At 37.0% G+C, this 72,089-nt stretch overlaps 2 protein-coding genes, 1 long non-coding RNA gene and 1 other non-coding gene across 4 annotated transcripts; 3 read left to right on the top strand and 1 right to left on the bottom strand.

Moving 5' to 3' along the window:
* The first annotated feature begins 4,541 nt into the window (after window positions 1-4,541).
* On the top strand, window positions 4,542-5,947 carry LOC143540163 (uncharacterized). Its single transcript, XM_077033303.1, has 2 exons — window positions 4,542-4,888; window positions 5,701-5,947. The coding sequence occupies exons 1-2, from the start codon at window positions 4,542-4,544 to the stop codon at window positions 5,945-5,947; spliced, it is 594 nt and encodes a 197-aa protein (XP_076889418.1).
* A 24,539-nt stretch (window positions 5,948-30,486) lies between these two features.
* On the bottom strand, window positions 30,487-32,456 carry LOC143540158 (uncharacterized). Its single transcript, XR_013136552.1, has 3 exons — window positions 31,737-32,456; window positions 31,562-31,652; window positions 30,487-30,761 (listed from the first exon to the last, which is right to left on the bottom strand). It is a non-coding gene; the product is annotated as an uncharacterized LOC143540158 (long non-coding RNA).
* A 789-nt stretch (window positions 32,457-33,245) lies between these two features.
* LOC143540157 (7-deoxyloganetic acid glucosyltransferase-like) lies at window positions 33,246-36,865 on the top strand. Its single transcript, XM_077033296.1, has 2 exons — window positions 33,246-33,877; window positions 35,924-36,865. Exons 1-2 carry the CDS (start codon window positions 33,385-33,387, stop codon window positions 36,844-36,846), a joined length of 1,416 nt encoding a protein of 471 aa, XP_076889411.1. The 5' UTR covers window positions 33,246-33,384; the 3' UTR covers window positions 36,847-36,865.
* Window positions 36,866-58,348: 21,483 nt separating this feature from the next.
* On the top strand, window positions 58,349-58,455 carry LOC143540168 (small nucleolar RNA R71). The gene has a single exon (XR_013136553.1). It is a non-coding gene; the product is annotated as a small nucleolar RNA R71 (small nucleolar RNA).
* The last annotated feature ends 13,634 nt before the right edge of the window (window positions 58,456-72,089 follow it).

The following is a 72,089-nucleotide window of genomic DNA, read 5'->3' as shown; positions in this document are numbered from 1 at the left end:
CAAAACTACTTGTTGGTTCCCAAATGTTTTGACCGGATAAAACTCAAATTGAGTGCAAGAATCAGTATAGAGAATGAGAGAGTTTATTGAACCAACAAGCGTATTATATGATCAAACTACGTTATATTAGGGTTTGAAAAACAGGGATGATGATAACTGCAAAGCATTTGCAGTTATCATCATCCCTGTTTTTCAAAGCCTAATAACTGAAAATACGCTCCTTTATTTTATTAAAGATTGTAAAGAAAATTAATTAATTAATTTTCTAATACGTTTTTAATAAAGAAACGTATGTCCGAAACACCAGCCAAGGGTGCTGCCCCTTGGACCCTGCCAGGGGCTGCGGCCCCTCGCACCCCGCCACCAGGGGCGCTGCCTCCGGACCCCCACCAAGGGGGCGTTGCCCCCTTGGAACCCCCATGACTTAGGGGTTTCGCCCCTAAGTACCAACAGAATTATCAATTATAATAAGATCAAATAAGTGTGCACCCCGCACCTGACTTATTAAGATTCGTATTACAATTAACTTGATCAACAAGTTAATCCTTAATTACCCTAAAATCACTAACACGTGTCAAAGTAAATGTTCAATTAGCCAAGTTTCTTTGATAATGTACAAGTTATTAAAGTACAAACTTACAAGCCCTAAAAGCTGCTTAGAAGTTTCGCTTTGTAGGGTTTTTCTCTCTTGCAAACATTAAGGGGGTGTTTAGTAGAGGGATTTGATTGGGGAGAAATGGAATTAGAAATATTTCTTTTGTTTGTTTTCCACTTTCATTTCTATCTCTCTTTCTATTTCTCTAAAACTAGAGAATTCCATTTCCCTTTAAAACAAAGAGAAATCCATTTCTCAGCAGCCTCCTCATAGCATGTCACCACCTCGTCTCCGGCCACCACCTCGTCTCCGACCACCACCCCGTCTCCGGCCACCACCTCGTCTCCGGCCGCCACCTCGTCTCCAAGTCTGCAACCGCCACCTCGTCTCCCGTCTCCAAGTCTGCAACCACCACCCCGTCTCCGCCGTTTGCAGTGGTGAACACAGAGATGGTAACCGGTTGTAGGTTGCAGGTAGTACGGGTGAACGGAGATTAGGGTTTCAAGTGGTGGTTCGTGGTAGGTTAGGGTTTTCAAATGGTCGGGTGATTGTGGTCGCAGGTGGGTGACAGTGGTGGTGGAAATCGGCGGTGGTCGCAGGTGGCTTCTGATTATCATCATCATCTTCGCCACCACAACCACCACCACAAAATCTCTAAAGAGGCAGTGATGACAGATCTGAGCCTCCTTTTTCTATATCTTATGTTCCAAAAATTTGAATCTTTTTAATTTCTTGTGTACTGTGGTTGAAGAAGGGGATTTGGTGGCGGCAGCCAGTGGTGGTGGGCTGTGGTTGAAGAAAGGGCTGTGGTGGTGGTGCTGGTGGTGTGGGGCTGTGGTGGTGGGGCTGGTGGTGGTGGTGGGGCTGTGGTGGTGGGGCTGCGGTGGTGAGTGGTGTCAGGTTGGGTGGAGGTGGGGTTGGGTATGGTAGAGTTCTCTGTTTATTTTCTCGTGTACCAAACAAGAGAAATGATTCTCATTCTCCATACCAATTCTCTTTCTCTACAATTCCATTTCCATTTCTATTTTCTCTCCTTTTCCATTCTCTGTACCAAACACCCCCTAAGGGTGTGATATTTATCAACTTCCTGATTTGACACTGTGACATGTATTTTTATTTACAGCATTTCGACTTTAGTTTTTTTTCATAGGGTGAATATAAATGTACAAGTCGTTGAAACCATGTCTTACTAAGGTTTTGTTTTGTTGTTTTTTTTTTTCATTTTACAACCTTGAAGATTTGATGTTTTATAAAGTTCTGGATTTGTCAGTGCTAACATGTTAATCATTAACAACGTTTCGACTTAAAATTTTTTTCATGAAGTGAATACTATTGGATGAAATCCACGTGCAAGCGGCGGAGGTGTTTGAATTTGCTAGGCTTGGTTCCGCAGCTAGTAGTAGTGTCATCCACTTCTATCAATATGATTTCAAAATTACTCGTCTTAATTCGACTATTTTACTTTACAACAACTTACTATATACAAGTTATCATAAAATTTATATCAAACCTGGCTAAAAATGCACATAGATATATTCAAATGTTTATAAAACATTATCTAACAAATTACACTTAAAAAATATTTATATAACATTAACGATTCAGAATTACGATATTTTTTGTTCAGAAAAATGAAGATGCGTTTTTGAAGATACCCTTTATCTTTTATCTATCTAAATAAATAACACAGTTTAGTAAAATCAAAAGTAAATTAGTAAACCAAAGATATATATACAATAAGGATGATAAAAGGAAAAATGAAAATGACCACGGCTCTTAGACCGGGGCTTTGCCTTTGTTTCCCAAAGTCCATGAGGTATCAATACTTGTCCCTTCGACATTTGATTGAGTCAAAATTCTTAATACATCACACATCCATTAACATCCCACTTTAGGTCAAATTAATTTTTTTTGGCGACTAATATATATAATAACATGAAGAAGAGTTAGAAGACGAGCATTGTAACATATGTTAATTATTAAACTATTGTACTACAACCGAATTAGACTTTTTTTAGTGCTATGTCTTACGTAAAATCCCATAACTTGAAGAATGAAGATGGGTTTGGACTTTGGAGTCCAACTTTTCCCTGACATTCATTTGCAACCCTATCTATAAGCCATTGGTTACCTATTATTTTTTATTCCATTCACTTTTTGATTACCAACGACCGTTCATGTTTATTCTCACGTGTTCAGATTTATTCTATTTTATATTATTTATGTTAAAATGTGTTGTGTCATGATGTATGAATTTAAGAATTATTGTAAATTTGTAATATTATGATATCGTATCAGTTGAAGATGATATAGCTAGGAACATCTCTACTATGTTAGTAAAAAGTTATTACTTTAAGCTTACCATGTAGTAGCCCTAAAATACCTTTGAGGCCCAAAAAAAAAAGTATTTGTGATTAAACAGTCTTTATGTATGAATGTTTCTTAATTTAATTTTGTTAATTGCTCTCAATAACGAGTGTAGGCAAATACTTCTAGCTGACATAATATGTTCATGATTTCATGTGTGAACTCAACCTCTAAAGAATCCCAGTTTATAAATTTGCAGTTTATTAACTATGATTCATGTGTAGACCCGATCACTAAAATGTCTTGTGGGTTTCATTAAAATTTAGAGATGAAGATGAAGATTCAGATAAAGAAAACAAAATAAAATGAATCTTTAGAATGCATTATACGTATGCTTTTCTCTCCTTTTGTTACGGGAATATTCTTTATTGCTTACCCACATGCCATGCCACGCATGATGGATGTTCGAACAAAAATGTTTTCGACAATCACACAAAACTCAAAATAATTGATTAATATTTATTTAAAGATGGGTTTCATTGCACTCTCAATTCGTTAATAGGATATCTTCCATAGTGTGTTATATTATTTGATATCTAGCTAGTTTTGAAAATTACACCTTTCTTTTTTTGCTTTCACCTAGATGTATCAAGTTTGGTCCTCGACGCTAACAAACGATAAATTAGTTTGTGAATTTTTATTAAAAGACAATAGTATCCTTGTCATTAAAAATATTATTAGAATTCAAAACACATAGAAGAATGACGCACGCACGAACGTACGTACGTACCACACCGTTTGTACTTCTTCCTCTTACGGATTCGCGGCCCCATGCCACCTTCTAGTGATCCATCACCGCTTGGCGTGTGAGATCGTGAATCCATGGGACTTGCTCGATATGGCTTTTGTGGCTGCAATGTCCATCATTACCATACACTTTGGACTCGATTTGGCTTCTTGAGAGGAAACAAACTGAACTGGAACTAAATAAAATAGTTTTAGCAACCCTTAAGAACCCGTTGATGCTCTACGAGACCGAGACATATACAATTGAAGAAGAGGCAACTCCAATACAATAGACTCCTACAATCAACAGCATTTAAAGAACCCTTCAATCATTTAATTTTGTTTTCGTTATTGTTGGTTTCTCTACCTAGATCCCGATCGAAGAATTCAGTCATGCAAATTGGGTAACATGGTTCCAAACTAAATTTTATCTTCAGTCCTTGAGAAACCACGAAAAATGGTTTCAAACGAATCAACATAACAAACTACATGGAGTCACATGGACCATCCGTGTAATTAATTCTTGTCCAACAAAGTTACTTCTTCGTTAGGTTAAATTTGCCCTTGGATTCAAAGTAAACTATTGGTTGTACTGATGTTATCGACTAACAAGTAATAAGTCGAATTTTCAAAATCCAATTTTACTATAATAAAAAAAACCTCACTATTAGCTTGTGTCACCTTTTGAAACTTAGGGGCCATTAGAAGAGAGTAGCAACTTTTGGGTGAATCAACCTTTTTCTAATATCACCTCTTTGCACAATGCTCTGTAACTATTTATGCATTTTACATTGCTATGAAGTGATGTAGTCATTAAAAAAAATCTTAAACCTTTCTTATCTTTCTACTTAAAATGACAACTTTACAAGAACCCCAATTCGACTTAGAATCCGGCCATGGCGGTGGAGATACAACCATACGGCAGCCAGCATTATCAAACGGTAGTGAAAAGAGTATCAGTATTACTACGGAGATTACAGGGTTGGTGCTGGAGGAGCTGGTTATGGATCTTGGAAGTTGCAATAGCAGTGGTGGCGGTGAGGAAAGTAAGAATTGCAGGATTTGTTATTTGAGTTGGGATGCAAACATTGAAGAATCTGAAAATGGGATCCCCATTGAGTTGGGTTGTTGTTGTAAAGATGATTTGGCTGCTGCTCATAAACACTGTGCTGAAGCTTGGTTCAAGATTAAAGGAAACAGGTACTTAACTACTGAAATCATCTTCAATTAAGTTGTATTAATCTCTCTTTTAAGATTCACATGTCTAAATTTATACATGAATCCAGCATGTAGTGAACCGGTCGATAGGAGGTTCATTTATGTTCGCTTATTGAATGAACGAATAAACATGAGCAGAAGTTTTATCTACTCTTTAGATATACGATAGAACAAAAAGACATATCTCGTTTGTGAGTTTGTCCACTAATGTTCATAAAGGTTCTTTCCTTCAAATATGTTTATGTTCACTTGTTTACGTGTGCTCGGTCGTTTTTGCTTATTTAGTTATGTTCGTTTATGTTTGTTCATATATCTATTTATTTTTTTAGGAAAGTTATAGTTAGTCTAGTTTTATGACATTAAATATCACTAATTACAATATAGTTAACCTTTATGACATAAAAATATCAACCAATACAATGTGATGTAGTTGTAATAATGTTTTAGGCTAAATAGATTGATGGTCGTGATTCCTTTAAATAGCTGTTGATTTGTTTAAGTTTGTTGAACATTCGTTATACTACTATAAGTAAATATAACATTTTTTTATGTGGTAACACAAACAAGAAAACCTTGTCGTTTAATATTGTTCGTGTTTTACTATTAGGTTGATTAAACTTAAGCGAACAAACATAAACATGCTATGTTCATGTGTGTTCAATTCGTTAGAGGCCTATCTAATTTCATGAGTTAAAGGAAACATCTTTGAACCCATTTGTTTAAAGCTTTGTGGGTTGCATATTAATTTAAAAAAAATAGTATTAACTGAATGCTATATATGGGTTAAAATCCAGAACCTGTGAGATATGTGGATCAATTGCACAAAACATTGCTGGTGTAGATGAGGCTGAAATTCTAGACCGATGGAGTGAATTACCAAATGGTTCTACACCATCACAAGCAACTGCACCTGGTGCGACCGAGGCTACATCAGAGGCTCGCAACTTTTGCCAGGGCCATTGGTTTCTCAACTTTTTGTTGGGTTCAATACTCTTTGCTTTTGTCATCTCATGGCTTTTCCACTATGACATTCCATCTTGATCTGAAAAACCGAGGTACTTGTTTATAGTAAGAACTAAGAAGTATACATTATGCCTTGTTCTTTTTGATAATGTAGCGTTTATAAGGATTCATTAGATCTTGTATTATTGTAACTTTATGTAATGTATGGTATACAAGGCTCACAACTTTTGGCACGATAAGAACCCATTACAAATTAAGTGTCACAACTATGTATAGAGATAAGCATCATAAATATACGTACAATAATTAATCATCATAGACGTAACACAAACTGGGATTTCGTTAAAAAGTGGGGTTGCCAAGGAATAGACACAAATTTATATGAGTCGGGTTGGGTTAAACAAGTTTACTTGAAACGGACACTTGCCCCCATCGAGTGTCCTCTCAAGGTACCACACTTTCTAGCATGTCAAACGAAAACATAAACACAAATCTAATACAAATTGAGTGGAATGAATTTGAAACAAAATTTAAATTGGATTGAGAATTAGTCAAGACACATGTTTATTATTAAAGTAGACTGAGACTTCATTGAAATTGGACCTGGACCTGTATTAAATTATCAATTTTATGAAAATTTCTTTTCCGTATCTATACTGCTAGGGTTACTCCTCTCTCCATATTTATTGTACTTATCCACGTCAAATTAATCATTTAATATTTTCTTTAATCTTTTAAAATGAACTTATGAACGGGTGTATAAGAGAACGAACGTGGTAATACATAAGTTCATGAGGGGGGATAATAGGGTTATATTGTATATAGTCATACAAAAATATGATAAAATCAATAAACAAAGCTGCATTAAGTAATATGAGTATATTTAGTCAACCCTTTTCAAAACACTCAATAGGGCAATTAAACCATCACCGTTATTTTGTTAATAAGGCAATATTTGTATCCCTAAAAGGAGCAAAGGAGCAAGTCCGAGACTGCCCTCTTTAGTTAGAGTAGTGATCTTTTCCCAACTAACCCAACAAATTTGATTGTTCTCCGCATCTCCGCCCCAAAAAGATTTCCTTCGTTTGGCTTCGAGTTGGTCCAGAATTATGTTAGGGGCTTTGTAAAGAGTGAACAAATACGTCCGGATTGTTTCGATTACCGATTTTAGAATGGTAAGCCTACCACATGTGGATAAAATAGAAAATTTCTATAAAACTAGATGTGAATGAGTGAATCAAATGCATTAAGAATTTTGAACCAATTTGCTATACGGTTCATGTCAAAGATGTCATGTCACAATTAGGCCCAAATAAGCAAACAGCAGTTGGGCCGAATTGCAGCCCCAATCCCCCAACACAACACACAAGATCATCTCCACTTCCAAATAAATTTGATTTGTTTTGATTTATTTGAAAAGCCGACCCCCAGAATAAAATTAATAATAAAAAAAATTAATTAATTAAAACCAAGAAACCGGTTCATGTTAAGGATGTTCCTAGTGTTTACTTTACCAATAATCAATAATCAATGTAATATCCACACGAGAAATGGAAACGTTACGGGTATGGGAAATGACAAAAATCAAAAATCAAAGATATGGATACAACAAGGGTACGGTAATAGAAAAAATATAACAAATAGAAATATATTAAACAAATTCCAAAATAGATATATATTTTTAAGAATTAAATACGTTAATTTAAAATATAGGGTTACAAATGAAATATAATAACCTATAGTGACTAGATTAAAAAAAACATCTTTTATGTAAAAGTTTAAAAGTTTTAGGATTATATACAAATAAGTGAAAGAAAAAGGGGTTAAATGTTAAAAAAACTAATATTGTTTAAACCAAAAAACCGAAACATTAACAGCCGCTCTTCTAAAATCATTAGTCAGCCTCCATCTTCTTCCCTCTGCTTCCGACAGCACCGGCGCCAGAATCTCTGCCGAAATTTACTACAGGTTCGTCGTATGGTTGTCAAGTACTCTGTAGCAGCATATGGTGCTAATGGAAACGTCTCCGAAACGATTTTGGATCCGTCCCCGTTAACCAGATTCGTTTAGGAAACGTTTCAAACGAGTTTCCGTCCCTGGGACGGGTACTACATCATCAGTGTCGTCCCCGTGCTTCATAGCTTGCGAATAGAGGTTCGCAAAATATCAGAACCCGGAATCGATATTTTTAATACCCTGGTTTTTAATACCCGAACCTGATTCCGACCCTACCCGTGGGATACAGATAGGGTATGCATTTCGGTACTAATACCCGAACCCAAACCGGACCTGATTGTACCTTGTAATACCCGAAAACCCGATCTGGTACCATACCCGGAACCAGGTTTTTCCAATTCCCGAAACCGGGCATTTCAAATACCCGGTGTATATCCGAAAAATACCTTAAAAATACCCGAAAATACCCTTAAAAATGCAACCTTTTAAAAAATCCAATCTATACCCGAAAAAAATGCCCCAAAAAACTCCGAAAATAGGGTTTTTACAATACCAGAAAATAGGGTATTCAAATACCCAGTTTTAGAATACCCAGTTCTATACCCGACCCAAACCAGATGCATAGGGTATGGTTTTTAGAGACAATACCCGGACCCGAACCCGAACCCGACGCGGGTAATACCAATACCCGATTTTCAAATACCTGTTCATACCAGAACTCGGTTCCATAGCCGAACCTGGGTGTTTGAAAAACGCGATTTGTGCACCTCTACTGGTAGTTTTGATTTTCTTTTTATTCGGTGTAATTAAGTTGTATTTTTTTTCATAGTAAAGTTTCAAGCTAACAAAGATATTATCCGATTTTGAACCGGTCCAACAAATCGAGATTAAAGAAAAAGTATTGAAAACACAACAATTTCAATGTAATTAAGAATTTTTCTCATAAATTATGAAATAAAAAAATATATATTACTAGTTTGATCATCTCATGTTATGAGGGTTTATTCAAGTTTTTATTTTAATCGTTTTACTATCTTATGATAATTTATTCTATTTTTTAACGTAGTTTAGTTTTAATTTAATACATATATATTAGTTTGTTATTATATTTTTTAACGTTTAAGTTTTTTCAATTGAGATGTGTAGGTTTTTTAGATTTTTAACGAACAAACATAAACAGACACGAACATGATGATTTTTTTAAATGAACAAACATGAATACAAATATTTGTCAAATGAAAAAGGGGATGTTAATGTAGTTGACAATGGTGAATAGTATCAGAAGTTAACTGGGGATGAAGATGATAGACCAACAACAAAGAACATGTAAATGAGATAAATTAAATTAGGGTTTAATGATTGTGTTTACCAACAAATGAGATCTTATAACCCATTTGAGGGCTATTAGGGTTATGATTAAGGGGTTATTTCACAAATAAATGAGATATTATAACCCGTTTAGGAGTTATCCGGGTTTGGTGAGACCCATGACCCGCAGAAATTATTTTTTAATTATGAAAGAGTTTCATAAATATATGAGATGTTATAACCCATTTAAAGACTATCCGGGTTTGGTAAGACCCATACCCGTGAATACGGTCAAATGCATGAAAAGCCTCCATTTAGAAATCAAGCAATCTAGTGGCTCTAAAGAATGGGGGAATAACCTGAGAGCGACACATATGATTTTATGATAGGCACTTATATAGATAGTTAGATTTTTTTGGACGGCAGAAGAGGGGTTTTTTTTATTGAAATGACGGTAGAATGTAAAAGTGTTTATCAAAATAGATGATTTAAAAAATATTTATTTAAATAGTTTTTCTACTTTTTTAAGTTTATGATTTCTCAATCCTATACTTATTGCTTAAGTGATGCATTCAAAGACATCAACTTAAAAAAGAGAGTTCTTGGATTTAAGTCTTACTTAATATAAAAAGAAAGGTAAAAAAAAAGAAGGCTCAACCCTCAAGTTAGGCCATGTGGTTTTCTCACCTCTAGAAGTCTAGGTGGACTTCCTTATGATGGTTGAATGAAGTTAATCAGGTAAATCAGTGGCACATCAGTTGTGCGAATTAGACGTTCAGAAAAAAAAATCTTATTGGTTTAAGTATATATCTATTAAATTTTTCTATATAGTATCTAGAGACAAAAATAAATTTAAAAAATAATACAACTTCTGTTACTTATTCAAAACTCACCTATAAAAAATTACTAGCAAAAGTGCTTGCGCGTTGCTGCGGGGTCGCGCAAATTATCCACTCGTATTGGCCTGCAGTGTCTGGTGTGCTGCGTAAAAGGTTATCAGTGAGAACGTGTTGCCGCATATGCATATTGTTTGTTGGATTTTTTTATGTTGGGGTGCGCACTAAAATTTTGAGCTATGCATATATATTGGATGTATCGTGTTTTGTGAAATATTTGTTAAGGAAATAGGTTTATGTGTTTAGTGATTATTAAGCAACATAAAGGATTGAATGCGTCTTAACGTGTTAGTGATGGCTGCAATCTCATGTAGTGTTGGTGTGCAATTTATCAAATCATGTTAAAAAATGTTAGAACTAATGTGAGGTTGAAAAGCCGTCCAAAGCAATATACATGAGGTGAGAAGTCTAATGATAGAAAAATAATATATAACGTGCAAATAATGCAACATAACTAATCTCAGTTTTCAATCTTAACATAAACCACACGGCGTACATTAAACATAGGAAGAAAGAGACATCATATAGCCGGTGCAACAACGGTTTCCAAGTACACGGCACCTACACCACCATTTAGTGAGTTGACGCTGTGAAAATATCGCAGGGGTCTCATATCAGTATCTATTTCATAAAGTGTTCGTGAGTTACTCATGATAAACCACTTCCCATTTGTCATGTAGTGTGTGATTGAGCACCATAAACGCTGTGGTATAGGGGGGGTGGGAGGAGGGGTGAAGAGATTGATCCAATGGTCTTGTCTTAGGATCCATAGCTGGAGCGTCCGATTCTGTAGGCCATTTGTAACAATCATGTAAAGATCATCTTGAATAGTAAGCATGTTGGTTTCGAGAACCCCGGTTGTTTGGACCGGTGAGAACTGTAGCTCTGTCACATGCCCAGAGAAGGCATCGAATGCAATGACGACATTTTCACCTTGTATCATGGGTTGGGTAATTGTGTAGTAGATGGTCGTACCACATTGAGTCCCGATGGACCAACAGAATTTGCGGTCTAGGTTGTCTACTTTTGTTGTGAATGGTATTTCCGTCCAAGATGCTAGTAAACGGGAGTATATATGGTCTTCGAAGGCATTTGATTTTCGGATCATGTGCATGACTTTGTAGTCGTTCAAATGTTCCTTGAACAAAGCAACTATATCTGTGGAGTCTACAAATATGCCTCGGCCAGTAGAGTTTGATAAACTCTTGTAGGCAGTAGTGGTTGGATTCCACAAGAACAATTCATGTGTATCATGTACCCAAGCACATAAGAGGCCATCCATGTGTGAGAGGATGGAGATGCATGTACTATCTAAGTAGAAAGGGCATGTTATGGGTTTACCTGGTCCGTATTCACCGGTTGTGAAGTCAATTGGATGAACAGTTCCGATGAGGCGATGGATCACAAGTGTTTTTTGGTTACTCGGAAGAAGTGATCGATACGAATGGAGCTTTCCAAAATTTCGGGTTGATAGTAAGTCGTGCCATTCCTTGCATACTAGCTTAAACCGGCCAACGACTTTTGCTGGTAGTCTTTGTGAGTATCTCAAGAACAACTACGTCTGGAGACATCGTAAACACGAGGTGGGAGGCTTTCATGGAGCCTTGAACCGGCATATCTAATTAGGATAAGAAACCAATTTATCAATTTTGTAGTGGTTGCTACAAGTTATATGAGTGAAATTGGGTAAAGAAAGGTTATGCAATAAAAAATAATAAATAAAAAGAGGTTGGATGATCAAACGTGCAGTATTGACACCAAAAAATTAATTTCGATAACATCAAATAAATTGCAATGTATGATATCATGCTTAAAACAATATTGTTAAAAAAATTCATATTAAGTAAAAAGAATAAAACATCGAAGAGTTTATGAATATTTATAAAGAAATGAATCTTGACTTTCGCTTAGATGTCTAAAAACAATTTCAATAAACTAAATTTTGCTATGTTATATAATGAAGCTTAGCCGGGCATCTTTTTCTTGGCAATTTCATGTTAGATTGCACAACCATAAAGACGATGGGTTGCTAGGGTCCATTTTAAAATAAATATAAATGTTAGTTATTGAAATCATTTTTAGTTATCTAACTGCAAGCCAGCATTTTTTTCCTATTAAAATCTCACCAACTCTTGAATTTATTAAACTTTTTTACTTAATCAAAAAATGAAAAGTTTTTAAATTTTCATTCTTTTTATTTCACACATGAGTTAATGAATTATAAATCTCGTCCAACAAAGTAGTTAATTCATTTTATTTATGCTTTGATCTTATATGTTACATTTACTGTTGTACTCTAAAGTATGTTTCTCATAGTACAACTATTATTTAATTGCATTAAATTGATTTGCATGTTTGTTTATTAGCATGCTCTCAATATTCGTTTAGACATGTCATCGTAAACACTTTTGGTAACTTACTCATCAATCATTTGATTTCTTGAACCTGTACACTATCCTATAATCTTTAGGGAGTTAATAAAACCTATTATTTTTTTATATATAAAACTCATTGTTGACGTGTACAAATGGTCTTACATATTAGCTGGTTAGATTTTTGTTAAAAATTGCCTAAAGTTGTCTAAAAATCGGCAAACTGTTTAAAAAAGATAATGCAAACAAACCTACAATTACAAATGGCCGCTCAATAATTGTTCTACCAAGATGAATGCCATAAATTTTCCCACCTTCATCTTTATCCCCTTCTCTCACAATTATACCGGTTTGCAACATTACATGAGTCAATTTTTTTGAAACTCAAGACTACCACCTTAAAGAATAATGAAGTGATAATCATAATAAAGTTAATAATAAGGATGTAACATTTAAATTTCATATTAGGTGACATGACACATCAATTGGCTTATGAGTTCTCATACAAAAAATCATAATGTTAAAATATATTTTTCATGAAGTATGAAGTAGTAGAACTATACAATTAACATATATAGTTATAGGATAAAAATAGTATGCGTAAAGAAAAGCGGATGGATTTAAAACATACATGCTTTTGTGGTGTTGGAATCTATGATTGGAAGAGTTGGTGATAGTTATTATAGGAGAAACATTGTAACGGCTCTTCATGGTAGTTAATAAGGTTTAATGGGTTTTTAAGAACATTACATTGATTGTAGGCTTTTATGACAATAAATGGGTAGTGGAGTATGATATCCAATAATAAACTTATAAACATACATATTGTTAATATTATAATATATTTGCTAGGTTGGTTTTTTGTTGATTACCTTCCAACTAAAGAACATGCATAATTATAATTATCTAAAGTAGTTTTAGTTTTTAAATCGAAGGGTCAACGAATATTTTGTACCCTTATGACGTAGTTAATAAGAGTGGTGCTGCGGCGGTCTTCATTTAATGTGAGCAGGTTGCCCGTGATGAGAATTTTCATTAACAAATAGGGGAAACTATATTTTTTGACCTACTGGATCATGATAGCATACGTAGTTTCCTTATCCAAAAGCAGATATCTTCTTTTCAAGGTATTATCACTGACCAACTTTGTTATTTATAAATTATTTTATAACTTTGTTATTTATAAATTATTTTATTTTTCATTTTCATAGATTTTATTTTATCAAGCTCCATATGTTACTTTTCCAGCAGGAAGTAGCCAAAGAATTGGGTATACCAGTACAACATCAACGTTTATGGCTTTGGGCAAAACGCCAAAATCATACTTACCGTCCAAATCGTCCACTGACTCTTTTAGAAGAAACTCAATCTGTATGTACCTTTAATATTTTTAATTGGTTGGTGATCCTTAATATTGTTGAATCTGTTTTTTTTATTTTAATTTATGTATAGGTTGGACATTTGAGTGAGGTATCAAATAAGGATAACAATGCTGAGGTTAAGTTGTTTTTGAAGGTAGAAGGACAGGTATCATTTATTGATATGGATTCATATGTAAATTATACACCTTCACCTCTTTATTATATGGTAATATAACAATATTTTATTAATTTCACTGATTATTTTATTGATGTAGGATTCACAGCCAGTTTCCCCACCTGCGAAAACTAAGGAGGAGATCCTAGTTTTCTTTAAGCTTCAAAAAAGGAGCTTCGGTAACTCTCTCTCTCTCTCTCTCTATATATATATATATATATATATATATATAGTGTACACACACATGTATATATGACACTTATAAATGTAAAACTATTTGATTTCTAATTTTTGTTACATTACTCAGTTTCACATAAAACATTATTATCACTTTCATCAACCATATACATCAAATACAAGTTTGATTTAAAGTAGCATAAACATTAAACATTCTAATTTCTACACAGCATTCCCCGAAATGAGAACCACAACGATTAGTCCACCCTTCTAAATCCAAAGTCGGGCCTTGCTTTACGTTAGTTGTCGTTGTCGTTATCGTTTTGAATAGAGTATAGAGAGAATAATAAGTCGAGAAAAGAGAGTTTGTTCTTCATTGGTATGTATGCATGTATACACAAGAAGCCACTATATATAGGCTAACAAAGTTAATAGACACATAATGACACACGAGAGTTAAGAATGTGAATAGTCACCATAATAATAATAACATATTTAAACCATAACCTTTTTTTTCTAAAGGATTGAAAAGTAATGTCACAAAACGTGAAGCTTCATGATGTTGTACCAAAAGCTTTAAGAATTGATGTATACGTTGACAAATTACTTCTCTTGCCCTATTATGAAATGTCGAGTTTACCCTTGCCATGCAATTATGAAAATACTTTTGTGCCCATCACTCCTCTTTTATATATAATATAGATATGGTAATATTAATAACAATATTTTATTAATTTCACTGATTATTTTATTGATGTAGGATTCACAGCCAGTTTCCCCACCTCCGAAAACTAAGGAGGAAATCATAGTTTTCTTTAAGCTTTAAAAAAGGAGCTTCGGTAACTGCCTCTCTCTCTCTATAGTGTACACACACATGTACATATGACACTTATATATGTAAAACTATTTGATTTCTAATTTTTGTTACGTTACTCAGTTTCACATAAAACATTATTATCACTTTCATCAACCATATACATCAAATACAAGTTTGATTTAAAGTAGCATAAACATTCTAATTTCTACACAGGATTCCCCGAAATGAGAACCAACAACGATTAGTCCACCCTTCTAAATCCAAAGTCGGGCCTTGCTTTACGTTAGTTGTCGTTGTCGTTATCATTTTGAATAGTGTATAGAGAGCATAATAAGTAGAGAAAAGAGAGTTTGTTCTTTATTATTATGTATGCATGTATCCACAAGAAGTCACTATATATAGGCTAACAAAGTTAATAGACACATAATGACACATGAGAGTTAAGAATGTGAATAGACACCATAATAATAATAATAACATATTTAAACCATAACCTTTTGTTTTTTAAAGGATTGAAAAGTAATGTCACAAAACGTGAAGCTTCATGATGTTGTACCAAAAGCTTTAAGAATTGATGTATACGTTGATAAATTACTTCTCTTGCCCTATTATGAAATGTCGAGTTTACCCTTGCTATGCAATTATGAAATTACATTTGTGCCCATCACTCCTCTTTTATATATAATATAGATATGGTGATATTAATAACAATATTTTATTAATTTCACTGATTATTTTATTGATGTAGGATTCACAGCCAGTTTCCCCACCTGCGAAAACTAAGGAGGAAATCATAGTTTTCTTTAAGCTTTAAAAAAGGAGCTTCGGTAATTGCCTCTCTCTCTCTATAGTGTACACACACATGTACATATGACACTTATATATGTAAAACTATTTGATTTCTAATTTTTGTTACGTTACTCAGTTTCACATAAAACATTATTATCACTTTCATCAACCATATACATCAAATACAAGTTTGATTTAAAGTAGCATAAATATTAAACATTCTAATTTCTACACAGCATTCCCCGAAATGAGAACCAACAACGATTAGTCCACCCTTCTAAATCCAAAGTCGGGCCTTGCTTTACGTTAGTTGTCATTGTCGTTATCATTTTGAATAGTGTATAGAGAGCATAATAAGTAGAGAAAAGAGAGTTTGTTCTTCATTATTATGTATGCATGTATACACAAGAAGTCACTATATATAGGCTAACAAAGTTAATACACATAATGACACATGAGAGTTAAGAATGTGAATAGTCACCATAATAATAATAATAACATATTTAAACCATAACCTTTTGTTTTTTAAAGGATTGAAAAGTAATGTCACAAAACGTGAAGCTTCATGATGTTGTACCAAAAGCTTTAAGAATTGATGTATACGTTGACAAGTTACTTTTCTTGCCCTATTATGAAATGTCGAGTTTACCATTGTCATGCAATTATGAAATTACTTTTGTGTCCATCACTCCTCTTTTATATATAATATAGATATAGATTAGCAATAACAAAATATTTTATTATAATTTCTCGTTGTATATATTATTAATTTTCCTTGTATAAAAACATTTATGAGATATTATTATATTTTTATGGTTTTTAATCGTCTCGCATATAATCAACTCATAATTTATCAGTTTTAGTTTCATCACTAGTTATTTATATAATAATAAAAGTGGGAGAAACATGTTTTAGTCTCTTGTACATTGTGCATTCAAGTTTGTACCATGTAATATTCATTTTCATATTTCCTTTTAGTTACTTCTGGTCCCTACACTTTTCCATAGTTTACAAATACGTCACAAAATATATTTTTCCACTTTCAACTTTGGTGCTATATACTTTTCAACTTTTACATTTTTTTTGTTTAACGTTTACGTTTGAATTTAACGAGTTAACGCGCTACAACACATGTGTGTGGTTGAATGTTATGTTTATGTTCCCGTTTAACAACCTCATCGCAACGCGTAGATGTTAAGTTGACTTAGTTATTTTTTTCTATATTATGTTTGTTCTAATTTTGTGTGTTAACACGATGCAATGAGCATGTGTGGTTCAACGTTTTTACGTCTACGTTTTGTTATTTTTATTAATGGTTAACGTTAGTACTGACTGCGGGAGATGGGATGGCAAACGAAGGCGGTGGTGGTGGTAACTTCATGCTTTCGAGTGGAGTGGATATGTAAATACAAGGTTTTACACCTTCGCCGCAACGCGGGGGTGTAAATACTAGTTATAATAATAAAATAGTGTTCAATTACTACTCATAAGTTTACTTAGAATTATCGCAAGTTATTAATTATATACATGTCAATACATGTCAGTAGACCTGTAAACTAAATGAATGTTTGGTGAACTGTTTGTAAAATGTTTGACGAGAAGTTCGTTTATTTAATAAACTAGATTTAGAACTCGTGTAACACACGGGGTGATCTAAATAATAAGGTTACAAATAAAACAATACATATTGTATATGGAAAAATATATTACATTTATGCGTGTATCACTACTATATGTACATAAATTGATTTTATTTATATTACAAATATTTTTTTTACAAAAGAAAATGAATTTAATAAAATAAAAATAATAATGCACGTGCAAAAACATATTCGAGAACACTTCATCTATTGAAAATTCCATTCTCAGTATCATATATGTATAATTAAAAGATTTTTGGTTATGAACCAATTTCGAAGAATACTTCTTATACAATAATAGTTTTGAGCTACGTCATGAAATTTTTTTTGATAAGTTTGAGGGTTTCTCGACTTTGCCATAATGGAGACATAAAAAATAACACGTTAACCCATTCAATTTTTTGAATGTTTTGCTTCACTTGAGTGTAATTTTGTATGACATGCTTCACATACAACATTACTATTCAAGGAAAAGTCAATGACGACACAAACGTTTCAAAATTTGATAAAAGTTAGAAGTATTGATAGGCTTGGAGGTGACATGTCATAAGTGTTCGTCATTTTTTTCTTAAATTTTAATAGTCGCGGAAAAATTACTTCATTTGTCAAATCCCGAATCTTTTGATTACTTCAAAAAATGCCCTTGAAAATAATCTTGAAACCCAGTCACATTTAAAACTCTAACTTTCATTTGTTTTACATATTCAAGTAAAAACTATGAACTCGTAACAAGTTTGACGATAAATCTATTTGGATTCTCAAACTTTTAAAAATATTCAGATAACCCATTTACCCGTAACAAATTTTGAGCAAAATGTAGTTATTTATACTAAACAACCTATTTACAAAATTTTGACCCGTAACAATCAAATTTAAGTTTCACAAAAAACCCGAAACATTCCTTGATAACAAAAACCAAGAAACTAAATATGGTAAACTTTATTATATTTGAAAGTGATTGTACTATCCTTACAATTTAACACACACACACATGTATATAGTTAACCGAAAAAATAAATGAATAGATTTTAAATCATATATTTATAATTTATAAATTTATATAACAATGTACAAAAATAATTAATAGATAATGGATTGAGTTTAAAAAAATGGATCAACTTGTAAGCATATGTATATAATTTAATGATTAAAAAATTGCTTTGGAAAACGAAAGCATATTCGACTTTTTTTTACAATTTTTAACAATATACATAGTATAATATGTTAATGATAACATCTGAAATTATATTCTTTCAAGTCTTTAACAAACACGGTTTGTTGTTGATTTTTGAATTTCAGCAATTATGTTATGAAATATATATTCTAACAACATATAGTAGTATAATATGTAAATATTTATTTTTATAAAAATTTATAAATATAATATAAATAGAGTTTAAAGGAAAGTAAATAATTTAATCATGTTAGTATATTAGTGTAAAAATTTTACATTATTGAAATAGGCAGATGAACAAACATGAACAAAAAATTTGTGTTAGTTTAATTAAACGAACGAATATGAACACATGTTCCATGCATTCGTTTACGTTCATGAATGTTCGTTTATGTATTAATAGAAAAATAATTAATTATGTGGATGAGTCATCTATTTAAAAGTTTTATATTTGTTAATTTGTGTTTATTTAAGTGTTTTCTATTATGTTCGTTTATGTTTGTTTGTGTTCATCTACATTTGTTCATGTATGTTCATTTATTCGTTTATCTTTGTTTAGTTATGTTCGTTTATATTTTAAACAAATGAACACAAATGTTCATTTTTTAAATAAACAAACATGAACATAAATATTTGTTCGATTAAGTGTTTGTGTATGTTTAAAGTTAAATGAATGAACACGAACATGCCCTTGTTCTTGTTCGTTCGATTCTTCTACAGGCTTTCATTATTCACATTGATGAATACACCGGTCTCAATATCTAGGGCATGCCGATTTAATTTGTGTTCGTTTGTATTAGTGGATTGTACGTGAACACATGCATTTCCTTAGTGAAGATAACCAACATAAAATCTCGTTCGATAATTGTTCGTAAACGCGTTATTTTCTTAACAAACGTATATGAGGCTTTGTTTGTATTCATTCGGTTCGTTAACAGACCTGCATGTTAATGTCTCGATTTCTACTAAAAAATTACTTGTATTTTCTCACAATATTCATATGGACTTACCATGGTTATTGATTTATTTAGTAGTAAAGTTAACATGTGATAGTTGTTTTTTTTTTTGTCTCATGCAGAGACAATTTGTACAAGGTTCGATGAAATATTAAAATTTGGTACGGGCATATTTAAAAAACAAATGTATTGCGTTATAAGGTAATTTCCTACCGAATAGATTTATTAACCATAATAAATTATGGTCAAGTTATTCTATAAAAGGGAACAAAAATTAGAATGATGAGTAAGATTTGTAGCCACACAAAAAAAACCGCTTAGAAAAATTTTAACAAAATTAATAAAAAAAATCATAACTCAAGAATTAAAAAAAACGAAAAAAGTAAAAACACAAAAATGTTTCCACCGTCTTTCCCGTTCTCATAAAAAAAATACAATGGTAAGTGAAAAAGTCATGTATTTTTGTTTATCATTGTGTTTATTTCGTCATTAATTGTGTCTTTTTCCCTTGACATTGTGTCTTTTTTTCTTTATATTGTGTTATATCTCAACATTGTGCTATATTTTGTTCGGCATTGCGTTATATTTTGTTATTTATTGTGTCTTTTTTAGTTATAATAGTGTCTTTTGTTCATTTTCGTCATTGTGTTATATACTCAACATTGTCTTTGATCTCGACATTTTGTCTTTTCGTCAATTTTTATTATTTTTTTTTTTGTATTTTTTAATGGGAATGATGGCGGAAACATTTTAGTTTTTTAAATTTTTCGTTTTTTATTTATATTTTGAGTTATGATTTTTTTATTATTTTTTTTTGAATTTGTTTTTAAGGGTTTTTTGTGTGGTCACAAATCCTTCTCACACTTCTCATTTTTGTTTCCCTTTGTATTTCAACTTTACCCTAAAACTCAAATCATATGTTAAATGTCACACCCCGACCAAAGGCGGCGGAACATGTTGGGGTGCAACAGATTGCCCAAATACATAAGACACTATTTAAAGTGACAATATTTAATAACTCATTTAATTTCACAAAATCATAAGAAGTCACATAACATGTTCAATACGATAATATCATAACAAAATATAGCAAATAATATATTGTTCTTTTTTGCTAATATCCTAACGGTCTTTGATAGTGTTTTCTCCAAGTCTCGAGTCAACCAAAAGTCAAACCTGTAACATTGCATAAAATAAAGTTTATCTACACAAAGATTGGTGAGCAATTTCATAGTTTTTGAACAATATGTATATAATAAGAAATGTCACAACTTTTATACCAAAACTGTAACATCCTACTTTCGGTTATTATAATAAAAATAAATTTCGTTATTTCATAGTGGGTCGTTATCGGTTTAGATAAATAGAATACGAGTTGGGCCAGTGCTGGGTAAATGAATATGGGTTATGGACTTGGGTTAGGAAAGAAAGAAGGAAAGACCATGGGCTTAAGCCCATGATCCATAAATATATAAACCCTTAATATCCATTTAATCCTCATTCACATATATTCCATACACCACCCAAAACACACACTTAAGATTTCTCTCTAATTCTTCCGTATATCTAGCCGAAATCAAGAAGGAAACCGAGCACCGACCCGAGGTAACGATAGTTTAATATTGTATGAGCTTAACCCGTTAGATGAAGTTGCGAAACGACGAGCCGACACCGTTAAACCGTTTAAATCACGAGATCCGGGTGGAATCGGGTATAAACCAAACCTATGATGAGCTTAGGGATCACCCTAGCTCAGATCTGGATTGAACGGGGCGATAAACGGTGAAAAACGAGTTAAGAATCGTTTTTCCGGTGAGTTCGCGTTTTTCCGGCGGCTTTCCGGCAATGACGACGCCGGAAAAGTAATACGAGGTTAAGGGTATGTCAGGGAATGTTCTGACATTCCCTGACCTAACCCTAGTTCGCTAACGGGAATTTAGCGAATTAAGGGTGATTCGTTAAGTAGATTCGCTGAGGAAAGATAACGAACTAGCCTTAGTTCGTGTCCTGATTCGTTAAGGAAAAGATAACGAATTAACCCCCCCCCCCATTTCGTTATAGCCATTCGTTAAAGGAGATAACGAATTAGAAGGTCCAATTCGTTACTTGAACTGATTCGCTATGTGGACAGGTTCGTACAAGGACGGATTCGTCAGAGGTCCAGTTCGTTACAAATGACCAGTTCGCTAAGATAAGTCAATTCGTTAAAGACTGAATAACTAACTAGAAAGTTTAATAAAATGACAGAACAGTCCCTGGACTTAGAAAAAGAATGAATTAGTTACAATTCATCCCTTGAACTTTTGAGTTAGCAAATTAATTAATGACCTGGCAGCTCGACCCCAGCCAGAGGCTCTGCCCCTTGGACCCTACTAGGGGCTGCCGCCCCTAGACCCCGCTTCCAGGGGCGCTGCCCCCGGACCCCCGTTCGTTGTGGGTTATATAAAGATAGAAATACAACATGAGTACTAGTAGTTAATTGATACATGTAAATATTATACAGTTAGCCGTGCACAGCTCAAGAAGGGAATAACGATTAACGGAGAGCGTAACAGGATTCAAGTGAGTTTCTAGCCCCATTATGTGTTATGTTTTCGGGGCTGTGTGCATACTCAATATGTTTGTTAATACGCTTATCCTAAGAGATAAGTGTATGCCTTATGTGAATAATGTGAATGTATGAATGATTGCTTGATGGTACGTGAACGATCTTCGGATATTGCACGTACTGTCAGGTTGTAACGCTATGTATAAGGTAAGTATGATACGTATGCTTATGTGTATGAACGTGATAAAGTTAATAAAAGAAGGAAAGGATGGTTGTATGGTTGTATGGTTACGAAAAGGGTACCGAGCCCTAATAATACTCGAGGTATGATGTATGGTTGTATGGTAACGAAGAGGGAATCGAACCCTACTAATATTCGAGAACTAGGGAACCGAACCCTACTAATATTCGAGGAAGGAGGGTACCGAGCCCTAATAATACTCGAGGAAGGAGGGTACCGAGCCCTAATAATACTCGAGGAAGGAGGGTACCGAGCCCTAATAATACTCGAGGAACGAGGGTACCGAGCCCTAATAATACTCGAGGAATGTAGGGCGTAATGCTTTTTTATAACATAAGATATGAAAGCAAGTTAGTACAAAAGAAAGTATGAAAGTATGATTGAAAGGATATGAGTTTATGTGTATTGTATAATGTATGATTAACTAGAACTCACTCAGCGTAGCTAACTTTTAGTATGCACGCATGTGAGTAGGATGAGGCAGCTCGCTTGAGGAGACACGTGGCACTGAATAAGAGGCTGGCATCGGAAGACTCAAGACGTTTAAGTTTAATGTTTTGTTTATTTTGAAAGACAAGATGTTGTTTTAAGACAAGATGTGTTTTACGAAAGCTTTTATATTCCGCGAATGTTTTAATTAACTCTGATATTTAGAACTGCGTTTATGAGTAAATCCAACACGAAAGTAGGGCTACCGGTAACGGGGCCTTACAAAAACGATAAATAATAGCAACAAATTGGATAAAATGAGATCGTTAATAAGAATACATTAGCGACACCGTCTATAAGAGAATACCAAATAGATTCGGATTTCTATGAGATCGTTAATAAGAATACATTAACGACACCGTGCTATAAGAGAATACCAGATAGTTCACGGGTTTATGAATCAACCAATCAAAAGCGGTAAACACATAAGCATATACGCATGTAAGCATAGAACACCAAATCGAGCATTTCTTTAAGTAAAGTATACAATAAAGTTTGTGGTTTAAGACTCCAGTATAAAGAATTTAGTTTGAATAAATATGCAATATCACCCCCAAAACGAAAGATAGAAAACGGGGTATGAAAAGTACTCACCTTTCAAGTATAAAACTTGATTGGTAAAAGACGGGAAAAATCGGAAGGACGGAGTTTAACGAGCAAAGCCAAGTAAAAAAAAAGAAAAGCCTTGGATTAGAAAGGTTGTTTTAGGAAAACTTTAAAATACAAGATAAAAAATGTAAACAATTAAAGTTTAAGGTTTAAAATGTAACTATTTATGAACTTTACAGAAATAGTCCTTTTAAAATATAAATTTGCTCAAAACCGGGTTAAAGTATATAGCCTTAATATTTACTCAACCTATGTTAAGTAATAAGGTGGGTAAAAAATGCAAGAATGCAAGTCCCTTGTTGAGTCAAAGATTTGACCTAAAAGGATTATAAGGAAGATTGGAATCTTCTCAACCTCCTCTGAAATAGCTAAGTATGGAATCCGAGCACACTTGGACTCCCGGGAAAGGTTTGCTTACCCTAGCAAGGTATTTTGTCCATAGGGCAAGGTTATCTTCTAGAATTCTTCTATAGTGTATATCCGAGCAGAATTCACTATGTCTAGCAGGATTGTTCTTCATAGCCAAGCAAGGTTTGCCTCCGAGTAAGCTTTTGGCTAACCAAGCTCATGAAGTCAAGTGATTGGAAGATCGGGCAAGGTATTCATCAATAATACAGTGGTCCGAGCAGCCTTGATGTTAGTAATGAAATATCTCAAGTTACGTCGGGCAGGGTTCAACTCAAGCAGGCTACAGTGTTACCAAGCACACTTTGCTTTGCTAATAAGCTATTCCCTAGCAAGGACTTGAAAGGATCATTGAAGAACAAGGTTGCTCATAAGATCATGTCGGGCAAAGTTTGATATGATCAAGAAGATTGAAGTTTGCTAGGAGAGTATTTTCTTAGGAAGATACTCAAAGTAAAGTCTACCCGGAAAACTTTTTCCGAGCACACTTCAAGGTTATCAGGTCTACCAGTAGAAGACAAAAGGCACAAAGCCTACTCGGTGAAGACAAGTATTACAAAGTCTACCCCGAAGACCTGTTTTTACACTTAATATAGTTCTGATTATATAATTTGAATATGTATTATTTGTTTAGGGTTTCTAGAAGATGGGATAGTTGTCAGGTAGTGGCAGGCCTATAAATAGAATATTTTAGGGCACGCCTACCACAGACAAGACACAGATTTAGCCACTTTTCTCTGAGCGAATATTTCTGAGTGTGACGGCTGTCATAGGATCGTACAGATATAACTTTCCAAACAAGAAACCCTAAATTGATTATCATTTGTATGAATATTTATATGAATGAAAATCTTTTGAGTTATTGTTTTGTGTTAGTTACTTTTCATTAATCCTTTAGCAACTACTCTGTTTGTTTCTGATTCTGCCGTTAACAAACAGTTTTTTTTCCCAAAATAGCAACCTTCATTAACTCTCTTATCGACACATTTATTGTGTGAGTTATAACTTGATTGTGAGTGTGAGTGATCATACAGGACTTGACATCCCTTTATAATATAGATACTAAAACGGGTTTTAACGAGTGTTTGGGTTGTTGGTTCGGGTCTTGATAATTGGTCAAACCCAAAGTCAACTTTCCAAAATACTAAATTTTATGAGATAACACATAAAAATTTAAGAAGACTTAACCAAGTATGTAGTTCTATTGTTTTATAACTAACAATGTCTGTTAAGCGAGTGTTTAGTTTTGTCGGTCCAAACTTTGTTATGAGATCAAGTTGGATCCAACATTTCCATGTACTTAGGAAAATAATTAAAATCAGTTTTTAAAGTATTTTTAAAGATTTATACAAGTCTTGATAGCTAAAAACACACTTGGGTGTCTTAAGCGAGTGAAAATCGGTTTAGTTCGGTTTGGTTCGGTTTCCATCTCACAATAAGTTCATAGATGGTTTCCACATGTCCAAATATCAAGGAACTTGTATAATAATTTATAAATGAAGATACTTAAGTTTTACAACCAAAAAGTTAACAATAAAGTCTTTAAACGAAAGTTCGGTTTTCGGTTCGGATCTTGTTTCGGGTTAAGACCGAGGTAAGATTCTACAAATTCCATAACCATAGAACTTATATAAATTATTTTAGAAACTTAAATATAACAATAAGCATGTTTAAACAATTATTTAACAAAGCTAGTAAACAAAGTTCGGTTTACGATTTGAAGCTATTTACGGTTAAACCGAGGCTAGTCTCTTCAAACTCATAACCATGGAAATAAATAAGCAAGATAAGCCTAAGTTAAGCATGGTTAGTAATCAATAATAAAGTTAGATGGTTAGATGCGAAAAATATATAACAAGGACCACGAAAGTCCTCCATGTAGTCTTGCTTTACGAGGCCCGACACTTCACCGACCGAGACGGAAAAGTGACCACCAAAGGTAACAAGGGGTGTATGTTATATATATGTTGTATAACAAGCTTCAATTATTAATGAGAGTTAGCAAAGTTAGATAAAATGAAAGACTTGGTCAGTTTGACTTTTGAAAGTCAAACTTATCAAGAACATGAAAATAACCTTAAAGAATCCTTGAATTTAAGTGAGGGAAAGAGTTATGAGCAGGGATACAGTGGGAGAGGGCTTTGTATTTATAGGGAGTAATTAACTGGGTTAAACAAGTAGTTTATTGGTTAAAAACTGGATTTATGCGATAATAGAACCAACAAACAAACACAACATGCAGGCATGTCTGGTGCCCCCGTCGCGATACGCGACCACAAGGGAGATCCCCCATCGCGTGGCGCAATGGGGTGGATGGCTGGTGATTTTCAAACTTTGATAAAATGACCGCTTTGGCCCTCGAAGTTCGTTTTAAGTGTTTTTAACGCGTTTTAAGTACCGAAAAGGATGTTTTCAAGACCCAACAAGTGTAAAACAATATTGTAACATAAATTCCATCATTTTGATTATATCATAAGTTTCGATTTACAATGCGGTTCAGTTTAAATAATAAACGGTTACAAAACGAATACAAATCGGACCCGAATTTGACGAATGCCACATTAAATTTTGGGATATTGGATTTTAATAATTCAAACTTTGACTTGTTGGCCGATATATTCCAACTTGAAAAAATTCTTTACATTAATTCCAACTTTCACTTTATTGGCATCCACTGAGCCTTTTTTTAACCGAAACCAACCTTGCTAGTTTTAGAGCAAAATATATCATTTGTCTAAGTTGAAGGAGACAAATGAAAAGTGTAATTTAACTTAAAAACTTACCACATGGTCATGGCGGCCGCCACCGCCACCACTGCCGCTACCGCTGCTCCAACATCATCGACACCGCCGACACCAACACCGCCACCCGCCGCCACCTCCGTCGACGTTGCTACCAACACCGCAGCCACGACCACCACCGCCACCACCTCCGCATGTTTGAAAATTTATATAATTATTATTGTCGCCCAAAAGACCGATGTCTGGATTATTAAAATCAACTATCCCATTTTCAAACCCTCCCTTCATAAATAGGTGGTGGTGGCCGCGGCGGCGGTGGTGGTGTTGGTGGTGACAATCACGGTGGTGGCGGCGGTGCTGGCGATGGTGGCTGTACGTGTCGGCGTTGGCGGTGGCAGCAGTGGTGATGGTGGTGGTGGCAGCGGCAACCGTGAGTTTTTAAGTTAAATTACATTTTTCATTTGTCTCGCTCAACTTGAAGAAATGACATATTTTGCTCTAAATCTAAATGAGTTAGTTCCCGTTAAGAAATGACTCAATGGATGCCAATACAGTGAAAGCTAGATTAATGTAGAAAAATTCTTAAGTTTGAATTAATATCGATCAATAAACCAAACTTTTGATTATTTAAACTCAATATCCCCTTTAGAACAACTTTACGTTTTGTATATAATTAGGTAAAGAGAATTTAATTAGTTGGTGAAAAAAAATATAAAAACATATATATATATCGGCGTTGGTTTCGATAATATTGATACATTTACTGATGTTGTTCAGTCGGAATCGGTTTGTAACGATACGGTACGTCGGTACCAACATTTGTAAACTTAAGGATAATAAAAAAAAGTATAAAAGTTGTGTGTTTAAATTGATTTTGTTAAATAATAAAAAAAACAGTTTTCGAAACAAAATTTGTGAATAATTTTGAAAAAAAAAAAGACAAGCTAAAATATAAAAAGTAAATTTTTTTTCCAGTTATTTCTTTGCTCTATGCTTTTAAATAGGAAACTTTTAATAAGATTATTCATAACCAATAAGATTTGGAGTAAGAAAATATAACTTTATAAAAAAATTTAAAAAGAAAATCTTATTTTGAAAATACTTTTCAAACTTTTGATAAATATTTTTTTCCTTCCACCTCATTAAAAAAAAGCACAACTCACTTCAAACCATTGCAGTTTTTTGTTTAGCCGCTATACTTTGAGTTTAGCTATACTTTGATAGTTTGATTGCCCTACAAACATTTTTCGGTGTACTAAATAAACATTATCTGGATCATCATTCATCACAATCAATATATAAGTTGTTCCATTTCCACAATTTCATACAACTGCACAAAACAACAATCAAATTGGTCAACATTGTTACAAAAATGGATCAAACTCTTGAACGGTTGAACCTCATGTACTTATATTTCCCGGCCATTTCAAGGGCCGCTTAATTGTGCTCTCAAGTTAGTGGAGCTCCTATGTCTTTCCGGCATCAATGTCACCTTCAATTCCTCAACACCGAACACATCCACACCGTCTCCTCCGCCACACTGACATGGTGTCTCAGTTCAACCGCTATGCTAACCCCAAATTGCAGACCATCTCCGATGGAGTTGGACACAAACATGTGTACTACTTAAGAATTTTATGAACATCGACTCTTCATTGTCTTCGGCTGTATTCAATTTTTTCATAATATGAATTTTTCACCAGGGAGTATAATACTAGAAGGTTAGCTCATGTAATGTGAGGGAGATTTTGTACGTGTACACTTGCAATCTGAGTTACATATTTAGAATTTAATGAGTATTAACTCTTCATCGTTGTTGAGTGTATTCAGTTTTATTAAAAAAAGACACAATCAAAAGTTACTAAAAAATCAAATTAAGTGACAAAAATAATATTGACAGTTTTGTAAAAAGTAGTCAATAATTATTTAAAAACATAAACATAATATAAATATAACAGATATTTACTTTTTCGTAGTCGAAGTACGTAATTACATAATTATATTCCACTGAAGTTATCATTTCAGCCATGTTTACAAGCCGTTTAAGATAAAAAAAAAAAAGAACTTTAAAATGGTTTATTTAATACTTTCATAAACGTGTCTAAAACCTTTTATAAAACCATTAAGATTAAACCAAAAAACTTTTGATATGTTAACGAAGCAAGTCCAATATCTTTTAAGTCTAGACCAAACAAACTTATATGGTACTGTTAGCATTTATTAAAAAAAAAATCACAAAGGCATAAAGCTCGTATTTTTTATTTAGATCTTATTGGGGTTCATCAAGACTTAAACGCCGCTTTCATAGAGAAAATGCAGAAGAAAAAATTCATATATGGTGACCATAATACAAGTATACAATAACTACTACTACTACTACTACTCTACTAGCATAATCAAACTGAAAACAATGTCATAAGGTTTGCAAGAAACTAAGAGGTGATCTGAGGATTAGCATTAGGCTAAGATGTTTGTCCATCATTACCGTTCTTCGGTTCTTTAAACGCATCACATATTTCCTGCACAACTTCAAGAAAGTGTCTGCGTACCTCCTTTCCATCACATGTAGCCACCATCTCTCTTAGCCAGCTGTAAATGGCTGAATTTGATCAAATTCACACAATCGGACCCGAAACAGAAGATGTTGGAAATTTTAGCAAAGCGAAGACTAAAATTTTCTTTAAAAGACTTTTTTGGCCAAGGGTGAATCACGGGTTTCTTTGGAAGATAACCGACCAACATGACAAACATGATAACCACCGGTTTGTTGATTGATCAACTCAATCATAAGATAAAGAAATATGGTGTAAAAATACAACGAAAGGACACTGAGAGATATATGTATGGACAAGGAGAGACGTATGTATGAGCAAGAGGAATCACTTATATAAGGAACTTTTGGTTTTATGACCGTTACATAACGTTCATATTTATTAATTACTTTGATTTAGGATTCATGTACATCATCATCATCGTACTCAGTATATCCCACCAATAGCAATGCTATGGTAGGGTCTGAGGAGGGTAAGATGTAGACAGCCTTACCTCTATCCCATAGGGATAGAGAGGCTGCTTCCGGTGAGACCCCCGACTCGATAGTAGTTTTGCATAAAGCCTTGGACATAAGGCACATAGCACTCAATCATCGGGACACCGGCTGATCGGTGCATGTGCCCTTGTCTTTCGGCTATCAACGCCACCACATGATGCCTGATTAACCTTCCGCCACTTTTAACGTTATTTTCACGAGATTAGTAAAATAACGTCAAAATTAGTGCAATTTTACTATTGCCCACCCAAGGGTTCACACATATATACATTATATGCGCGCACCGCAAATTTAGAATTCATGTACATAGCAGCTAAATATTTTAAAATTTAAAATGTTGCACAACGGTCATAATTAATTATTTTCGATTCACTTATGCTTTTGAATTTTGAACCGTTACATATATAATTATGAGTAAATAATACATTTTTTCCTTTATGGTTATACAAAATTTAAAAAATTGTCATGTCTTTAAAACTAATAGGGATTTGTACTTCACGTTTAAAAATTTTGTATGTTACGTCATTTGGTCATAATTTTTGTAAGTCACGTCATTTGGTCATAATCCGGTTAATTATTTTTACTAAATTAGTTCATGTGCAATACACATATGGTTAGTTTTGTAATTTTACACATTTATTTAAAATGTTATACTCTGATTAATATTAACAACTAGGGGTTAGAACCCGAGCGTTGCGCTGAGTCGGTGACAAAGAAAAAAAGCTATGTTCCTGGACAGAGTCAAAAGAACGTAAACGATTGAAAACGTCAACCTCACGCTACTTCCAACAAAGAAGCACGCCATGAACATATGAGAATAACTTCCATCAAAGGAGCAAGCCATGAGCATATGAGAATTGTATTAACCCATATATTGCAGTTGCATCAGCTTGTCATTAAATCTATAAACATGTAACCAAATTCAAAGTTTGATTCAATTTGCAAAAAGTATGTGACCCGTACATATGTTGTGGCCCGACTGTTCATTTTGACGTGAATCTAATACTTTGTCCTAACATACAGCTTGACCTGAATCTAATAAGTTGTCATGACACACAATGATAATTACACAACTATCGACTTTCGAGTTACCATTGTCCTAACTACATGAATGTGTTTACTGGTAATTACATAATGGATAATGTTTTTTTCCTAGTTTGGTGCATTCCATTAGCTCCCATTAGTGTACCTGCACAATGAAGAGAAAACAATGTTATTTGGATAAGATATTATCAAAGATTAAGCATATGATCATTGACCAGTAAAAACAACTACTGTTCTGCAATACTGCACTAAAATATTTTATACTCAAGGAGTCAAGGTTAGTTGGTCAATATCATCTATGAATATATGCAATGCCAAATGGACTAAAATACACCAAACCCAATAAACTACTAACGCAAACCAATGGGGAAAACTTTTGACTATTTGGAATTAACACATATAAATGGAAAACTTTTAAAACAATATGTTTAAGTTTTGTTTACTAATTTGTTTTAAAGTCTAATAAAATAAAATAGTTTTGCAAACTAACCTAAAAGGGAAGACAATAAATCCGGCTAATTGTCGTTTCAGCAACTTTTACCTCCTAAACCTTAAACGATAACAAAGAATCAATAAATACCGTGAAACATATTCAATACTTAAAAAAAAGTAAAAAATAAACAAATATGTGATGGCATAGTTTATGAAAAACTAATGATAAAATATCTCAGATGCCTCAAACCACACATGGAATTATGGCAGCTGCCAACATTTCAAATAAATATTAACATATAGAAAATTATTTAAACAATAAACAAATACTCAAAATCAAAAATTGCAAGTTGCAACAAAAGCTTTGGTTTGGGATCACTTTAAAACAAAGACTTCTCATATGAGTTTTCAAACGTTCCAAATTATGCGGCCCAGGCTATTGCATAATTAAGGTTTAATGTTGCACCCCACTTACATGTAAAACACCTAAACCAATTAACATTTAAAACTGACCTGGCTACACCTGAGTACCAACTACTGCAACTTCGTCCTCCACTCAAGTGTAACTGCAGCACGACTGGCGCTTGATTATTAGCTAACTCACCTTGAATAAAGAAATGAACATGTGTGAAAAAGTGTAAACATAATCCTAAAATCCAATAACAGTTCTAAAAATTAGGTGTAGTACCTGCAGTGTCATATAATGGTCGCTGCTTTTTAATAACTTAATTCCCATTCGTTCTGTGTGTTGTGTACCAGTTGTGTCCAAAACAGCATAAGATCCCACATAATTTAACAAACAGTAGTACAAAGCCAAATAAATAAACTGAAATTACAAAATATCCCGAGGCTCAGATATTACATCCCAAAAAAGGAGCTACATTTATGGTTCCGAATCCGAATTCGAGAACGATAGGCGACCAAAAATCGTGAAAACGGATCCAATAATTTGCAATCACCACAATAACACACCACCGCTTAGGCACAATAGTCACATCTAATGACCATCACACCAACATCGCAACAGCTGAAATGAGACCCGACAACAGTCACCATCAGACACCATCACCTTAGGCTTCGAAATGGAACCCGGCAACATTAGAAATCACAGTCGCGACTGTCACTATGGTATCAACACGTAAAAGAACCACATACTCCCGCCTTGCTATTGCCAAAATCATATGACTGTCATCGAGGTTCCGATACGGAATCTGGCAACAGCAGAATTCGAGGTCAGCACCCGTAACACAAAAGCACCCAAATCTAAACAACCAGCGCCGAAACCCGCGTTATGCTGGGTATATGACAAAGATAAACAACACGTATACGTTTAAGGCTCACATATTCGTTATGGTTGCAACATAACGCTACCCTTCCATTCCAAATAAGGAACAATCGTCATAGCCCAAACATAAGATTCAAGTGACAAACAAAGTTGAGATTACAACATACACAGGGCAGTGTTAAATCGATGAGGTTGATCTCACTATAATATCATCGAGTGCAACACAAAAGAAAGAAAAATAGATAGAAGGACGTCGTCGCCAGGGCAAATTGTTGTATATTCCTCTCTTACTCCAAATTATAGCATGGAGTGTTTATTTTGAGAAAGAGATCTAGAAAGTCGTCAGAGGAAAATCATGCTAAATATGGAGACTTGAACAAAATAAAGAGCAATCAATTGTGCCAGGAACACAACGAGGATCTTTACTAGAACACAAGGGTCAAAACTCAAAACTGAAACATGAACTTTGATTAGCCAACACATATACAAGAGTTCTTTGGTAAGCTTTTCAAATAAATGACTAGCCTTGCAATTGAAAAAAGCTGTCTGCTTTTCCAATTTAATATTAATAATAATGTTTTCTTATATGGTAATTTAAATAAAGAAGTGTGTATGTGTTTACTAGAAGAAGTTATTTCTCACATTAATACAATACAAAACTAAAATTTGCAAATTAAAATAATCTTTATATATATATATGGGCTAAATCTGGATCAATGTAGTTGAAAACATAACAATTTCAATGCACCTAGAATTTTTCTCATTACATTAAATAAAAATTTACATATTTCTTAAAGTCAGCCACTTATGGTCGGAACAATTGTTATTTATTCTTTGGACAACGATATTTAACTTGTAGTAGAATTCAAAGAATTCAAACCATAGTTGTTTTTCGTTTTTCCACACTTGATCGCTCCACAAACAATTTTTTAGTAATTTATTAAACATTATCTTGATCATCATCATTGATCACAATATCAATATATCAATATACCACTTGTTCTATCTCCACAGTTACATACAACTCCACAAAACACCAATTGTTACAAAAATGGATCAAACTCTCGAACCTCATGTGCTTATATTTCCCATACCATTTCAAGGACCGGTTAACTGCGCTCTCAAGTTAGCCGAGCTTATATGTCTTTCCGGCATCCATGTCACCTTCCTCAACACTGAACACATCCACCACCCGCTCCTTCTCCACGCCAACGTGGTGTCCCGGTTTAACCGCTACCCCAACTTCAGATTCCTGACTATCCCTGATGGAGTCCACGGGGACCGGTTCATGGAGGTTATGGCAGCTGTGGATGTGGTGACTAAACCTCTTTTTCGGGATATGGTAGTTTCTGGAGAGCTGAGTAGGAAATCAGAGCGGCCAGTGACGGTGATGATACCAGATGCATGCTTTCCTTTTGCGGTGGATATAGCGATAGAGGCGTCGATTCCAGTGATTTGCTTAGAGACCATAAGTCCATGCTGCGTGTGGACTTCATACTTGAATCTTCCTACGCTTATTGAAGCAGGGGATGTCCCATTCAAAGGTTGGTATTCTTCCTGTTCCACCTATCACATGGGAATATTGTTATGATCTTAGTAAGGGTGTTAAAAAAACCGAATATCGAAAATAACTGAAAACCAACAGTATATGTAACCAGAAGCACGATCCGAATAGCAAATTCGGTTTTCAGTTTGGTTAATAATCGAATCTGAATTGGGAATTCGGTTTTCGGATCGGATAATGAATATTTTAAAATTTTAATTTCGGTTTGTTCAGATAACCATAACTAACCATTGTACGCGATTAAGTTTGAAGTCATTTACCAAAACAGTAGGCAAAGGAGAATGTATTAAGATCTTTTCCTCTTCATAAACCTTCTTTTACAAAGCATTTGTGAATTCTCTACTCAAATTGTGTATTATGGTATCTTTCCATTTGCGTGCATTGGTTAAAAGTCTTGTTTTAAAGCTGAAAAGGGATAAATGCAAATTGAATTCGGTGTAATTGGATTGAATTCGGTTCGGTTGGACAATTGCGATTTTAGATTTGGTTCGGATATGGATAGGAACAACAAAATTGAAAATCCGAATAAACCGATCTAATCTACCCAAATGATCGATATCCAGGCTGATAAAACACCCCTAAATTTTAGTATTAAATCAGTTTACTATATATATGTTTTAAAATCTTCCATGAAGTTGTCTGATTTTATAAATAAAGTGAAGGGTATGTTACTATGTTAGTCATACGCCAATTAAAAGTTGCATGAAAATCAATTCATTAACTTTTTTCTTAACGGTTAACCATGACTTATTTTGAGCCCTCTATTTTTTTTTTCTTTTTATATTTTTCAAGTGAGACTCGACTCAAACCTCTCTTATTAAATTAAAGTCTTTGGATTTTCACTCTTACCAAATTAGACTAGAGCTCAATGGCTAATCTATACTTTATTAAACTCACCTTTTTTATATTACGTAGTAAAAGATATATAGTAACATTCCAAAAAACTAATAACTAATGAAAATTAAATTAGAACCAGGCTAAGCGTACCCTCCTGGTTGTTTGTCATACCTTCCCTCCGCTTTGGGAAAATCAACTTTCATATTACCTCTTAAAATCATATAATTAACAAATTAGCACAAAATTAAGAATTTTGGATTATTTTTTTTACAAGTTGCGTTTTCTTTTTAAGATTTCGGGTTTTGGGTTTTGAGTTTAGGGTTTAGGGTTTCGGTTTTAGGGTTTAGGGTTTGGGTTTTGGGTTTAGGGTTCGGGTTTAGGGTTAGGTTTTCGGGTTTAGAGTTTCGGGTTTATTTTGTAAAACATAAAGAGGTAAAACAAGGATATTATAAATATATATACTACTAAAATTCAAAAAAAAATATTATAAATATTTACAATATTAATACTAAAAAAATAAATTAATAGTAATACTTGATAGTTTTTAATTTGATATATAGTGTAGATTATTAAGTGAAAAAAATGTTGAAGGGACTAATATGTATATATAAATAATGTTAAGTGCTAATAATGATTGATGTAATAAGTTTAGGGGGAAGTATATTTAGTAAAAATGTTCTAAAAGAGGTACGTTTAGCAGCACCATTTTAATAAACACTACACCCCAACATAAATGAAATGTCTTTTTTTTAAACCAAATTTATGATTAAAAGTTTTGATATTTCAACCAAATAAATAAAGTAGAATATAACATTTTATAACTAAATAGTCTACGAGTAAATAAAATTATGATATAATAATTTTTAGTGTAGTTATCATCAAAGAATTTTATAACCTTCTATTTGCTCTCATTCGTTCTCTTCACTTCCTATTCCTATCAAAACTTCAGGTATGAAAAACTTTTAGAGGTCGTTTTAGACATATATACACTAATTATTCTTTTCTCATGGAGTGCGGGCGACTCCTCTCTGAGCCCTAGGTCCGCCTCCGAATATATGATAATAACTTTTATTATTTTATAAGTAATTACTTATGAACTTGATAACGTTTGTATTATAAGTAATAATAAAACATATACTTTCTAATTTTAATCATTATATTTATACAAATCCATTTTCTTGTTCTTTAGGAAATGATCTAGACCAGTTGATAACAAGTGTTCCAGGAACACAACATATTATTCGAAAACGGGATCTTGCTAAGTTTTGTCGCTCCAACGACTTGTCAAACCCGGTTATCGAACTAATAATCAAAGAAGCTCACTCAATTTCTGAGGCTCAAGGTCTCATACTCAACACGTTTGAAAAGTTAGATAGTCTAGTACTCCCACACATGCGTAAGCTTCGTCCAAATATATATACCATAGGCCCATTGCACACTCTTTACAAGACTCAACTTATGGCAAACACAGCATCATCTCAAGAATTCACCATTTCTAACAGTGTTTGGAAAGAAGATAGAACTTCCATGTCTTGGCTCGATAAGAATGATCCAAAAACCGTCGTGTACATTAGCATAGGGAGTCTTGCAACCATGACATTTGAACAACTGCTAGAAATATGGTATTGTGTGGTTAATAGTGGAAAACCTTTTTTGTGGGTGAGACGGCCTGGTTCAATCAACGGTGGGTATGACGAGTCCCATGTTCCGATTGAGCTACTAGAGCGTACAAAAGAAATCGGTTGTATAGCAGAATGGGCTCCACAAGAAGATGTCCTCGCCCATCCGGCCATTGGTGGGTTCTTGACACATAGCGGAATAGTAGAGGGTGTTCCCATGGTTTGCTGGCCCTACTCTGCGGACCAACAAGTTAATAGTCGATTTGTGGGAGAGGTATGGAAAATGGGAGTAGACGTTAAAGATACTTGTGATCGTGTGCGAGTTGAAAAGGCAGTGAGGGACATTATGGACTCTAAACCTAATGTATTTACAAAATCTGCCAATACTTGGGCCCATTTGGCTAAAGAGTCGATAACTAATACGGGCTCATCATCGATTCATTTGGATCGGTTGATTGATGATATTTTAGCAATGAGCTCAACCCGAAGCTAAAGCAAAGATGTCGAGGTATGTATTAACGGAAGCTATCACAATATATATCTATCACAAGATATATTCAAAATATTAGTTATTATTATATTGATTGTATGTTATCTTATTTATATGGCTTTGGTATTTTACGTTGATCATCAATAAAACATAGATGGCCATTGAACACTTTCATGGTATCACAGCCACGGTTTTGAAAAAACCTAAAACCTAACTCGTTTTTTTTTCTTCCTTTCTAATCCATGGCCGGAGACAAAGAAGAATCCTCCGGCTCCGGTGAGAAACATGTACCCTGTCACACCCTGAAAACCCATAATGATAATCTCAGCGGAAGACTCAACAACTAAACACTTTTGAGGCGGTGACAGTCAGCCGATAGCCAATCATAATAACACAACATTTAATATATATAATATTAGACATGTTTATTTAAATATCAGAGTTACACATAGTTTTTATTATTAAAAACTACCATGCGGTCCCATACGTTCCTTTATTCAAACATCCACGCCTCGCTCCGCTCCTCCTTGCGAAACCGTCATTTACCTGTAAAACATTTTTAAATAATATTTGGGTCAACATAAATGTTGGTGAGTTATTCCCGAGAAAACTTATTATATAAATATATATATATAAACAAAACACATGAATATAATAGTGTACGACTATTATACTCCCAATAGTACCGATCTGTACACGATACAACACAATAACGAAACCCGCATTTTACATTTAAGCACAAAAAAAAATTAGTTGTAAACTAGCTAAGAATACAACGCGTGTATGACTACCAATTTGATAACTCGAAACGTACCATGCTCGAAATATTCCCACTTTTAACCCAACGCGAATGGAAGTGGGGGCGTTACCCCAATAGATCTACCAATTTTTTTGTGCCCTTACTACACTACTACACAAAAACAGTCTTTTACAACGAGTTTTAAACACATTTAAAACGGTTCAATGACCGCCTTAAATGTATGTGTTTTAAAAGGTTGAGATCGTTATAAAAAGTAAAGGTGAAGCATTTTAAAAGATCTTTCAGAAAAGGAAAGAAAAACCATTTTAAACGGTTCAATTATTACCAAAAACATCGTTCCTATATTATCAAATACAACATCTCTAAAATCATATTATCAATGGTACGTCCTTATAATTAGTAGATACAACGTCCATTTGCAGCCATTTTCTTTTTTTTACTATTATATATAAAAACAAAAATTTTAAACCAATATATAAAACTAGAAAGTAACAACCAAAACTTCATGTCAGTAATCATATAATGTGTCTACATCAGTACCAATGGCAACCAAAGCATTATGCATTATAACCTTCAAAAGTTTTTACACAGTTTAACATTGTGAAACAAAATGTGAGACCACAAGAACCCGCAAGAATTGTGAAAAGCTCGAAGCAAGGTACACCCATCCTGAAAAATTCCAATCATAAGTACGCAAAATTATAATTCCAAACATTTTAGTAATACGTTAAAGAAAGCGTAAACTTATACTTTAAATAGCTGACCTGAAGTGTGCAGCCTATCATATACATAATTGGATATTCCTGAAAAAAAACACATCATTAATGTAAGTTATTACTTATTAGCATTATAATCAACAAAAAAATTAACTAATACCTATATTACAGAACTGAACTCCATATTTGACTTTTGAAGGTCAAATGGTACACTTCTCAACATCAAATGCAAAACAATAATAATAACTACATAAAGTTATGTGAAATATTTAAATCACATAAACAGAACTGTATGATCACAAAACTACATAAATTATACAGAATATTAAGTTAAAAGGCATAAAGGTTAACATTATGAATCTTAGAAAGATTGTACCATACTTTAAGATAATTTTACACCATTAATATACAAGATCAAAAGCAAAAGGTACAACAAAACACAAGTACAACAACGGTATACAACACAGGTTTAGTAATCTAAATATTACACATTTACATATAAATTTTCATTATGTTCCTCCTTGATACATAAATGCAACAAAGACTTGTACTTTAAACAACAAAACTTATATTTTCTAGTTTCCACTAGATTCGACTATTCAACATTTCAACGCCAAATGTACCAAATATGCTATGTGCTAACAAAGACTTATACTTTGAGCTGAAAAACTAAAATTTTCCACTTTACACTAGATTTCACAATTCAACACCAAATAGAGCAAATATGGCATGGGTGCTATAAGTTTATGTCCCTAATATGACCCAGGCAAATCTTGAAGTGGGATGTGGGGTTTAAAGGTAAGTACTATATTAATAATATTGTTTACGAACAATTAAAGAATAAAGAAAGAAGCTTACAATTTCATGTTTTAGGAGGCCTTAACTTTGTCGTTTTCAAAAGTGTAGCTATTCTTTCTGTATGACACACATCCTTAGTAGCTTCAGTTCAAGCACATGCTCAGCAGCTCTAGGATCAGAAACAGCCTTACTAGCTTTATAAACAGAAACATCCTCAATGGGCCTTTGAGATCAAGAACATGCTCATTATTAGTTGTCTGTTTCAGACACTCCTTAGTCAATTAGATTAACAAATAAGATTGCCAAACAAATTATTATAGCAAACTATTATAAACGAGTAAATAAATAATAAAATGATTACCAGATCCAAAAAATTCTCTTGAACGTTTACTTCTAAATATGTTGTGTGTCCTTTGTCAAATTACATTGACAAAAAACAATATCTTAATTTCTATTAGTTATAATTTCATTAAAAAAAGGTACCCTCTTAAACGTTTGCCAATGCTGAACCATTACTATTGAATTCAATTGTAAAATTTCCCGGATCTTTAAACATCTTCTTACACTTTTCATCTCTGTGCTTGTAAAATTTCCTAGCTTACTAAACATTATTACTAAGCAGAAAAACAAGAAAATAAAGAGATTAGTCTTATAGACAAACTAACAAGTAACAAGTTAACGATAATTGCAACCACAGGTTAATCAAAACAAAATATTGTTTTACAACAACAAGGACAAGAATCATTAATGAAAGATCAAAGATTTTAAAAGTGCACTTATATCTTATAATCCTAACAAATAATAGAAACAACCCAAATGCTTCGTCATCTAGGTATATGTAAGTCGTATAAAAAGTCCTAAACACCCTAACAAATACAAGTTGTTTAAGACATCTGACCAAATAATATAAAGCAACACACAAAACCACAACATATATATTAAATTTATCACTTTGGAATCGTAATTAAAACCCCAAACAATCAAAGATGTGAGGACATTGAACTATAAAACCAAAAAACAAAAACATATTAGTGGACTTTAAGATATGAATATTTAATCATTTAAACTGAATTTGTATATAATTCTCATCTCCAAAAAACTTCAATTATGATAAACTTAAGATAATTTGTAACTTGTTAGATGATATTCAAAGAGCTAGCACCCTAATGTGCTTAATTAATGAATAAAATTATGTAAATAACAAAATCCCTAAATTTAATTGTATGAATCTAATTTCTTAACTTACCATCAAGTCAATTAAAGATACAATATGTGCATTCACAACAATCAGGTATTTATAAACATTTACTTTGTAAAGCTAACAGTAAAACTATCATAAGAGATTAAACACGTAATCAAACAGCCTATGAAAGTTAACATGTGAATTATGAAACTATCTACATAAATCAGCCAGTGGCTCCAAAAACAATCCTATTATCGACTTTTGACTGTAACAACAAACCCTAGTTTTTAAGCTTTTCATGAAATTATAATCACCTGAAAATCAAGTCGATCAGACTTGGAAGCGGTTAGAAAGAAGCCGAGACAATGGCGAAGTTGGAGATGCGGCATGCCTTGTCAGTGTAAAAAGGAATATTGAAGAAAGCGGTGATGTGCGGAAATATATATATAAATAAAATACGAATCGCAACTAACCTTTAAAAATCAAACAATCTATCCTAGTTCACACAAACGGCAAGTGTACCGGTCGCGTATAGCAAAGATCAGGAAAGTCCGGATATCAAACTCGAAGACACGTGAGAACGGCTCTGAAGAGGTAGGTCCCAGCAGAGCCCAGTTGGACCCGCAAGACTCACCTTAAACAGGGACGTCTGCGCAGAAACCAACTGGATCCGCAGGACCAACCATGCTCAGAGACGTGACGTCCTTACGCGCAGTACGCAAGCTGGTCCCGCAGGAAATGCCTCCCAATGGTGAAGGACTCCGCCTGTCCCCGCGGCCTCGGATACAAGCCATTAGGGAAGGCCACCCGCGCAGCAAGGCTACACGCACAAGGCACTTAGCTCTCAATCGTTCAGTGTCACCTGAAGGAATGAGCGAAGCCGGGAACAATCCCGCACAAGGGCGGGAGGGGGAATACTCCCGCCCAAATAAGTCAGTCCGTACGATACAGGAAGATCTTCTGTACTGTACCTGACGAGGTATGGGAAAAAGATCTGACTAAAGATACGACAGCTTATAGACAACAGTATGGCGAGCAGCATGCTCCTACACTGTATGTCACTATTAGCCGCTGCCTACTCACCAACTCTTGTCATACCACGTGCGTAGCTGACAGTTGGTGGAAAAGGAATAGTATACAGCAGGCCTGGTCGCTGTCAGCCGCTACCTACCCACCAACTACCAGCAGGGCACGTGCGTAGGCTACTGTTGGTGGAACAGGAACACTGTTGCAGCCGGCCATACCTCCTTGGAAACCTACCTTCGGCTATAAATACCACAAATGGTATGACCATCTCAGCTTATCTTGTATTATCATATCATATCTTATCGGATTATCATCATATTATACCTGATATATGCTCTAGCAATCTCTTAATATACTTTTATATTTAAAGAGCAATCTAGTCTGATTCTCACGCCGGAGGGTGGTCACAAGGAGGAACCCCCCCTTCTCAGTGACGAGCTCACGGTGTCTGTTTTGCAGGTTATCAGAAGAACCATCTTCTCAGGGTCTAACCCCTCGTGGGAAACATCTATCTAACCCCCAGGTTACCAGTAATCTGTCCGGGGTTCGGTTAGTGTTTCTTCATTGGCGCCATCCGTGCATAAAGCTAGAACTACATTTTTCTCCAGTTTTTTCAAACTTCTACAAAGATGGTTAGAGAAATTCCGGTAACCACAACCCCAGCTACTGGGGGGAATACCGGTAACACAGTTTTTACAAACACTACCCCGGTTACCCAAGCCGGGGCAAGTGAAGTAAATTTTACGAACACTACCCCAGTTACTCATGCTGGGGCAAGTGCAGTAAATGATCGCCTACTGGGATCCACTGATACCCAGGTTGAGAAACGAAGACTCCCCCGCCAAACTCTCGATGAAGTCAAGGCATGGGCGGAGGCACGACAAAAGGAATTCCAGGCCGAGTTGAACGAACGCTTGCGTTCCGTACAACAGGCCGAAGAATTCAAATTCTGGGAGGATGACTCGGAGGAATCCGACTCCGACGCGAACCCTCGCCATAGGGCAAAAGGGAAGCGTAAGGAAATGGAATCCCAACCGAAAAGGCATTTTGGACAAGCCTTCAAACCAAAAGCACAGGTGGAAGTCCACGAGACTTCTCCAAGACGTTCAGACCAAACGTTGCAAATGCAGGAACGTCCAAGTTTGCAAGGGACATTGCAGAAGCAATCGCCCCAAAGAGTGCCAAACAAATGCCTAACATAGGCACATATGACGGTATATCTGATCCAGACGACCATTTGAACAGGTTCATAGCGGGGGCAACCGTCAGCAATTGGACGGAACCCACGTGGTGCTACATGTTCCAAATGACGCTTGTTGGGGCTGCTAGAGCTTGGTTTGATCGTCTACCGGTCAACCACATCTACGACTGGGCAGACTTCCAGCAGAAGTTTAGCCAACACTTCAGCCAGCAACGGAAGTATACCGAGGAGCAATGGACAATCCTCAAATGCATACGAGAAGAAGATGAATCTCTGCCAAACTTCATCACTCGCTTCAACTCAAAGAAACTAAGTTTGGGCAATATCAGTGAAGATCTTGTTCGTGCTGCCTTCATCCAGGGCGCACATGACCCAGAGCTCATCCGCACCCTAACGGGTAAAGATGGTATGCCATCCACATGGGATGCCATCATGACAGCAGCAAAACGCTATGCGGAAACAGAGAAGCAACTGGGTAGAGATCTCCCACAGAGCACAAACATCTACACTCAGAAGACGAGAGAAGACAATGTCCTCACCGCCCGATTAAACAAAAAGCGGAAGCTAGGCATTTGGCAGTCAAGGGTAAACTTTGACACCTCATCCGGCTTGCAACATCGATTGGGCGGAAGGGATAATGTACAGCCGCACCGAAACTCCAGATGGACGCCACTCACCAAAAGCGTCACCGAGATATTCGCCACTGAAGAGCTCCCGTGGCCAAAGCCTCCAATAATCCGACATCGTCACGATGCTGATCGGAGCAAATACTGTGACTTTCACAAGACAAAAGGCCACAACACTGAAGAATGCATAGACGTAAAAGACATGGTCGAAGCATTTGTCAGAGATGGGACGCTCGCGCACCTCGTGACGCAATAAAGGCTGAGCAGGCGGGTGCGTGTAGAACCCCAGCGGGGGAAAAGAATAAAAATTCCAGCTTCAATATCGAGACTACATGCTGCGTAAAGAACGAGATCCCGAACCAGGTGCGTATCGGCTCGATGGCACTCCCATCCCAACATGGAAGGGAGCTCATTTACACAGTTTACATGTAAATCAATTCCAATTTGTAAAGAAGGCCAAGAGCCACTTCTAATGGAAATGATTCTCTTTAGAACATCGAAGCTGATGATTTTACTTTTCTGCACTAATATGACGATATTCACTAAACGTGAAGTCGTTGCGTGGGAAGGCGGTCCTACCCGCACAAACCCAATAATAGGAAAAAACCTTCACGCAGGTCAGTTGAAGGGGAAAGGTTCAGCACCCAAAAATGAAAGTGCCGGTCTATCCGCACGAATCATAATGAGGAAGCTGAACAATAACCTATCAACAACCGCGCGTCGAACGGTTAACTATGCAACACTGGTGACGGCATTCACATTACGTGAAGTCGTTGCGTGGGAAGGCAGTCCTACCCGCACAAACCCAATAACAGGAAAAAACCTTCACGCAGGTCAGTCAAAGGGGAAGAGTTCAATGATCCCATTAAATGAAAGTGCCGGTCTATCCGCATGAGTCATGAAAGGAAACTGAACACTAACCTATTGACAACCGCGCGTCGAACGGTTCAAAACAAATTTCTCAAAAGGATGAGGAAAACCTACACGCAGGTCAGATATGGGTAAAGTTTTGCCATCCTACTAAGTGCAAGTGACGGTTCTACCCGCACAATCACGAAAGAGGAAGCAAAACTTCACACCTATTATCAACCACGTTCAAAGGTTAACTTATCCTCAAAAGATGAGGAAAACCTACACGCAGGTCAGATATGGGTAAAGTTTTGCCATCCTACTAAGTGCAAGTGACGGTTCTACCCGCACAATCACGAAAGAGGAAGCAAAACTTCACACCTATTATCAACCACGTTCAAAGGTTAACTTATCCTCAAAAGATGAGGAAAACCTACACGCAGGTCAGATAAAGGTAAAGTTTCGCCATCCTACTAAGTGCAAGTGACGGTTCTACCCGCACAATCACGAAAGAGGAAGCAAAACTTCACACCTATTATCAACCATGTTCAACAGGTTAACTTATTCTACACTTGGAAAATTGCTAATTTAAACTAAGTATGCGAGTCATAAGTTTATAAAGCAAGAAACCCAAAGAAGGAAATAACAATCTTATACGCAAAAAGATTAATATTTCACAAATGAATTATTACAAGAATGGCCGGGTAACTACCCGCCTACGAAAAGAAAAAAAAAAAAAAAAAAAAAAAAATCAATACAAGCTAAAACTATCCTAGCAGTGGGAAGGGATCTTCAGGATCAGGCTTCAGGGCCACTTCCACTTGGACCAGCCCCATCGGTAGAGCGTGGCAGTTCAAGGAAAGCTTTGAGGATAAGCTAGCCCATCATCAGCAGCAGCTACTTGGTTCACCTTCTCCACCACTGGATGCGGGAAGGCGGCGTATTGATTTACTGCTTGGTCGTATATGGCTTCAGTATCAACATTGTACAAAGGGAAGTGGGAAGGCGGGAAGCCTTTCTCAATGAACCCTAGACCAAGCAGGAAGCCGGCCCGTTCCCCATCCTCGTGAGAAGCGTTGAGGGCTGCGCTCATGGCATCATCATAAGTAGTCTCTGAGAAGACCCGATGCACAACCTACAAAGAAAATATACAAGTGTCAAAACACCTTTTCTATGTACAAAGGAAAGCGTGAAGACGTAAAGCTAAAATACCTGAGGCAACGCTTCTCGAAGAAGCCATTCCTTGGCAACCAGAGCTTGGGTGCAGGCGCGTTCGGCTTCGCTCTTAGCAAGATTGGCAAGAAGCACTTCCTTTGCAGCAGCCTCTTCAACGCCCTTAAGCTTCCGCTCGGTGTGGTCAAGCACACCCCTCTGGTCCAGGATCCCTTGGAGCTTCTTGGCATCTTCCATGGCCAAGGCATCATGAGCACGTTGGAGAGCCTCTAATTGGGCCTTGAGCTCCTCGTTCTCCATGCGTAAAGGCTCAGCAACGGCTTCAGCCTTGGTAGCCCTCTCAGTCGCGTTCCTCGCAGTCTCCTTAGCCAGCCGAAGCTGTTCGTTAACAGCTTGGGCAGCCTTGGAGCGGGCCTCGAGTCGCGCTTGAACGTCAACCTCGAGGGCCTTGAAGGCCTTCTCCTTCTCCGCAGCAGCTGCGGTCAATCGTTGGTTCTCCTCCCGAAGAGCACGCGCCTGAGATACGTCCTTGGCGCGAGCTGCTTTCAACTTGTCGTTTTCATGACAACGCAGCTCGACGCGCGGCTGCATCCGGGCCTGGAGAACCCGAAGCTCATTGGTTAGCCTACCCTCCTGGTAGCTAGCCATGGCTTCCCCCAACGCACCATGAGGAGCAGCGTGGCGAGCCCAGTCCACGCACTCCACAGGGGTACGAAGGGTTGTTCCTCGGCGTATGTTCCATCGCGGAACATACACTTCATTGGAATCCGACACTGCAAAAAACAAAAAAGCAGTTAGGAAAAGATGATAAAAAAAATAAAAGTGAAAAAGGGGCCAAAGAAACCCTACGCACCTGTAGGGTCTGTAACAGGCCGATAACCGCCGAACCCATCACCTGAACCCAAAGGAAACCCATCCAAAAGGTCAGGCAGATGGGAAGGTGGCAAAGACCGGCGAGTACTCCCATGCGTACCTGAGGGGCCGGCTATCGGTGCCGGTGGAGGGGCATGGTGGCAGCCGCCGCAGTCGCTGCCGCAGAATCCGCAGCAATCGTAACCGCCGGCTCGGTGAAGGACTCCGTAAAAATCGCACTCACGGCCGGCGGTGGCATAAACTCGGCTGGAACAGTCGGCTCAGAGTGAGCAACTGAACCAGCGGGACCAGGCGCAGGCGCCTGGGTCGACGCCTCAGGTAGGCTGACCAAGCCTACCGTCATCGGCGGAGAGGTACTACTAGGCACTCCACCCGGGAATGCGTCAACATCCACGCCTGCACAAGAAGATAAGTGTTAAAACAATAAATTTATGAAGTATGTTAAATCTACAAAAACAATGATGTTTGTACTTACGGGTTTTCTTGAGCCTGAACGTACGGACAGGCGGGGGACAAACCCGATGTAGCCGGTCTCTTGATGCCGGTCACCGTCGTCGTCGTTGGTTCTCCGGAGGTAACAGTCGTAGCCTCCGAAGCAGTGGTCTTCTCGCCACCGGGGTGCCCCGCCACCTCTTCATTATCTGACTCACTGTCAGATAGGAGCACCGGATCAGCTGTGGAGGCCGCCTCCTTCCCTTTCCCACCGGCAGCCTTCCTCTTCCGCACCAGCGGAGGACCATCTGCGGATTCCTCAGAAGAAGACAGGATGTCAGGAATTCCAGCAGCGGGTACAGCATTGAGGGGTTGAGGGTAGAGTATCGCCTTACCTGGCCGCCGTTGGCTCAGGATCTCGTGGCCCAGCGGATAGACTTCCACAAACCGATCCGCCGTTTGCTCCAGGATGGGCAACTCGTTCTCGTCAAGAGCACGAGTACCCACCCGCACGGGACCGTCAGCTTCCCGCGGGTACAGGAGCGACTCCAAATTGTTCCCCTCTGAAAGAAAAGCAGTTAGAAGACAGACTCATATCAGCAAAAAAAACAAGACATACCATAAGGAATAGAGTTCAAACAGTATTCGAGAAGGATGGGAAACCGGGACGCATCCTTCCATACCCGGCTCATCCCCAGCATCACCATCCCGGACTCCGCAAACCGGTAAACCGGAGATTGGACCCGGGATATCTTCACGAACCATTCCGCCTCCTGGTAACTGGAAGCGTGAAGGCTCGGAAGCGCTTGACCCTTCTTAAACTTCATGGCAATAGGGATGGCGCGGGCAGAGATGTAGAAGAACTCCCGCTTCCACGATCGGAGACTGCGCTCGGTCACGCAGATCTTCAAACCCTTAATACGGGTTGTCAGGGTGTACCACCCCTGGACGCACCTCCAAGTATAGAAGGTCATCAGGCGGTCCACGTAGGGCTCAATACCCAGAATCCGGCACACCCATTCGAAGTGCCGGACCTTGGCAATCGCCATCGGATGCACCTCGGTCAGGTGCACCCCGTGCCTCTCCAGGACACGGTACACAAACTTTGTCAATGGGAACCTAAGGTTCCCATAAACAAAGAATGCAGCATATACCCCGATCTTGCCACTGGGGGCATCGTACACAGTCTGGTGGGATTCAGGAAACTCAGGCTCAAGAGACTCAAGCATGAACTTCCTGACGATGTACTGGTACAGATCGATAGGTAGAGCACACTGGCACTCGCCAGCAGTACTCCTATCGTCGGCTACAGCTTCAGCATCATGAGAAGACATTTTGCAGAAAGAAGAGTGATTTCGGGAAAATGCTTGCCTGAAAAGGGGAGTATTTGCCGGAAATCACTAAGAAGAAGAAGAGAGGTGAAAGTGTGGATTACAAAGAACCCTCTCCCCCTTTATATAGTAATCGCAATTAATGCGGTGAATTTAATGCGGATGAGAGAGAAATCAAAGGTGCAATGAAACTATGACACGTGGCAAAAAGCAGGCTGGCAACAGCTGTTGACAGGACGTGTGCCAGTAATTTCGCGGCCACGCGCCCGAAAAATCGCGCCCACGCGCCGTAAAAAGCGTCTGGAATGACCATATAATGTCACGTCACCATAACTTCCTGCACGTCCTGACACAGTCAGAAGAAACCGTCGCACGACGTTTCAGAGGTTTGGACTGTTCCTATCTTTCCACCAACCCTTCGAATTTCAAAATTCAAATTTTGAAAATATTAAAAAGCGGGAAAATCCCCCTTACCTTGGCAAACAAGTAACCGTAAGACGGATGCGGGTACAGTGTAAAGGCAAAACCCTTCACATACCTAGCACCCGCAGGGAATTGAAGCCAAGAAAACCTTGGCGAACAAGTAACCGTAAGACCGCTGCGGGTACAGTGTAAAGGCAAAACCCTTCACATACCTAGCACCCGCAGGGAATTGAAGCCAAGTAAAACCTTGGCAAACAAGCAACCGTAAGACGGATGCGGGTACAGTGTAAAGGCAAAACCCTTCACATACCTAGCACCCGCAGGGAATTGAAGCCAAGTAAATTTTGGCGAACAAGTAACCGTAAGACGGATGCGGGTACAGTGTAAAGGCAAAACCCTTCACATACCTAGCACCCGCAGGGAATTGAAGCCAGATATTCCTCGGCAACCAAGTAACTATAAGACGGGTGCGGGTACAGTGTAAAGGCAAAACCCTTCACATACCTAGCACCCGCAGGGAATTGACGCCAGGAATACCTTGGAAGTAAAGTAACCGTAAGACGAGCGCTGGTACAGTGTTAAGGCAAAACCCTTCACATACCTAGCGCTCCGCTGGGAATTGAAACCAAGAAGGATCTTCTGGGCAATGCTTGCGGAAGCGGAAATAACAACCCCGCATAGCGGGAACGTCGAGTACTACGTTGTTTGAAGCTCCAGGATGGAATTGGTGGTTTTAACATAATTGATCACTATGTTCAAATCTACCAAAACCTCACGGAGAATCCACACAAGTGGGACTCAACGCTCCTGACTTGCGAGGAGGTTACAGACCTACCCGCATCATACCCAAAGACCAAGCAGGAAACTCGGGAATTTCTGCAAGTGACAAGGACTTCCGCGGGAAGAATCCCCATGGAAAACCTTAAAAAACCCTTTTCAAAACCCTTTGCTTAAGTCCAAAAGTTCACCTCACTTTATTAAACACGCATGAGAAGAACATTGGACTGGGGGGACTTGAAGAGGTAGGTCCCAGCAGAGCCCAGTTGGACCCGCAAGACTCACCTTAAACAGGGACGTCTGCGCAGAAACCAACTGGATCCGCAGGACCAACCATGCTCAGAGACGTGACGTCCTTACGCGCAGTACGCAAGCTGGTCCCGCAGGAAATGCCTCCCAATGGTGAAGGACTCCGCCTGTCCCCGCGGCCTCGGATACAAGCCATTAGGGAAGGCCACCCGCGCAGCAAGGCTCCACGCACAAGGCACTTAGCTCTCAATCGTTCAGTGTCACCTGAAGGAATGAGCGAAGCCGGGAACAATCCCGCACAAGGGCGGGAGGGGGAATACTCCCGCCCAAATAAGCCAGTCCGTACGATACAGGAAGATCTTCTGTACTGTACCTGACGAGGTATGGGAAAAAGATCTGACTAAAGATACGACAGCTTATAGACAACAGTATGGCGAGCAGCATGCTCCTACACTGTATGTCACTATTAGCCGCTGCCTACTCACCAACTCTTGTCATACCACGTGCGTAGCTGACAGTTGGTGGAAAAGGAATAGTATACAGCAGGCCTGGTCGCTGTCAGCCGCTACCTACCCACCAACTACCAGCAGGGCACGTGCGTAGGCTACTGTTGGTGGAACAGGAACACTGTTGCAGCCGGCCATACCTCCTTAGAAACCTACCTTCGGCTATAAATACCACAAATGGTATGACCATCTCAGCTTATCTTGTATTATCATATCATATCTTATCGGATTATCATCATATTATACCTGATATATGCTCTAGCAATCTCTTAATATACTTTTATATTTAAAGAGCAATCTAGTCTGATTCTCACGCCGGAGGGTGGTCACAAGGAGGAACCCCCCCCCCTTCTCAGTGACGAGCTCACGGTGTCTGTTTTGCAGGTTATCAGAAGAACCATCTTCTCAGGGTCTAACCCCTCGTGGGAAACATCTATCTAACCCCCAGGTTACCAGTAATCTGTCCGGGGTTCGGTTAGTGTTTCTTCAGGCTCAGATTATAAACCCTAATCTAAGTCCTGCCTTAAAATATTTAATTGATTTTATTTTATTTTTTTTATTTTAATTAATTTAACTAACTTACTTAACTTAACGGAACTAACAAGAAAAACTTAACGAAACTTAACGAGGTTTTAACAAATTTGGAGAAACGACTACCTAGGCAAGAACCCTATTGACGGTTCAACGGTTAACGGAATTAACTAATCACACGATACCGGGATCTTAAAATAATTAACTAAGACTTATTAAAGTTCGCTAGATTACCTCTCGGTCTCACCAACTAACCCTCACAAATCTAAGAAGATTGAATAAATGCACCGGTAAAAAGATTACTAAGGTACCCTAATGACGCATCTTTTCTCGGAGTCAACGACACAAAACCCACTAAAAATTGGTATTGGCAATTATAGGGATAAAGGAGTAACAATATTTAACCCAATCTAAGACACTTATTTGCACGCAAAACTAAACCGGATAAGACCAAAACTCGCTCTCGCGCAATTCTAACCTTACCGAATAAAGACGCGAGACAAACCGACTCCCTATTACCTCTCAGTCGTAAGGAAGGTTAAACTATTGAATTTTAATAATTAAACGCACTCAAGATTCCTATGGCCGCGCTAACCACAAATAGATCAAAAACACCAAGTCTAATGACCTTAACGTAGAACCCTAATCGAACGACACACAATCAATCAATCAAAGTAATACGCGAAATTACAAGCAATAATTATATAAAAAAAATAGTTTAACACATCAAAGATTAAATTAAATAAAGCTTATCAATAATAATACGTCATGTAATTAATTAAAACCAAATAAAGCGTCAAACAAAATCAATATTCATCTTAACATAGGTAGTTCAAATAGTTTAGCTACTCATAATATTAAAAGAAAACGAAACAATTTTAGTAGCAAAACACACGTCTAACAATCCTTGATTAAATAAAATAATGTTTAACATGTAAAACCAAACAGTAGACGAACCAGTTAGAGCCCCAAACCTCTTTGGTCAATTCTTCTTTACTGCTGCCTTTGCCTTGCATGCTGCTGTCCAGAAAGAAATATCTATTATTCTTTCTCAATTCTGTTTTTATTGTGGCTGCCAACTCACGAACGGACTAGGGTAGGAAATTAGATTATATAATATTTTTATTGTTGCTGTTTTCCTCAATTGTGATCAACCACACAAATAATATATGTGTCTCTTAAAGCAAACAAACAAAACAATTCAATCCTAGGCGACCAAGATTTATTTACCAACTTTCTTTTTTCCCCTTTTTTTGTACAACTGCCGATCCAACTTCTTATTGAGATTAGGGTTTTTATTTTTTTTGTTATTATATATAATACAAGTAAGGCTTTCTTCTAGTGGGCTTGGGTCGGGCTTCAAGTTGGTTCTTCTTTTTTGCTCTTTAAAACCCGCAACCTACGAAAGGTAGTTAAGCGATAAAAAGATGATAAAAAGGTGCGGAAAATAATTGTGTTTTACAACACATCAAACACCCCCACACTTAAGACTTTTTCGTCCCTGAAAAAGAAATCTACACAGGATCATAACCAAGTGAAAAGCAACAAACTCCCAGATTATTTATCATTATCAAAGCATAAGAAACAGCCTGACATATTGACCGCGATTGTCGATATTGTTGTCCACTTAAACCCAGCCACCAGCCAATCAAGCCCCCCTTTTGCATTAAACATTTTAATTCCAAAAATTAAGGCTACCCCTACTTCATCTCAGACAAAGAGTGCTAGAAGACTAAAGTCGAAGCAAACTGGTTCGGCAAATCACCATAAGCCAAGGAATCGTTGATAGTACTAATTAGATGCACTCGGTGAAATTTTGATGAATGAATGGTCATGTGGAGGTCGTACAAGCTATCCCTAAATATTATTGGACTTTGTCCTATAAATTCCTAATTTCATATTTATTGACTAAGAACCTTCGAGCCCCAATAGTGTATCCTCAAAGTCACTATCCCCAAGGTAACACGTAAACTCTAAGTCCCGTCTAGTATGTGCATCTTTGGCCTCTTTTTCTAACTTTAAACAATGCTTCTTTGGCATTTTACAATACATAACTTTCTTCACAAGCATTTTGCTTTTCTTGAACAACTTTGGATAATACAATACATAACAAACTTTCAGAACACACTTTTTTTCTCTTTTTTTTTCTTTTTTCCTTTCTTTTTTCAATCTTTTATATCACCCTAAAATATATAACTATTTCTAAGCTCGTAAAAAGATGGACATGTGGTGTTTGCTGGTTTGAGTGCATTTAATTCTTACCATCTCAAAGTTTTCAGAATATGGTAATCCTCCCTAAGCATCGAAATTTGGTTTCACCGTTTTTAAATTATTATATATATAAAAACATGCTAAAGAGGATTATCAAAGCTAGTTGGGCCTACCGACACATCCCAAATCAGATACGCAAACCATCCCTTTTTTATTATTATATTATAATTTTCAAAAGTTCCGAAAGTTCGTTAGCACATTGGTAATAATATCATTTCCTGCTTAACGTAGAAGAAAAACCATTTTCAAGGGACATTTTTTTCTTTAAAACTTTTTTTTTATTTTTTTATTATTATTTTTTTCATATTTAGTCGCCCAGCCACTTTCATTTTTCGGGTCAATGGCTATCCCGTATGTTTACAGGTGGATAACAGGACCAAACATATATGAGTATATATCCCTCGAACTTAAGTAGCCGACATAATTTTCAGCGAAAGAACAAGACATATTTTTCTTATTATTTTTTTTCATTTATTTTTTTTTCTACAACTAAGTAAAATAAATTCCAATCGCCACACTTAGAACGAAATCGTCCTCGATGAGAACAAGGAAAAGAAATAAAATTAAAAATAAAACTTAAAATTTTCAAAAGTAAAACAGAGAACGGGTTATTCCCCTGGTTTATATGTAGAATCTTCACCAGCTTTGTATGAATCGAACGACCGTATAGCATTTCATTCGCGGCCGCAACCTCGGGAGAACCAGTTCCGAAACGCCATCAGAGCTACCATGCGTATAATAATACCTGCAATAACTCATACTCGCTCGCATGTAGCGGCGTACAAACAGAAAGCAAAAACATAAGAAATAAACATATTTTGGTGTTTTTGTATTTTTTGATTTTTTTGATTTTTAATTATTATTATTTTTTATTTTTGATTTTTTTTAAATAACAAAAATTAAATAAAACACATAATAAAGAAAATCATAATACACACTCTATAACTCGGGCGGTCTCCCGTTTGATGCATCCAACGCATCTATGCCTCGGTAATGAGTCAAGGTAGAGCACCTCGACTGCCTGATCTGCAACTGGCTCGCCTATGTAGTGCTTCAACCTCTGACCGTTCACCTTAAACTTCTCGCTTTCGTCTTCAATCTCAATTGTGCCATACGAGAATACCTCAGTAATGGTGAACGGGCCTGACCATCGGGAATTCAGCTTCCCCGGAAGTAACCGTAATCGAGAATTATATAGCAAAACCCGATCCCCACACTTGAACTGTTTATCACCTCTCAACTTTCTATCATGCAGCTCTTTAGTGCTCAGCTTATAACTGTACGAGTGTGCATATGCATGATTGCGAAGTTCCTCTAACTCATGTAACTGATGGAAACGATTCTCGCCCGTGGATGAAAGATCGAGGTTAACTGTTTGAAGTGTCCATGAAGCACGATGCTCTAACTCAACTAGTAGATGGCAGGCTTTCCCATAAATCATCCGAAATGGTGTGAAACCGGTAGGAGTTTTGTACGCTGTACGGAAAGCCCACAAAGCATCATCTAATTTGTCGGACCAATCCTTTCGGTTTAGCCCAACTGTCTTCTAAAGAATGCATTTAATGCCCCGGTTACTCACCTCTACCTGTCCACTGGTCTATGGGTGATAGGCAGTCGCAAGCCGATGGGTGACCCCATAGCGTTGCAACACCTTCTCCATCTGCGCGTTGCAGAAATGAGTACCTCGATCGCTTATCAAGGCTTTCGGTACACCAAAATGAGAGAAGAGATTTTTCAAAAATCTCACTACAACTCGGGCGTCGTTAGTGGGCAAGGCTCTGTCCTCGACCCACTTGGAAACCTAATCAACTGCCACAAGTATGTATTTGTTCCCTTTAGACGACGGGAACGGGCCCATAAAATCAATACCCCAAATGTCAAAAACCTCGCAAACCTAAATAGCATTTTGGGGAATCCCATTTCGGGATGAGATGTTACCGACATGCTGGCATCGGTCACAGTTTTTAACGAATGCATGAGCATCTTTGAAAATCGAAGGCCAATAGAATCCTAAATCGAAGACCTTCTTAGCAGTAAGAACAGCACCATGATGACCTCCTGTCGGTCCCTCATGATAGTGGCTCAGAATTCTCTACCCTTCTTCAACATCCACACATCTCCTCACAAGCTGATCAGCACCTATACGAAAAAGAAACAGGCCGTCCCAGATGTAGAACTTTACGTCAGCAAAGAATTTCTTATTTTGCTAGTGAGACATCCTCTTAGGGAGGGAACCATCGACGAGGAAATTCACGATATCGGCAAACCATGGGTAGCCGTCATCTTGGGCTCTGAAAAACATAGGATTCTCAATCGGGAAATGGTCATTGATGATGACCCCAACATCTCCAATCTCGGCTATCTCAAGACGTGACAAGTGATCGGCCGCTACATTCTCGGCCCCCTTTTTATCACAGATTTCGATATCAAACTCTTGAAGCAGCAGAATCCATAGGATTAGACGAGGCTTAGCATCCTGCTTGCTGAAAAGATAACGAATGGCAGCATGATCCGTGCAGACAACTATTTTGGACAGAACAAGATAGGACCTAAACTTATCAAATGCAAACACCACAGCTAAAAGCTCTTTCTCGGTGGTGGTGTAATTCTCCTGAGCAGTGTTCAGGTCCGGCTCGCATAGTAGATCGGGTGGAAGTGCTTCTCCTTCCGATGTACAAGCACTGCTCCAACGGCATAGTCGCTCGCGTCACATATCAATTCGAATGGCAAAGACCAGTCGGGAGCAATCATGATCGGGGCGTTAACGAGTTTGTCTTTTAGAAGATCAAATGCCTCGATACACTGTTTAGAGAAGACAAATGGAGCATCTTTCTCTAGTAGCTTGGTCATCGTTCTCGCTATTTTCGAAAAATCTTTATTGAACCGGCGATAGAAACCTGCATGACCTAAGAAGCTACGGATGGATCTTACAGACGTGGGTGGGGGAAGATTAGAAATGGTTTCAATTTTAGCTCGATCGACCTCGATCCCCGCACTCGAGATCCTATGTCCTAGAACAATGCCCTAGCGTACCATGAAGTGACACTTCTCCCAGTTGAGGACTAGGTTGGTGTCGAAGCAATGAGCCATCATCCTATCAAGGTTAGAGAGACAATGATCGAAAGAATTCCCGAAGACAGAAAAATTGTCCATGAAGACCTCCATGGAATCCTCGATCATGTCATGAAAGATCGCCACCATACATCGCTGGAAAGTAGTTGGAGCGTTACAGAGTCCAAAGGGCATGCGTTTATAGGCAAACGTGCCGTAGGGGCAAGTGAATGTGGTTTTCTCTTGATCATCGGGAGAGATCGGGATTTGGAAATACCCGGAGAAAGCATCCAGAAAGCAGTAGTACTGCTGGCCCGCCAAACGCTCAAGCATCTGATCAATGAAGGGTAGAGGAAAGTGATCTTTCCTAGTGGCATCGTTCAGTGTGCGGTAGTCGATGCAGACTCTCCAACCAGTCACGGTCCTAGTGGGAATAAGCTCGTTCCTTTCATTGGTGACAACAGTTATGCTACCCTTCTTGGGAACCACTTGGACCGGACTCACCCAGGCGCTATCAGAGATGGGAAAAATGATTCCCGCATCAAGGAGTTTAATGATTTCTTTCTTAACGACCTCTAGAATTTTCAGATTACGCCTCTGTTGAGGCTGAACGACGGATTTGAAATTATCCTCCATGAGGATCTTATGAGTGCAGAATGAGGGATTAATCCCTTTGATATCAATAATCTTCCATGCTATCGCCTCCTTGTGTGCTTTCAGCACCTTCAACAACTTCACCTTCTCGACCTCCGTCAAGGCAGACGCGATGATGACGGGTAGCTTCTTCTCTTCGTCCAGAAATGCATACTCCAAATGATGAGATAGATCCTTAAGTTCTAATGAAGGAGGAGGGCTCTCAACAGACGGTCGGTCTTTCGGATCGTCTCGCACGATCTCAACAGCTGACTCTGAATCTAGGGGTGGTGACACGGTGTCATACATCAATGGTTGAGTGGTCATGGCAACCATCTCGACCTCTGAAATCTCCCTATCTAGAATCTGTGGGTCCAAAGTAGGTCCTCCACAGATGTCAGTGAAAAACTCCCGCACATACGATACGATGGTGCCAACGAAATACAGGGAGTCGTCCGCCGACTTGGGGTGCTTGAGTGACTGTCTTACGTCAAAGGTGACGTTATCATCCCCAACTCTCAGAATCAGTTTTCCCTCACGGACGTCGATCAACGCCTGTGAGGTGGCAAGGAATGGTCGGCCTAAAATAAGCGGGATACTATCATCCTCATTCATATCCAGACTGACAAAGTCCACCGGGAAGATGAACTTGTCGATACGAATGAGCATGTTCTCGACCACCCCTCGCGGGTATTTCACGGAACGATCAGCAAGTTGGATACTCATTCGGGTTGGCCTCGGTTCGCCAAGACCCAACTTACTGAACACAGAATACGACATAAGATTGATGCTGGCCCAAGGTCGGCCAATGCATGTCGAACCTTATCGTCACCTAAGATGCAGGAAATCGTGAAACTCCCAGGATCGGCCATCTTTTCTGGCAACTTGCTCTGCAACACTGCAGAGCACCCAGCACTCAACGGAATAGAAGAGACCTAAGCTAGCTTCTCCTTATTAGAAAGAATGTCCTTGAGGAATTTTGCATATTTGGGCATCTGAGTGAGCGCCTCAAAGAATGGAATGTTAAGGTGAAGTTTTTTGAGAAGTTCAAGGAACTTGGAGTTTTGCTCATCGTCTCTGTCAGATCGGAGTCTCCCAGGATAAGGCAATTTGGGTTTATAGACTCTCAGAGGTAGGTTTGATGATGATGAAGGTATATCGGCCGGCTTTGTACTCGCTGGAATAGTCTGCTGGTGTGCCTCGATGGGAGGAGGCTCCATCTGGATCTCCTCATCCACCTGCTCTTCTTCATCAACCGCAGGTGTGACAACTCTTAAAGGATTAGACTCTCTTTCTCTTCTTGCACCGCTTCTAGTAGTCACTGCTTTGGCGAACCCTCTCGAATTTTTCTCAGTATTACTTGGTAGTGAACCTGGTGCTCTTTCGTATAACTGGCTGGCAATCTCTCCGAAGTGACGCTCAAGATTAGCTAGAGACGTGGCTTGGTTCTTCAGCATAGCATCGTGTTACGCAAATTTCGCCTCATTTGTCACTCGGTTCCTCTCATCTCGCTTCAGCAGCTCAGCCATCATCTCCTCCAGTGAGGCTTTCTTCTCCTCTCTCCCCGCTTGTTCCGAACTCTCCTGACCTGAACTCCCCTGCCCGAATAGATTCTCTCGACGCTGTTTTGGTATTGGGCTTGGTAGCCACTGGCTTGTCCCCCTTGATAGTTATTCTGATTTCTCTAGCCAGTGTTCCGCCGAAGGCGGGGTTTTGATATCTCAAGGGGTTGTTGACGAAGTCAACCTCCTCCTAATTGCTACCCGGGTTAACAGGACAGTCAAGGGTGTCGTGACCCCCTCGGCAAACCTCACACTTCGTGACGCTTAATGGTAAGATCTCTAACGAGTTTGTTCAAAGCATCAATCTGGGTCTGCATGCTAGTGCTCGAATCGACCCGAAGTACTCCTCTCGATGACGTGGAAGAATTTCTACCTCCGTGCCCCTCGTAGCTCACTGCAAGATCATCAAAAAGGACGACACACTCATCAGGATCTTTGTTCTTAAGGAGGTTCCCATTAGCAGTCTGGTTCAACATCTCTCTCACGTGCTGTGTGGCTCCATTGTAGAATTTCTCGATGAGCATCCACTTGTCTAAACCGTGGTGAGGACAAATAAGAAGGAGGTCCTTGAATCTTTCCCAAACTTCCACGAAAGACTCATCGGACCTCATGCGAAAAGAACAAATCTCCTCACGGAGTCGAACGGATTTAGATGGCGGAAAGAATTTGGTCATGAATTTCTCTTGAAGGCCCGCCCAAGTGGTGATGGATCCAGTAGGTAGTGACTTCAGCCATTTGTAAGCTTTGCCGGTAAGTGAGAAGGGGAAAAGACGGAGATAGATGGCTTCATCGTTCATGTTGCCAATATTGAAAGTTTCGCAGATTTGAACAAACATGTCGATGTGGTTTGAAGGATCTTCGCTCTCTAGCCCTTCGAATTGGAGTGTGGTATTGATGAGTTGCATGACGTGGGCAGGAAGGGACCAGTTGCCAGCGGCGGCACCGTTCGGTAAGGTAATGCTTGAATGAGGATTCGTTGTCGGCCTACCATAGTCAGCTACTACTCTCCTAGGCGGTTGGTCACCCATGTTCCTATCCCTAGAAGATGCGAAAGAAATATAAGTAAAAGAAGAATCAAAACCTGTCGGTGAAACAGAACGCTCTCTCTCGGGCTGGACTTTCTCGGTATCGTCAGACGTTTCAAACTTCGGCGGTCCTTGTGAGCGGGTATGATGCATACGACTATAAAGAAAAACTAAAATTAACTAAGCTAAAATTAAACTAAAAACAAATAAGCAAGTAAACAGAAAACAGGTAAGTCCCCAAACTCGGGTCGTTCTCTAATCGCCTCAAACCGTGTCCCCGGCAACGGCTCCAAAAACTTGATGTGCGAAAATGTATATATAAATAAAACACGAATCACAACTAAGCTTTAAAAACCAAACAATCTATCCTAGTTCACACAAACGGCAAGTGTACCATTCGCGTATAGCAAAGATCAGGAAAGTCCGGATATCGAACTCAAAAACACGTGAGAACGGCTCAGATTATAAACCCTAATCCAAGTCTTACCTTAAAGTATTTAATTGATTTTATTTTATTTTATTTTATTTTTTATTTTAATTAATTTAACTAACTTACTTAACTTAACGGAACTAACAAGAAAAACTTAACGAAACTTAACGAGGTTTTAACAAATATGGAGAAACGACTACCTAGGCAAGAACCCTATTGACGGTTAATGGAATTAACTAATCACACGACACCGGGATCTTAAAATAATTAACTAAGACTAATTAAAGTTCGCTAGATTACCTCTCGGTCTCACCAACTAACCCTCACAAATCTAAGAAGATTGAATAAATGCACTAGTAAAAAGATTACTAAGGTACCCTAATGACGCATCTCCTCTCGGAGTCAACGACACAAAACCCACTAAAAATTGGTATTGGCAATTATAGGGATAAAGGGGTAACAATATTTAACCCAATCTAAAACACTTATTTGCACGCAAAACTAAACCAGATAAAACCAAAACTCGCTCTCGCAATTCTAACCTAACCGAATAAAGACGCGAGACAAACCGACTCCATATTACCTCTCAGTCGCAAGGAAGGTGAAACTATTGAATTCTAATAATTAATCGCACTCAAGATTCCTATGGCCGCGCTAACCACAAATAGATCAAAAACACCAAGTCTAATGACCTTAACGTAGAACCCTAATCGAACGACACACAATCAATCAATCAAAGTAATACGCGGAATCACAAGCAATAATTATATAAAAAAAATAGTTTAACACATCAAAGATTAAATTAAATAAAGCTTTTCAATAATAATACGTCATGTAATTAATTAAAACCAAATAAAGCGTCAAACAAAATCAATATTCATCTCAACCTAGGTAGTTCAAATAATTTAGCTACTCATAATATTAAAAGAAAACAAAACAATTTTAGTAGCAAAACACATGTCTAACAATCCTTGATTGAATAAAATAATGTTTAACATGTAAAACCAAACAGTGGACGAGCCAGTTAGAGCTCCAAACCTCTTTGGTCAATTCTTCTTTACTGATGCCTTTGCCTTGCGTGCTGCTGTCCAGAAAGAAATATCTTTATTCTTTCTCAATTCTGTTTTTATTGTGGCTGCCAACTCATGAACGGACTAGGGTAAGAAGTTAGATTATATAATATTTTTATTGTTGCTGTTTTCCTCAATTGTGATCAACCACACAAATAATATATGTATCCTTAAAGCAAACAAACAAAACAATTCAATTTCAGGCGGCCAAGATTTATTTACCAACTTTATTTTTTTTTCCCTTTTTTTGTAAAACTGCCGATCCAACTTCTTATTGAGATTAAGGTTTTTATTTTTTGTGTTATTATATATAATACAAGTAAGGCTTTGTTCTAGTGGGCTTGGGTCGGGCTTCAACTTGGTTCTTTTTTTTTGCTCTTTAAAACCCGCAACCTACGAAAGATAATAAACTTTGTAAGATCATGTTAAAATAAGCCAAACCATTATTTATTAGGTAATTAAGCAATAAAAAGATGATAAAAAAGTGCGGAAAATAAATGTATTTTACAACACATCAAGTGGTGAAAAAGTAATGGCGGCAATGGGTGAAAAGTGTGGTGGGAAATTTTTAGATTTTTAAGAGGGTTATGAAAATGAAAATAATAAAATATTTTTTTAAGTCAGTTCTAGGAAAATATTGTAAATAAGGTTCTTGTGAAACTGTCAATATAAAAAAATATTTAGATTTAAATTTGATTTGCTCAATTAATGTTATTTGGAATCAATATTTTATTAATTCATCAATTAATTATATAGAAATTTTCTAGTACGTTTTGGGAATTTCTAGGACGGGGGCGAGTACCGGTAACGGTACCGAATCGCTACGTGTACTCGTACCGATTTGGTACCATTAGTACCGAATCGGTATATAGTTTTGAGTTTTCGGTACTGGTATTTCGTTAATTTTGACTTCAATGCTGGTACCGTATCAGGACGGTACCGGTATTTCTCAAATTTTTACCTCAATGCTGGTACCAATACCCACTCATCCCTAGTGCTGATTCCAAAGGTCAAAGAGCCATCGAGTTTTGGTGATTTTAGTTCTATAATCCGTTTAGGATTTTTAAACAAAATATTTTTCAAGGTGTTTAGGTTATATATTTACTTATGCAGCTTTCTTGATTGCCTCTACATCAGGGAAATTTGGTTAATTTTTTTAATTGAATGTTTTGTATCCGCGATAATCTCATTTCTTTCGATGAAGAAGAGATACACCTTTTTATCTTATATTTCTACATCTAGGATCCGACTTGTATCATGGATACTAATAGGAACTTAACGAGTATGGCAAAAAAAAGTTTGATTCAGAGGGAAAAGAAGGGATGATAGCTACTTTTTTATGCCTAACAGGATCATTAATCACTCGTTAGATTTATTCAGGCCATTTCCCCCTAAGTGATTTATATGAATCATTAATTTTTCTTTCATGGAGTTTCTCCCTTATTCATATAGTCCCTTATTTCAAAATAAGAAAAAATGATTTAACCACAATAACTGCCTCTAGTACTATTTTTACCCAAGGCTTTGCTCGAATTGGTTGAAAGGGGTAAATTTCAAAACAACAATTTGTGCTCCTGACAAAAAAGAGCATTTTGGATGGGCCGTTAATCCAAAATGAGTTGGTAGCATGGTTGTGGAAAGTGAAATTAAAAATTATGGTATGATTTGTAATGTATATATTGAGAATGCCTATCACTCGTTAAATTATGGTTTCCTCGACTCGGTCTAAGTTGTATGAATTTCCCAGTATGGTAGTTATACTAGCTTGGCGTGCGTTATTGGATAGGGCCTCGATGTTAACGTTGTTGCCAACACGTAATGTTGGGGTTGATAATTTACATTGCTCTGCTTATGGAGAGATAGAGGAGACAACCAATCACGTGTTTCTATCGTGTGGTTGGATCATGCCCTATATCAAGCCATGTCTTGTTGACGTAAAGTTCCATAATTTTCGTCCAGGTTTTCGTCCCTGTGGTTTGTCTAAATATTCAGTTTTAGTCAAATACTTTCAAATTTTTGATTTTCGTCCATGTGGTTATATTTCGTTTGCAATGAAACCGACCCGACTAACCCTGTTAAGTTTGGTCTGACATGAGGGGTAGTTTTGTCCTTTTTCTCCCTAAATAAAACCTAACCGTAATTCACAGCCCCCATCTCACGTGAGGGGTTGGGGTATATTGTTGGGGGGGGGGGGGGGGGACTTAACGGGGTTAGTGGGGTCGTGTTTAATTGCAAATGAAATAAAACCAAAAGGACGAGAAAAAAAAAACAAATTTGAAACTATTGGAAAAAAACCACATATTTGGACAAACCATAGGGACGAAACCACAATTCACTCTATTTTTTATATATGAATGTGAGTGACTTGGTGAATGGCGATGACAGCCAGGGCCGACCCTGGGGGGGGGGGGGCTGGGCGGTCGACAACCATCGGCCCGACACCCTGCAAGGCTCGAAATTTTTAAAAAAAATTATATGTATTTTTATGAAAAATAATATGTATATATTTAATGTTTAAACTCAATAATCTAACAATAACTTGGCCTACTGGTAAAGGATATGACTTATGACCAAAAAGATGTGGGTTGTAGTATCATTTGAAACATGTTGAAAACTTTTTTTTATACAAAAAAATTTTACACAATCTAAATCATAACCAATTATGGCCATTTAAAAATCAAATTATTTAAACAAAACAAAATACTTATTTTACTTAAGGCCTAAAATATTTTTCGCCTTTTCGAAGCCGACCCTGATGATAACCTTCGTGTAACCATAACTATAGAAAAAGAAAAGATCAGAAGATAAAGAGAAAAGGATAGATCCATAGGAAGGGTCCAAATTTAAACCATTTTAAATAATCATGTTCATACAAATTTTTAATATACATATAACTATAAAATGATACCAAATTAAGCGGTCAAAAATAAAACCGTTTTTAATAATATTAGTTAAAGCGTTGTAGTAGCAAATCCAATTAAAACGATTCTAAAAAATGTATATAAACCCGTCATAAATAACCACATTTAAAAAATATATAATAAGTACTAGTAAGTGTGCCCGCGCGTTGCAACGGGACAAATGGGAATTCAGTAATTCGGTTTGCGGTGGAATGGTGATGCAATGAGAGTTTGGTCAGTAACTGTTTAGTTCCTTACGATACAATATTATATAGTACATGTATAAATTCATTTCTTGTTTTTTTTTTTGGAAAGAAAACACCGAAATTATTGACATTTGTTAATAATATTTGTTGTTGGTCATACATACCACAGGAACATATTGCAATTGGTATAGGATGTTTGTTTTCTCAAATATGGATTACACTTTATGTAACAATTTAATCATAAGTCACCATTATCATGTAGGGTAATAAAGTGAATTAATCAAATATTAGGAAACTTTATTTTTAACAAAAAGGTACAAGGTAAATATATCATATATAATGTAAGTCTCCTAAACTTTTCTTTCCTAAACCAAAAGGACAATGTCTTTTAGTTACCGACTTCTTCACGTTGCCGAAAACAACACTAAACGCCCTTTTCATATTAACAGCACAAAAATACAAAACTACCCGTCAACGTTTACACATTGGGTTCTTTTTATTAGCATCAATAGACCGTTGACCACGAGAAGACCTTTTAGAAGCTTGAACATGATTAGTTGATGGAGCATACTGTTGTGTTAACAAGTAATGAAGAGCAACGACCACATCAGCAACGACCACATACGCCCTGCTTGCGGTGCACGCATATAATGTATATATGTGTGAACCCTCGGGTGGGCAAAAGCAAAATTGCACTAATTTTGACGTTATTTTACCAATATCGTGAAAATAACGTTAAAAGTGGCGGAAGGTTAATCAGGCATCATGTGGTGGCGTTGATAGCCGAAAGACAAGGGTACATGCACCAATCGGTCGGTGTCCCGATGGTTGAGTGTTATGTGTCTTATGTCCAAGGCTTGATGCAAAACTACTATCGAGCCGAGGGTCTCACCGGAAGCAGCCTCTCTATCCCTATGGGGTAGAGGTAAGGCTGTCTACATCTTACCCTCCTCAGACCCTACTATAGCTTTGCTATTGGTGGGATATACTGAGTACGATGATGATGATGATGATGATGATGTTTTGTTGTTTTTGAACACAAATTGCAGCAAAGTCAAATATTGACTCTTATGTTAGTATTTTCTTTAAATAAACATCTTAAAGAAAAACACAACCAAATAATATATAAAAAACATACCCGTGCAACAAGGTTTTGATTTGCTAAAGATCTTGTATTATCAATTGGTTTTCGGCCACAATTAGCTCAAATTACAAGAACCTAAAGATGTATATTTTCAACTTAACCATGTGTTGACCCGTCGTTGCGTATAACCGTAACTCCGTAAGTCCCTATGACTCGGGTTGAAACATGAGTTTTATCTCCAGCCAGGTCATCTCCGGCAACCCAAAATCTGATAACTTTGCACTATAATCCTCGCCCAACAAAATAATTTTAAGCTTTCAAATAAATCTTGATATATATATATATATATATATATATATATAATTGATTGCTTCAATCAAGTCGTTTCTTGTTGGCCCGGTAACCTAGCAAAAGGGTAAAAGTGTCATTAGTAAAATTAAACAAAACGTTTAACAAACACCAATTGTAGAAAACACAAGTGCCTACCGCTGGACTTATTTTTTTTTTGCATAAATACTCCAACGCTCTTGACTTTACTTGACTGTAACATTACTGTCAATGCGGTAAGCAAAGTCGTTAATATCCCGACTATCACAAGCCCACCAATGAACATAATTGCAGCACACGATGACATTCCCACATATACACTTAACACACAAATAACACATTTTATTCATTTGGTAATAAAATCTAAACCTTTTGCCATAAATAACTTACCGGATCCGTCTTCGCTTGTGAGACCATGTACAAAATATTATTCCTGCTTTATCTAGTGGCCATATGCTTACATCTTGAAAGAAAGTAGCTCTTAATATTCTGTTGGCATACCAGATTTACATATTAGTCTCAAATATGGGAGCATGCATGAAATCGAAAATAATGATTTCCATTTCCGGTTAAATATATACAACAATTTGGTAGTAAAATTATATAAGTGTGTCCGTGAATCGATACTTGTTTTTTACTTATACTTTACTTAATATACGATAGGTACACTTGTCTAAATGTGTGTGGTTTAGTTAAGATAATAATCATTTTTATAAATTTAAAACTCGACATTGTGTGAACAAATCTGTGAAAAAATTAACACATTTTTCATACTACACCCACCACGCATCATGTTTTTGGCGCCATTGTTAGGGACACACAGTGAAATCTTACAAACAGTCAGAGTATTTATCAAACCTTGTTTATAGTATATATTAAAACCTATCAAAAAGACCAAAAAATATTTTTCTATCTTCTTTATTGCATTTTTAGTATAGTTTTAGTTTTTTATTTTTTATTTTTATCTTTCTGGTTGATAAGTTGCTTAACTTAGTTTAATTTTTAGTTGTGCCTTTAGATCTTTACTTTCTTAGTTAGTGTATGTCCTCTACATCTATTCCTGACCTCATTTCACCACTTTTCGAACCTGAACGCCACTTCCACCAAAGAAAACACACTCACGCGCTTAAAACAACCAAAGGAGTTAAGGACACACCACAAGAAGTTACATCAACTGAGGAACTAAATAATGAACTAAACACGAGCCAATATGGCAAGACGACGCTCGACGGATATACAAAATAACGTTGCACCACCCGAAGTACTTCAAAACTTCGAATCAAATCTAGTATTATTCATATGATCGAAATTTCTATCCAATTTCATGGACTTTTCGACGAGATCCTTTATCTCATATTTCCCGATCCCTTTGAATATGTGAAACTTTCAAAATACAACATTGCTAAGAAGATCAAGTTAGGCTTAAACTCTTTCCATTTTCGCTCTGAGGCAATGCCTTTGAATGGCTTGAATCCTTTCCGTCTGGAAGCATCACCGATTGGGGACAGATGGTGTAGCAATCCTTTAAAAAACAGCATGGAGAGATACAAGAACCTTCTTCGATGATTTCCGCACCATGGATTTAACAAATGGTTCAAGTACAAACTTTCTTCGACACTCAAACTAGCCAAAATAAACAAGCAATCGATCAGGTCTCTGATGGAGATTTCGGAACCAAATAACCGAATGAGGCATTCGAGATCTTACAAAATGCTGCCAAGAAAAGATTTGCCTATAATCCACCACGATCGACCATATCACACAAAGGCATGCACCATATCGATAATAGCACTTTTATCTCTGCACAGTTTTAGTCCATCTCGAAGAAATTTGAGCAGCTTCAGTTTGATATGGTCAAGGAAAAGGTGAAGTGTGAGAGGTGTGGGGGATATCACAACGTTAAATACTACCAAAGTACGACCATTGAAGAATGTGACTTTTTAAGCCGACATAATAACACTTATGGTAGCAATTACAACCATGGCTGGAGAAACCATCTGAACTTCATCCGGAGGGACGAAGCCAACAATCAAGCCACGTCTGGCTTTGATATAAGACCCTTCAATCAAAATCAGCCCTATCAACCTAAACCTCCATACTAGAACCAAGGTACACTACACATATCAGCCAACAATCAAGTAGTGGATCTACAATGGAGACTTTGCTAACACAACTCATAGCAAGTACTGACACTTCAAACATATTGACCGAAGACCGATTCCTGAAGAATGAAGTGGAGCTAAGGAACCAGAAGGCTTCTTGGTAAATCATCAAAAACCAAGTAGGACAGTTAGTCCAGTTACTGTCTGAGCAACCACCCGGAGGACCCCCTAGTAACACTATTACCAATCCCAACGCTCAACCCCATGCCATAACTCTAAGAAGTGGCAGAACTACCATAAACAATTCACCAGTCACACCCATCCAATCTGAATGTGAGACTGAGGTTCTTGACACACCCGACACTTAACCTATTCTAACCGGTATTCCTAAACCTGTCAAAGAACCTGTAAAACCATATGTTCCACTAATTCCTTATCCAGCTCGCCTAAAGCATGAAAAGATGGAGGTACGATATGGCAAATTCCAAGAACTCTTTAAGCAATTGCATATTAACCTTCCGTTCATTGAAGCCATTTCCCAAACGCTAAAATATGAAAAGTTCTTAAAAGAAGTTCTATCCAACAAAAGGAAGCTAGAAGAGTTATCCAACGTGATACTCAATGAATAATGCTCTGTCATTCTGAACAAGCTTCCAAATGAATTGGAAATTGATCCATAAACGAGTGACTAGTTGAAGAATAAGTATCCGTTCATGACTTTGACTATGTAATCTTCAAATCTTCAAGTATAAACGAGTTGATGTGTTCAATCCAGTAGTAAACAGTAAACACGAGCTTAATGCTCTGATACCACTTGAAAGACCTCGCTTCTGATCATAATACGACATGATAAGGATCGATAACTTTGTGTTTACTATACTAAATCATATGGTGGAAACATATAATAAAGGAATTGACCACATGTTCACTCTATTAATCATCATTATTTTCATATAATATTGATAGTACAAATGATGATCTCTCTCTGATCAAGTTACAAAATCTATGTCAAATTATGACATGTTAAGCATATATATACAAACCCCTATGGTCCGTATAAGTTTTCCTGGCGTATAAGACTCATTTTTAGGTCGTTTATCACAACAAGACCTAACATTAGACATTATGTACTAACAGACTCTGCATTGGATGATGCTAGATCTTGATGTCTTGATTATGAAAATCCAAAACAAAAACTTTAATCCTGATTTGAACAACTTGTAAATATAATAGACCACAGTCATATAAAAGTCAAAATTTGGATCTATCAAATTACCCACGGCTGCTTGACAGCACCCCAGGCATCCGAAGATTCATTCGGTTGACCTTGGTCGAATCTATAGTAGTGATAGTGAATAAAATTTTGAAGGAAACACCATCATAGATTTCGATCATCTATCCAATACTCTGACAGATGATATTATGAGAGTTAACCCACAATCTTGCGGATATTAGACTTGAAATGAAATTATGTAACAATATTTTCGTCCTTTCCTTGCAAATCCACAAATAAAACACATCTTCATCATCATCCGAATCATCATCAATCGAATCAACACTTTCTTTTGAACAAACCATTACAATTTCATACACCCACAATGTGTAACTGAATCTCACATTGAAAATATAAACAAAAATTTCACAAACATTAATGTTGAAAACTTAATTTTTACTTTACATAAACTGTTGGCTTTATGTTTCAAACAAAAATATAGATTTAACACATCAAGTTTGAACGACTGAAAGATTCGTTTCCTATTATGCATTGTAATATATGATAAAATGAATCGGATATTCATCGACATACCTGAATTAAACAGTTCAAAGAAGATGTTTATGTGAAATAGGAAATTTTTGGATGAGATTTAAAAATTAGTTGTATCAATTACAAAATTCTTATCCGAGTATTAATACAACAACAACCAGTTTGTCGGCTAATCTCGAAATTCACATCAACAGTAAACCCACTAGACCCTTCTAAATGATATTATATTGTAAAAAAAAGGACTCCGTATATGTATATAGCTAGACCGTATAAGTTTTTGACTTGTATGTTGAACAATTCTAACAAATTTCACACTTTCTAACCCAATCAAGTCCAAATTAATGACCTTGATGAATCCACTTGAAATTTAAGCCCAAATTAGAACAAAATAAAGATTAAATGTAACACACACAAAAACATTGACTATAGAGAATGATGATTACACATAATTGAACTGATTACCTATTGTGTGATTAAGACCAAAAGATGCTATAAGCTATACGAAGGTTCGCTCACAATACATTCACAATCACAGACACCTCAAAAGCCGAAGACAACAACGCTAACAAAAGGCAGTTGTGAAACACCCAATATTACCGCAAAATCCCCGATCTACAGCTATAATAAAAAAGTCTAAGCTCCAGCAGCACCATAAATCACCACCGTCGTCACTTAGGTCTCCAAATTGGAACCCGGTGACAGTCTACCGTAGCCGCAAAATCTTCCAAAATGGAAGCCAGCAACGGCCACCACCACATACCATCATTGCCGTCGCTTAGAGCTCCAAAATGGAACCCGTCGACAGTTAAAAAATCACTCTCTTAGCTTTGTTACCGCCATCGCCGCCTATTAGGGTTCCAAAACGGAAGCCCGACAACGGGCATTATCAAAAGAGAAAGCAATGCATCTTTTAGCAATGGCAAGTTTATCACCAATTTCAACGATTAAAAGCACAATCTCAATTAACCAACATATAAACAATAAAGTTGACTTTTAGCCGTTTCTTTGTTTAAAGCATTAAGTTAAAAAAAATTAAAATACCTAACGTAATCAAATAGCCTAATGTCTACACCATCATCATTAATCACCACCATGCCTAGCATAACTAATTGTGTATATAGTAACTGTGGTAATAAAAAACCCGAAAAACAATGTATAAAGATTTCAATATAATCTCTATTCTAAACATCAACAATATAGGCAAAATGAAGAAGCTTTCAAATACAAAACTAACCCCCGAAACCCCCACCCCAATTTTGCACAACTGTGACTCGTAACAATAGACATCAACCAACAACACACAAAGGAGACAAACAAAACAGTATACGTCAACCGACAACACAAAGAATAAAATTAAATACACGCTAAACACAAAGAATTAGAAAATTAAATACACCCTAAATTTTGTAAAATCGTGACTCAAAAACGAACATCATGACCTAAACTCATGAACCTGACAACCGAACTAAGATAACCCTCATTCAAAAAATTCAAGCGTGGTTGTTAACAAAGGCTCAGGTCCGGTACACGGCTGCAACATAGATTGCCACGCCCGAGACCAGAGCATCATCACAGCCATAAACCAGAGAGAACATGGCAGATTCATCAACCAACAATCCTTCATCAAAACAATCCGAATTACAGAGTAATCATCACCAAAAACGCGAGAGTATAACTGATAGGTGACATGTGTGCTTATAAACTTAACCCAATTAGAAACCTCGATTTTCCATCAAACATAACTCAATACCAATTTATTAGATGTAACAGAAAAACCAAATAAGGCATTTCATCAAACACCTTGCATGCGTGAAAAGAAACCATACCAGTTTCAAGGACCAAATCAAACCATGAGTTATTTCGACAAAGATTTCCTGAACAAATGACAAACAAAGCCTAGGGTTCCTTAAAAGAATCAGGCAACAACATAGATAAATCCATCACAGCCATGCCACTGCCACTAAGGGTTCTGAATCAGAACCGGGCAACGGCGTACACATGCGATGTAGACCTTATACCACAAAGACGAAGGCGGCCAAGGTGACGGCCAGTGAAACACCACACCACCGCCACAGACCTTTCACAATAACCACTCCGCCGCCACCAAGGGTTTCGAGTTGGAACCCGGCAACGATAGAGTTCGCATTAGATGAAGAAAGAGAGTTCAGGAGATGTTAAGTTGTACCGCCATTACGTGTAAAGGTCTAACCACGTGTAAACCTCACATAAAAAGGTATATAATAATATAAAGGTACAACATTAGATGCTCAAGATACAATAGGGTAAAGCAGTTGGAACTATGAACATGAGAAGTGTGAGTGAAGAGAAGTTTCAAGATTAATATATATAATAATTTAGAACATCTTTTGATTCAAAATAACCATTTTCACTTCGAAATAAACAAGTCCAATTTAATGAACTTGGTAAATTCAGTTAAACTTAAGTCCCAGTGTTGAATATTTTTGCCAAAAACAATCACTCGATTCAGATTCTCGGATATCCAAACCTGATTAACCATTCACCAAAATCGAAAATAATACAGAAATGTAAATCTTTTTGGTTTATAAACGAAAGTTGTAATCAACAAAAATTTCAAAACTTAAAACACGATACAAACGAAAAATATATTTTTTATGAGTTGATCAAGGAATCATATTGATCAATTCGTTCTTCCATCACGGTTTTATATTTTAGCTTTATTATAGCTGATGTTAAGCCTACTCATTGGTATTGTTGTCCGCATAAACTTTTAAACAAAAGATTCAGAGACATCAGTGATATGATTAAGGTTCAGTTAAGCACATAATATCATAACATGATTAGATTCTAATCTTGACTCATGCTTGATTTGATTTTTACCATGTCACCACAACTTGACTTAAACTTGAGAACCAGTAAATCAAAACTTTTTAATTAGCAATCATATCAACAATTTTCCACAACAAAGCATACCCCCCTTATCAAGAGATACACTAAGTTTCCTTTACCATGGATGAGTATGCACGATTTCATCTGTCAGCTTGCAGAGATTGTATCCCCTAGGGTCCGTTTCTTATTAGTATTAAGACGCGCGCAAGAGGGGAACAATGTATGACTAGCAGCATGATTGATTAAGTCAGTAGTGAAAGTTGCACACAAAGTACAAAGTGATCAAGTTTAATGATGTTTCGGGGTTCGCTCTTATAACATATCTTTAAATATTCACCGAAATGAATACCCAGATGATAAACCGCATAAAGACCTCAATGGTTCCAGAAACCTAGTGCATCCCATCAATACAGGATTTAAGGTCATAAAACCATACACCGTTGAAGTGTAGACAGTGTACTAGACGCTTAAAACACTTTTATTAACTTTATTTTTGGT

Source organism: Bidens hawaiensis, unplaced genomic scaffold (genome assembly GCF_021521415.1).
Source record: "Bidens hawaiensis isolate Kalapana, Puna unplaced genomic scaffold, B.hawaiensis_p1.1 tig00012179_1, whole genome shotgun sequence".
NCBI classification, from domain to species: domain Eukaryota; kingdom Viridiplantae; phylum Streptophyta; class Magnoliopsida; order Asterales; family Asteraceae; genus Bidens; species Bidens hawaiensis.
This window is presented reverse-complemented; position numbering and strand designations above follow the sequence as displayed.

Excerpts from the sequence above, each read along its gene's own strand:
- LOC143540157 (XM_077033296.1), top strand. The coding sequence starts at position 33,385 with ATGGATCAAACTCTCGAACCTCATGTGCTTATATTTCCCATACCATTT. Across the intron at positions 33,878-35,923 it reads AGGGGATGTCCCATTCAAAG|GAAATGATCTAGACCAGTTG; the intron begins GTTGGTATTCTT and ends CTTGTTCTTTAG.
- LOC143540163 (XM_077033303.1), top strand. The coding sequence starts at position 4,542 with ATGACAACTTTACAAGAACCCCAATTCGACTTAGAATCCGGCCATGGC. Across the intron at positions 4,889-5,700 it reads TTCAAGATTAAAGGAAACAG|AACCTGTGAGATATGTGGAT; the intron begins GTACTTAACTAC and ends GTTAAAATCCAG.